This window comes from Micromys minutus (genome assembly GCF_963924665.1).
Source record: "Micromys minutus genome assembly, chromosome: 18".
In the NCBI taxonomy this organism is placed as follows: Eukaryota; Metazoa; Chordata; class Mammalia; order Rodentia; family Muridae; genus Micromys; species Micromys minutus.
In genome coordinates this window covers 13,522,759-13,591,037 of record NC_137953.1, presented here as the reverse complement: position 1 = coordinate 13,591,037, position 68,279 = coordinate 13,522,759, and the positions used below count along the sequence as shown (strand labels likewise).

Genomic DNA, 68,279 nt, shown 5'->3' with positions numbered 1-68,279 from the left:
AGAGACAATGTGTAGGCAGATGGAGCCAGCATCAGAAGAACTGAGAGGGGACAGGCAGCCAAGTGGGGGACCATGCTGTGTTGCCAGGGAAGCCAAGAGAGAAGGGTGTGCAACTGATTGGAGAGCAGCTGAGCCATCAGGCAGGATGAGGATTAGGCAGGGGATGTGGAAGTGTTCTAAAAAGGGGAGCGGGCACGGGGAGGCTTCCTAAGGTCAGAAGCCATTCTAGAATGTTCTCCAGTCATCAGGGACCAGAGAGAGGATAAGGCCAGGGGAAGAGGCCTGGGTGGAGGTAATCCAGGGTGAAGACCATTTCACCGATGAGCAGCATGGTCATCAAGTACAATGGCTGCTGCCTTTTGTCACCATGTGTGGGTTGGTGATAATGGGGGGTGTGTTAAGTGAAATAGAGAGCTATCACTCTCTAGGGGTATCTATAACTCTGAGCCCTCCCCCTGCCTCAACCTCCTGGCACTGGGGCCAGCTTGTCACGTGGGCTGAATATGGAGTAAGGGAAAAGCCACACCCTGGTGACCTCTGTTGCTCTTCGGCTTAGAACTTGCTTGGAATTAAGGTGAGGTAAGAGAATGTGGCTTCCCCAGGGGTACATAAAGCCAAAGTGGTGTCAGTTTTGTGGGCCAACGGAAGAAACTGTCTTCCTGATGGATGGGCATGGGAAATTGGGGAAGCAGGGCTCAGAAATGGGTTTGAGTTCTAGCTTCAGGCCAGGTTGTTAGAAGCCATGGCCTTGCAGCCCTCTTTCAAGTGATTCAAGCCTTTAGAGTCAGATCTGAGCCTGGCGTCAACTGCTGATTCTCAGTGACTCAGTAGTGCACCTGAGTCCCCTGCTCTCCTGGATGTCACTAACCTGTAGGCAGAACCGTTCTCCTTCCTAGAAGGGAGAAAGGGGGTGCGTCTGGGGTTGCCCACTCAGATGGGCACGGTGACAGCCTGCCAGAAGAAGGTCCCATGGTGTCCTTTCTCCACCTTCACCCCAGGGTGTGCTGGCCGTGGCTGTGTCCCAGGTGTGCCACGTGGTACCCCTGGTGGTGGGTGGCATCTGCCAGTGCCTTGCTGAACGTTACACAGTTCTCCTGCTAGACGCACTGCTGGGCCGTGTGGTGCCCCAGCTAGTCTGTGGCCTTGTCCTCCGATGCTCCACTGAGAACACCATTGGCCCAGGTAAGCCTGCCGTCCCCTCCCCCACTACCTCTCCTCAATCATATCCCCACAGGGTGCATATGGGAGGGGACATGGACAAGGTGGGGTCCAGAAACCAACACTATTTTTTTTAAACTATTTATTTCTATGAATATGGATGTTTTTATATATATAGCTGAGGCTGGCTTTGAACTCCCAATTCCTCTTCCTCAGCCTTTCAGATGTTAAGATTAAGGGCCAGCATGACTGTCCTCAGTTTCTAGCTCTCTCTCTTACAAGCGGACAGGGCAGGATCCTGGGAGAAGGCTCAGTTCTTTTTCTGACCCAGCATGTGCATCTGTATACCTCAAGTGTACCTGGCCCCCACAGAGGTCATAAAGGATGCTGAATCCCCTAGAATTGGAATAACTGAGTTATGATCCACCATGTGGGGCTCTGGGAATCGAACCCCAGTCCTCTGGAAGAGCAGCCAGTGCTCTTAACCATGGAACCATCTCTCCAGCTGGGGGAAGGATTAAAACAGTCTTACTACATACATAGCACAGGTTGGCCTTAAGCTTGGTGCAATCCTCCTGCCTCAGCCTCTCAAATGCTGGCATGACAAGGTATGCGCCTCCATCTCCAGCTTGCTGGACAACTTTAACTCTTTTCCCTTTAGCACTCCCTGCTCTGGAGCCTCTGGTAGAAGAATGGCCTCTACAAGACACTGAGTGCCTTTTCTGCAAGTCTGTGATCAACCAGGCCCGGAACACCAGTGACCAGGCCATGCCTCGGGCAATGCACCAGGCCTGCATTCGCTTCTGGTTAGATAGGCAGAAGGTAGGTGGGCACACGGGTCGGACGTATGGCATGTGTGTGATGGGGGCTGAGCCAGAAGAGTCTTTGCAGCCAGAGACACACAAGATGCCAGAGCCAGGTAGACAGGATGTGGGTCAGACAGTGATGGGATTGTCACAACTGTAACCGGCTGAGAGACATCACTGGACCCAAGGCTTTGGACTGTGGAACATCAGCAGGCCTTCTTCATGGGCAAAGCACAAGAAAAGTCCTGTCAGTCCCAGCAGAAACGGGTCATACTGCCCTTTCTTGGTGTCACTCAGTGGTGTGTTTGACACACTGTTCCCCTGGTGTGTCTCCCACGATGGGTCGCATTTGACAGTACCAGAAAATGAGAAAAGCAAGGGCCAGCTGGAGCAGAAAAAGAACTGAGCCTTTTCCCAGGATCCTGTTCAGTCCCACCCTGCACGCTCTGTAACTCACCTTATAGAAGTCTTCCTGCAGGAGAGCTAGAAGCTGGTACAACGGTGCTAGCCTGTGATTCTGGCATGTGAAAGGCTGAGGAAGGAGAATTGGAGTTCAAAGCCAGTCTCAGCTATATAAATAATGAATTCAGGGGCAGCCTGGACTACATGAGACCCTGACTAGTGAAAGGAGACAGAGATGGGAAAAAGCAAGAGGAAAGAGGAGGAGGATTGGGTATGGTGGCTTGCTGGTGCTGCCACAAGGCTGAACAATATAAGTTTTATCCCTAGGATCCATATGGTAAACAGAATCAACTCCTGTACACTGTCCTTCTGATCACACATGTGACCTTACACACACACACACACATGAATACACTCAGACACACACACACACACACACACACACACACACACACACACACACACACTAAAACAACATAATTTTAAAGCCAGGCCATGGTGGTGCACACCTTTAGTCCCAGCCTTTGAGAGGCAGATGTAGATGAATCTCTTTTGAGGCCAGCCTGGTCTACAGTGTGAGCTCCAGGACAGCCAGGGCTACACAGAGAAACCTTGTCTCAGGAAACCAGAAAGAAGTCAACAACAACAAAGAATTGAATCGACAGTTCTGTAAGCCTATGATAAATTCCCTCACTACGATGATAGAACTTTGTGTAGAGAGGGTCCTGTGTGACTTGAACTGATTTTGAGCTTCGGATCCACTTCCTTTGTGCTGAGACTATGGGCATGTAGCTCTGGAAGTGTAAACTGAAGGATTCATGGATGTTAGGCAAACATGATAAGATGCTACGAGGTCTCTCTGGCAGCCAGCTCCAGTACCTGACCCCCCCCCCCAAAGAAACTTGTTTCAGCCAGTCAAACTTTAGAGTCCTTTCTTAAAAGACTAACTTTATTTGTATGTGTTTTTTGTGCATTTGTGTATGGACATTGTGTGTGCACAGGGCCAGGGGTGTCAGAAGAGGCTATCAGATCCCCTTGAACTGAAGGGTGTTTATGAGCCAGCATTGCCGTCCTCCAAAAGAGCAGCAAGTGCTTAACCACTGAGCCATCTCTCCAGCCTTTAGGTTGAGTCTTTAATGGTCAGCCAGGCACTGATGGATAGACAAAAAACCCACATCCAGAAGGAATAATGGAGTTGCTCAGCAGGTAGAATGCCAGGTCTGCAAGACAGGTAAGTCCTCTAGTAGACGGGGCCTACATATGGTGTCTGTCTCTCCTCAGTGTGAGCAGTTTGTGGAACAGCACATGCCCCAGCTGCTGGTCCTGGTGCCTAAGAGCCAGGATGCCCACACTACCTGCCAGGTATGCCCACTCTTCGCTGGTCCCAGGAATCCCTCCTGCTCCCCCAGCCTCACCCTCCTTGGTCCATGATCCTCAGGAGCCCCATCTCTTGGATTCAGGTAGCCTAGGGCACAGAAGCCTAGGACTAGATGTAACCATAGAACAGGTTTTGGTCTCAGAGCAGCACAGAACACATCCAATAGAGTGGGAGGGGAGCAAGTCCATGATGGGATGGGGGTTGTGGCATGGTGCTCCTTATTGGATGCGGTGTGTTCAGTGACCAGTGGGTGTTCAATAGCAGGGCTATAGTATAAGATGGGGGTCCCACTAACTCCCAGAGGCCCATGGCTTGGGGAGTGGCACAAGGGGTCCTGAAGGTCACATCAACAGTGCCCACTAGGCAGCATGTAAGAGGTGTCTCCATACCTGGAGAATCAGAAGCAGAAAGCTGAGGCCCCAATGCTATCTCCAACAGGCCCTTGGAGTATGTGAGGCCCGGAGCAGCCCTCTGCAATGCTTCCAACCCCCACACCTCTGAGAACTCAATCTCCAGGTGAGTCCAGCCCCTGGGGAGAAGGACAGGTCTTTGCTTGCTAAGGTTTGGGAACAGAAGGTCAGCCCACCTCTGCCAGGCACAGCCTTAGGCTCCTCAGGGTCTCCAGTGGTTCCGTTAGGAAAAGGCACTGTTTTGAACCTATTGTCACATTGTCACTCCTGCTCTCTCACCCCATCCAGCCCTCCACAGTTTCTCTCTAAGGCCTCCTCACATCTAAACTGCCTGGCCTTAAAGATATTCCATGTTCGGGCAAAGGCCGACATTTCTTAGACCTCAGGGGAGTTGACACCTCACTGTCTTAGCTGTCTCTCCCTCAGAGGCCAGTAGTACCACAGTCACCTGACCTCATCTTCCCTGGGCTCCCTGTTTCCTAAGCCTGAAGCAGCTCCAACCCCAGAGTCAGGAAATGACATGAAAGGCGGAGGGCAAATGTAGTCTCTCAAGTGACCTTGACGGTAAATGGGTCCAGGTCTCGACTTGAAGCCAGCACTCACTGGCTAGTCATTTATCCATTTATTCATGTCATCTGTGAGACTCAGTGAGCACCTGTGACCGGGCCCTGCTGGCCCACCGCTTCTAACGTGAGGAAGACCTGGGCTCTGTTGCAGCCACTGTGGGCAGAGGGGCACTTCAACTCAGTAAGTCCCTCGGGGACCAATTTAATGTGTCCCTCCCCATCAAGTCCATCTGGGTACCTGAAGTGAGGGAGGTAACCAAGGAGCTGCCTCTTCCCAGCCCCCAGGGCTCCAGGCCTTCCCTGCTGGAAGAGAGGTGGCCTGAGCTCTGGTCCCAGCTCTGCCATCAACAGGCAATGGGTCCCCCAGACAAAATGCACAGCACACCTCCCCCTACCCCCGAGACATCACTAGTCTAGCTGCAAATAGCCCAATAAGGGACTCTGGCACTTCTGAACTGTCATCACAGGGACCCCCCACCCTACCAGCTCCTCTCCTTGAAAAAGGCTTACCTCTCACCCTAACCCTCACGTTTCCTTCCCCAGCCGGCCTGTTCCAGAGGACCACGAGTCAGCCTGCACCCTCAGCTCTGTGTCAGCCTGTATGTTCCAGCTCTAATCACAGCCCAACACCAACACCAGAGTGGTTTCTGGCTCCTCTGGTGATCAGGTGTGGCAGGCCCATGTCCTCTGGAAGCTTCAGAAGGGGCTTCAGGCCTTCACCTCCACCAGAGCCAAGCCCAGCTCCAACGGCTCCTACAGTCCCCAGGGACTGAGAAGGAGCTCTCGTGGCTAACACTTCTGTGAAATGTAAACTTCAGAAGAATAAAAACTGGGACCACGGAGTATTATTCTAAGAGCTGTGGGTGAGGCCCAGTAGCAGGGGACTTTCCTAGCATGCAGGAAACCTGAGTTGCATCCCCAGTCCTAAGAAGAAAAACAGTTTAAAGGTAGTGTGGTGGCTCTTGCCTACAGACTCAGATCTTGGGAGACCATGGTAAGAGAACTCTGAGTGTTTGAGGCTGGTCAGGGACACAGAGAAAGAAAAGAAGGAAGGGAGGGAAGGATGGATGGATGGAGGGAGGGAAGGAGGGAGGGAAGAATGAAAAGACAAGACAGGAAAGGAAGGAAAAGACAGAAAAGAAGAAGAAAAGAAAGGGAGGGATGAAGAGAGGGAGGAAAAGAAGGAGATATGAAATCTTCAGCTTGTGCTTTTTTCAAAAGAGAATTTAAAAATCAGGAAGGGCAGGTGAGACGCTTCAGTGAGTACAAGTGTTTGCTACCAAGGGTGACAACCTGAGTTTGGTCCCCAGGACCGACATGGTAGGAGACCCAACTTCTAGTTGTCCTTTGACTCTACATCTGCCCCCACCCTCCCTCACACATGTACACTTAATGGTTTCCTACAGAAGCCTGATAATCTGAATTTAACTCCCAAATGATCCTTTGACCTTTACACTTATGCCATGGTGCATGTGACCCCCTCCCATTATATACTTACAAATATTGACAATAATCAATTTCCCTTAAGTCAGGAAATCACTGACCTGGGTGAGGCTGAGCGCCACATGCTCTGGCCATTATGGTTCCACATTGGAGGTGTTCTGCTGCTGAGATAAAAAGCGGTTCCTAGAGCTGAAGGGATAGGTAGTTCCATGGTACAGTACTAGTCCAGCATACTTCAGACCCTCGGTTTTATCCAAGCACTGAAAACAAGTGGGGACAGAAAGAGGGGACAGATTCTCTTGTCTTTACATAAGTTTACAATCTTGAGAGAATCCACGTCTGCCACAGTTATCTAAGAGCATCTCAGTCTGCATTCCAAGGACCAGTCCCCATGTAACACAATGCCTGAGTCACAGCTAATAAAGCCCTGGTCCCTTGTGCAGAATAAGAAAAAACTGTCTTTTAAGGGGTGGCAGGAGTCACAGTCTCGGCCTGATGTCAGCAGGGCCGGGCCATCTCTCTCTCTCTCTGCCTTAGAAAGCAGAAGCCCACATCTCCCTCATCTCGGCTTCCAGCTTGCTCTCTCTCCTGCAGCCTACCCTCTCCCACAAGCTTCCTTCTTAAGCTGAAGGTACCAAAACATCAAAATAAGCAAACTCAGGGCTGGAGAGATGGCTCAGCAGCTTAGAGCACTTTTATCTCACAGAGGAGCTGAGTTGACTCCAAACACCCGCATGATGGCTCACCACCATGGTTCCAGGGGATCTGATGCCCTTCTCTGACCTCCATGGGCACCAGACAAGCACCTGGTGCTTGCAGGCAATATATTCATATACATAAAACAAATCTTTTAAAATGGCAAATAAATCCATCTTTAGTATTAAAGATCTAAATGTCAGGAGCTGGAGAGATGATCGCTCAGTGGTTAAGAGCACCAACTGCTCTTCCAGAGGTCCTGAGTTCAAATCCCAGCAACCACATGGTAGCTCACAACCATCTCTGTAATGAGATTTGATGCCCTCTTCTGGTATGTCTACATAAAATAAATAAATAAATATATTTTAAAAAAAGATCTAAATGCCAGATCTAAATTAAAGACCTAAATGACATGTCCCTTTACATGTATAGCTAAAAAACTTTTGTCATATTTCTAATTATAAAAATACATTTGTTATAGAAAATCTAAAAGCTCCAAACAGAAATAGACCCACCACATACAATCTCATCAGTCCGATGAGGGTGCTGTAACACCTCGGGTGTTCTGACGGTGAGTGCAATGCTTCCCCGCCCTTCTAGACCCTTTGTGTGGCTCCACTCCACCACCTAAGCGCCAGTGTAAGCTTTCTGCTCACCCTGTTCTGAGACAGCAGCAGATGAGTTGCAAACCCGTGGCCTGTAGACTTGAACTTACAATAGATATTTTGTATGTGTACAGATTACTGTCTTGAAAGTCACTGTTTTGATTATGACACTCAGGTTAACAGAGGGCAAGAGGGTTAATGAACCCAAGTCTGAAGGCAGGGAGAGAGTAAGTGTGTCCCAGACAGACATGAGGATGAAAGTCTGAGAACTGAATGATTTTTGCTGGGGCTTTTATTCCTGCTGGTAAATGCACCGACTCCGTCTCCACTGCTACTACTACTACTATCCTTCACAGGCAAAGAAACTTTCCAGGCTTCCAATGTGAACTGAAGACCAGGCCCTTCAGGAATCCTCCAGGCTTCAGTGCCAGACTGGAACTACCGAGGCACCTACCCTTGTGGACTAACCAGTCACAGGGTTCAGGGTTCAGCCTCTTCAGGATGCAGAAAGTGTTGTTAGACTGCCTCAACCATATGTACTGTAAGATAATCTAATGAACATATACATATATGTGCGTATGTATATGTATGGGTTCATAGGTAGGTTCTGTTTCTCTAGAGAACCCCATAATTCCCCAGGAAAAGAAGTTCTAGGAGGGATCAGTGCTCAATAGGAAAGGACTCAGTCTTCAAAGCCAGAGAATCCTGCCTCCCTCACAGCACTGAGAAAGGAAAGGGGAAACTAAGTACACCCAGGCAGGAGGATTACAGGTCAAGGCCTTGTCTGAGCTGTTTAACAAGTCCAAAGCAAGCCTGGGCAACTTTTTAAGACCTTATCTCAAAAATAAAAATTCCAGAGGCAGAGCCCTTGCGTTGCATGTATGATGGCCTAGGCTCAATCTCCAATATTGCTAAAATCATAAAAATAAACATAAAAAGGAGCTGTGGGGCCTGCAGAATGGCTCAGTAAGCATGCTGGTCAACCTGACACAGCTAGAGTCATCTGGGAAGAGGGAGTCTCAACTGAAGAACTGCCCCCACCAGATTGGCCTATAACTGAATTGTGCAGGGCATTTTCTTGATTAATATCTGTGAAGGACCCCGCCCACTGTGGGCACTGTGACCCTTTGGTTGTATGAAAGAGCATGACAAGCCATGGGAGCAAGCCAGTAAAGCAGCATTCCTCCACAGCCTCTTGCTTTAGCTTCTGCCTCATTCCCTCAATGAACTGTGACCAGGATGTATAAGCCAAGTAACATCACCCCTTCCTTTCCAAGCTGTTTTTTGGTCGCCATCTTTATTACAGCATTAGAAAGCAAACTAGGTAAATAGGGAAAGGCACCTGCTACCATGGCTGATGACCTCAAGTCTGATCCCTGGGAACCACGGGGTGGAAGGAAAGAACTAATTCTCACAAATAGCCCTCTGACCTCCACATGCATTTGCCATACCTTCAATCCCTTGGAATCACACAGGAAGAGAAAGAGCAAGGCTGGGTGTACCACAGAAAGAGCCCGTGGTGTGTTGCAAACCCAGGCCCATGAAGAATTTATTGTGGCCAACATGGTGAGCTAGTAACAGTGACAGATCTCACAGATGTTGAGATGAAGAGAAATTATGAAGACTTGAAGCCAACAGTCCAGACAAGTAGTGCCTCTTTGAAGGGAACACATACACACAACTCTGCTTAGGATAAGACAAAGTTTGTAAGCTACTCCCAGGGAAAAGGCGAAGAGGACTCAATGGTCACCACAAAAGGTTAAATAGTAAGGAACCGAGCCAAGCATGGTCGTGCACACCGTTAGTCCCAGTACTCCAGAGACAGGCAGATCTGCATGAGTTCAAGGCCAGCCTAGTCTACAGAGTGAGTTTTAGGCCAGCCAGGGCTATGTAGAAAGACCATGAGTTACTTCCAGATGAAAACAGCATTACTTAGAGCCAAAACTCATTCAGTGAGAAATACAATTTCATCCATGGACTCATGATAAATGACTGAGTTCTAAATTGTCAACACAAGCCATTTTAAAGATTGTTTTAATTATTTTGTATGGGCTTTTATTTTCTGTATGGATGTGCACCATGTGTACCTGTTGCCCACAAAGGCCAGAAGAGGTCATCGGGGCCTTTGGTCTGGGGTTACAGATGGTTGTGAGCCACCAAGTGGGCAATGGGATTTGAACCTAGGTTCTCTGGAAGAACAGCCATTAACTGCTTAGCCATTAGGCACCTTTTAACCACTGAGCCATCTCTCCAGCCCCAACACAGGCATTTTATTATATACTATTCAAAACCATTTATGTGCACATATATAAAAATGCACAGCAGATTTTCTGGGTAGGAGAATGAATCTTATCCAGTTACTCTAATCTGTACTGCTCCTTTCTACTTTGCCAGGCCTGGGTACATACCTCAGTGGCAGGCAGAACATTTGCCTAACACAAGGCCCTAGGTTCAAGTCCCCATCACCAAAAGCCCCAAACAACCCAGTAACCTATCATTTTGTTTGTGTTTTGGAACAATCTTATAGTGTACACAGAATACCCTTAACTCGTGGTCCTCTTGCCTCTGCCTCCCAAGTGCTAGGACTGCAGTGTGTGCCATCACATCAAGCTTTCGTGTTCACTCTAGTGTGTTTATTATGTGTACGTACGTGTCTGTGTACACGTGTGGGTAGTGTGCATGTTTATGAGTGCTTGTGCACATGGAAGCCAGAGAAGAACCTCAGCTGTCATTTCCCCTGCATCGTTTACACTGCCTTTTGAGACAGAGTGCCTCACCAGCCCAGCAAGCCCCAGGGATGCCCGTTTTCCTGCTGCTTTATTACAAGCAGGCATGCCATGCTGGCTCTTCTCCTTTTGTTCATGAGTTTGGGGACCTGAATGCTGTAAGGTGGGCACTTTACCAGCTGAGCTCTCACCAGTGCCCAGCTTTTATTATGAATCTCTTTTCCCAGCGCTCAGGGCAGAGCACATGGTCTGGAGCTGAGAGGTAAGTGTTCTCCGCTGAGCTCCGTCCTCGGCACCAACCTTCCCCAGTCAATACCTGCAGGTGTTTGCCGACATTGCTCATCACATGATGCTTTAAAATGTTCTGTTACTTTTATTTAGTGTGGAGGGGACAGGTGACACAGTGCACATGTGGAGGTCAGAGTCTGCAGAAGCCGGTCCTCTCTTTCTACCACGTGAAGCCAGAGACTGAATCTGGTCATCAGGCCTGGTGGCCTGTGCCTTCTTTACCTGCTGAGCCACTGAACCTGCTGCAGGGGGAATGGTGGCCTGTAATCCCAGCACTCTTACAGTTAAGAAACAGGAGGGTGGTAAACTAGAGACCAGATGGAGCAACATAGCAATACTGTCTCTAAAATTAAGAGAGAAAAGAAAAATAGAAGAAACAAACAAACCAGTTCAAAGACAGCTGCTGTAGCCAGCTGCCGGCCGAAGTGCCAGCTTCCCCACACCTCAGGTCCCAAGTCCTCCAGACTACTACTCAGTGACTGAGCTTGACGGAAGCTGCTTCTGCCCAATTCCTCTGCCAATCAGCCCTGCTCTGGGCCCCCATCGGCCTGGCAGAGACCTGCTCAAGCTGCAGTGCTGCGAGCAGCCCTTTCTAGTTCCACTTCTCTGCCTTCTGGGGGGCAGGGGGCAGCAGTTCCAAATCACCAGCCTTCAGCCTTCTGATTAGGCACAATAACCTATCACTTTTAGCCAGATATTTTGTCACTTAGAGACAAATACTCCCTAAATGACACTGGACCCACAAACTGACAGGAAGAGACAAGAATGGTGCCCACAAGCTGACTGACTACATATGGGAGTGCATAAGGTTAAGAAGGAAAGTGAAACTCTTAACAAGCCTAAATGAGAGATATAAAACAAGAGCCTGCTTTAAAAACAAGGGAATATTTAATACATCCCAAAAGCCCCACGAGGATATGAAGGGAACTATAGGAAAACCATCTACCTATAACATCAGGGCGCTGCTTTCATGTTTATTCCTAGAATCTCAAGACTTGATGTTTCCAATTCAAATAAGGCATCCATCTGTAAGAGTTCTGCCTGCTGATGCTGAAAGGGAAGGAGCGTCGACCACAATGTTCTGCAGAAAACAGCCAGAGATAGCATAGCACACCAGGGCAGACAGGCTCCTTCATGGTGATGCAGCCAGAATCCATAAAAACTGGGCTGGGGCAGGAATTGTACAGTCAGCCCATGTTCAGCTACAGCATCAATATCTTCATTTCCATCTTCAGCCACAGTCCTTGGGAGCAAAACCCCAGACCAGGCATTCAAGCCCCCTGCTGGTTGGTTTCATCATTATCCCGCCTCTTCCAAATCTGTCAGAAATGGAAAGTGAGGATCTCGTCAGTCAGGTAACTATTCTGTGCAGACAACAGACAACTGACACACATGCCAGTCTCAAAAACAATCTGCTCCTTCCACAACAGTTCCTTTAACCCACCCTCAACTTTTCCTCCATTCTTTTTCAGATTTATTATTCAATGTGTATGCGTGGTTCACCTGCACAGATGTATGTGCCTACCATGTGCATTCATGGTGTGCACAAAGTCAGAAGACAGCTTCGGATTTCCTAGAACTAGAGTTACAGATCTCTGCTTACTTGTTGACTGACAGGCTTCCATACTTTCCCTTCTCTTTCCCTTTCTGACTGACTACTGGAGTCACATAATCTGATCCCCTCACACTCAGAGCACCAGGGCCTGCAAACAAAATGGCAGTTTCATTTCCTGTGTCGGCCCACACCCACCTGAATGTACGCCTCAGACAGCGTGATCATCTGGGGCAGAATGTCCGTCACCTGGAGGTCTTGTAGTTCATACCACTTGCCTGTCCCCTGCACAAAGCATAAAGAGATGGGTTAACAGCTCTCCAAAATCAGGAGTAGAAATGATCACAGCCAAGAGTCAGAAACATTGGAATAGCCACTAAATATCAACGGGTGTCATGAGAATGGTTCATAATCTTGGCGAGACCTGATTCAATGAACAGGTCAGACAACCTCAGTCCTGGAGAGGAGACTTGGAAGTATAACGAAGTCCCAAACATATTGCTTTCCTTTCTGTCCTTTCTCTGTGTTTGTATGCAAGGGTGTCTTCACATAAGCCAGTCTAGCATCAGATTTTCTCCTTAGCCAAGGAGGGCCTTGACCTTCTGATTCTCGTGCTTCTACCTCAGGAGTGCTGGCATTGTAGTGTATGTCACTATATCCAGTTATGTGTTGTCTGGAATCAAGCCTAGGTTTTATGCATACTGGATACCCTATCACTTGAGCTAAATCCCCAGACCCATTTCTGCCCTTCTGAAAAGAGGGAAAAGAGAAAGCCCTCTTAAAAAAAACAAAACAACAACAACAACAACAAAAGGTAAATCAGACAAACTCCTAAAACAGTGCATGATGCTAGCTGCTAAGAACCCAAAAGTAGACATTCTCCTCTCCCATACCCTCCCCCAGAGAAAGCAGCACAAAGAATAAAGTAAGGCACCTTGATGAACACTGCCTATCACTTACACTGTAAATCAGTGATGCCAACATAGCCGAACTTCTCCCAGCATGCTGCATGAGCAGGCTTGGGAAAGGTTTCTAGATTAATGCAGACACCTGCCAAACATCTAACAAATGATAAGGCAGTGGTAATAGGTTACACATGTTGCCTTTTTTTTTTTTTTTTTTTTTTTTTACAGATACTATTAAGTTCAAAATATGAGGACAACAGAGAAAGTGTAGGACCACACAAGCAAGTGCCTTTCTGGTTCTAAGACTAGTTAAGAATACGGGCTTTGAGGCCAAATATCTCACCACAAATCTCACTGTTACTGACTTCAGCTAAGTCTTCAAACACCAGGCCTGGGTTCCTCATGTGTGAGAACTATACTTTGAGGACAGTAAACCATTAGTCCCAGAGACACTAACCAAGTTACAACAACCTACACTAAATCCTATGTTTGTAGATATGTCCTGTGTATGCTTTTGTTCTCAGCTTAGATACACTCTTAAAGTGTTTTAACTCGGGGCTGGAGAGATGGCTCAGCAGTTAAAAGCACTTCCTGCTCTTCTAGAGGTACTGAGTTCAATTTCCAGCAACGACATGGTGGCTCACAACCATCTGTAATGAGATCTGATGCCCTCTTCTGGTGTGTCTGAAGACAGCGACAGTGTGCTCACATACATGAAATACACAATTCTTAAAAAAAAAAAAAAAAAGACTACTATGCTGTGCTCACTAGGCATAGTAGTAATGCTATGGGCACTACTAGTACCTAAGGGCTTTACTAAATATCTAGTATCTAGTATCTGAGAGTAGAACTGCCTCAAGTTCTCAGCCAGCCTGTGCTACAATGTGAGACCTTGTCTCAAAAATAATGACAGACAAAAGAGTCTCTAAACCAAAGTTTCTCAAATGTTGACTTCAAACAGGACAAAGGGTCTTGTTAGATAATCAAGTGTCCCAAGGAGGTGGGACTTTGCCATCTAAGGAGCCTTTCGATAGTACCACTGCTCCTGGGCTGAGAACCCCACTCCGGCTGAGGGAGCTCTGACTGAATAGAGGCTCTCACCCCAGCTGGGTATCAGAATCTCTTGGAGAACTTCAGAACACCTAACACTTCACTATACACCCATATAACTAAGTCAGAGTTTCCTAATTAACTAGGATGTCAATCACTGTTTGGGTTTAAGTGAGGAGGAACAGCACTGTAGGATCTGTGGCTGCCTCCCTGGCCTCTACTCCAGTTGAAAACCAATGTCTACTGTAACTGTGCTGGGGCGGGGCCAGCAATCAGAACTTGAGAAAACTTCAAGGAACATCTAACAGTAAGACAAAACTAAAGCCACTGCCTCTAGTATGTACAGAGCTCTGAAGCAAGGCCCAAAAGAAGGCACAAACTCAAAGTCACCACAGCAACACCTATTTTGCAGCTCTGTGCCACACCAGGGGCCACTCACATGATGGAGCACGTGTATCCTGTAGGAGCCCTCGGACGGCTTGCCATCATGCACAATGTTGGCAATGAGGTCATAGGTGGTGTTCTTGTGGACTGCTTGGACTTCTTCAGATAAGTATTCTCTCAGATCCACATTTCTAGAGATAAAAAATAAATAAGTAAATCAGACCATAGCTGTGAGGTGAGAGAAATGTCCCATACAAATGAACAAATGAACCACAGAGCTACTGACAGTTACTTTAGGGTCATAGCTCTGGGAGGTTTGAGGTGAGTTGAACTGACATTTTTCAATAGCGACCTCTCATCTTAGGAACCCTTTAGAAGCATGTCTAAGAGCCAAAAGTGCAGGATCCCTGCTGACCCAGATGTGAATGGGAGTCTTGGCTGTCACATGAGAGCTATGAACTGAAGCAGACTACACAAGAAATGTGACTTCACTGCCTGCCCTTCGAGTAATGAGCTGAGGCAGCAGGGGCCTGACCTCGGGGCTCACAAGTGTCTACAACTCCAGTTATAGGAAATTTAATGCCCTCTTCTGGCCTCTGTAGATACCAGACATGCATATAATATATGCATGCAAAATATCTATACACATAAGTTTTAAAATTTAACTTAAAAATTAAAAACATTGGCTTTTCAGAACTGAAAAAACAATGGTCTATCCAAGTGAGATCTGAATTAGAAGGCAGCGAACTAAAACCATCTGGTATCCTTCCAGCTCCTTTAAAATAGTCATGAGAACCCAATTACAGGGTAAATTAAAAAGCCCCATATTAGAATTTGTAATTATGACAGTGTGCTTTCACATGCTTGTAATCGCATGGAAGGCAGGAGAATCAAAGGGTCAAGGTCACTGTAGATTACAGTGACTTCAAAATGTGGGCTACATGAGACTGAATCTCTGAGCAAACAAACAAGTAAATAAATGGCTGGATCTAGAGAAGCGTCCACCTTTAGGGACCCTGAAATATGTACATCCTTCTAGCAAGCCCCCCATGTCTATGATATAGGAAGCTGTTTCTTGCAATACCAACCAGGTCAGTCCAAAAGAGACAACATGGAAGGACATCTAAACTCCCAGTCACATATGGCAGCTACAGATTTTGGAGGCTGAGGCAGGAGTTTCAGTTCACGATGATTTGTCAAGTTCAAGGACAGCCTGAGCTACCTAAAACCCAGTGTCAAAAAAGAAAGAGGTGGGAGAGTCCCGCCACAATGCAGCAAGGTGATACACACGTAATAGGGAAGTTGACAATTGTTGGATTCTTCTCCACAAAGAAGTTGTTCTTAGTAAATCTCTTGATGCAAAAGATTAGATACGGAGGCAGCTTGGTGAGCTGGAATCGCTTCAGGAAGTTCTCCTTATAAGTCTTGTATTCCTACAAAGACAATTTGATGTCATCAGTGCCAGCACTCACAAGTACTTGCTAAAACAGGCACCAGCACTCAGGACTCAGGAGATACTAGAATGGGGCTTGTTCTGGTTTTTAAACATAACTCTGCATCACACCCAGACTTCAAAAGACACCCAGGCTCAGAAATCACAAAAGAGGCTAAGATTAGCAGTGTGGCAAACACTGCGTAAGATACCTGACAGTGGGCTGTGTCAGCCAGCGTGTGATCACATTGCTGAAGCTAGTATCACAGCTGTGTGGGCTCAGGCAAACACAACTGTCTAAGGAAAAAAGTCAGTCAAAATCCAAATTCCCACCATACAGATCTTACTTTACTCAAAATGGAGAAAAATGTCTTGACTTATCAGCAGTGAAGCACCCTCAGTATTTCAAAGGAGGTGGTCGTCAACTTCTCATTCCCCCCTGCATTGAAGACCTGTGCTGGGGTGTAGCTCTATGAAAAACCCTGTGCTCAGCACACAGGAAGCACTGATGTATCTCAAACCAAAGCACACATCTGAGAAAAAATCTTCAGGCTTGTGTACGCAGTCTAGTGGGTCACATGTCCTGTAAGCCCACTCTGCAGGGCCCAAGGAGAAAGGGAAGGGCCAGGGCACCTGCCTAGGCCAAGGGGTGCAAAGCTGGTGAACACTGCAGTGCTTTGCTTTTGCTTTTATGTGTATGCGTATTTTGTCTTTCTGTGAACCATGTGTGTCCACAGATGCAAGAAAAGGGAGCTAGCTCCCCTGAACTGAAGTTACAGATGGTGTAAGGCACCAAGTGGGAACTGAACCTAGGTTCTCACAAGAACAATACTCAATCCCAGAACCATCTTTCCAGCACTGTGAATAGTGTTTCTTAATACAAATTTGTATCCTTGTCTAGGGATATAGCCCAGTAGAACACTTACGTAGGGTATATAGGACACAAACCTTAGTACAACAAAAAATGACCTAGAAGAGAAAGACTAGTCATAACCAGACAGAAGCAACCAGTCAAGGCTTCCCTCTGAACTGAGTTCTGAAGGGATGAAAACAGACCTCTCCAGAGATTTCCAATTGCCCAAGAAAATAGAAAATACTTTCAATTTATTATGTGTGTGTGTGTGTGTTTGAGACAGACAGACAGAAACATTTGTTGAGTGTGAGAGTACATATGCTACAATCCATGTCTGGAAGGCAGAGGACCATTTTCAGGAGTCTGTTCTCTCCTTCCACTGTGGGCGGCAGGCACTGAACTAGGTTTCCAGGCTTACATGATAAGTGCTTTTACCTGCTGAGCCATCTCACTAACACTCAATAAAGCACTGATTAAAAAGTAGAATATGCCTACTTCAAAACATCTGGACAATGACCTTACAAAACAGCAAATGAGACTCCTTTCTTCTTTTTTAAAAAGAATTACTTATTTTATGTATGAGAACACTGTCATTGTCTTCAGACACACCTGAAGAGGGCATCAGATTTCATTACACATGGTTGTGAGCCACCATGTGGTTGCTGGGAATTGAACTCAGGACCTGTGGAAGAGCAGTCAGTGCTCTTAACCACTGAGCCATCTCTCCAGCCCCCGAGACTCCTTTCTGACTCTGCTAGTGAGAGACTACAGAGATGCTTCCCTTCCAAACAGCAGAGTCATTAGATGGTCATCTAGAACATGGAGAAACATTTACAAAGGGAAGGGGTTTGGTGCTTCTTCTAAAATGTTAGTAAAATGAAACAGAGTAACTTGGCAAGAAAAACAAAGATTCAGTACCTACACTGCCCTTCCAGCTCAGAAGGAAACACTACTCCAAAAGGGTGGCCAAGAGAACAGGGTCCCAACCACTCCAGGAGATACCTTCCCAACAGACTAGGTCATCATTTCCAATATTGCCAACCTTTGCTCTTTATGGGTAAGTCCCCATATTATTAACGAAAAGCAAGAGCAAAATAGACAAATTAAAAATAATTGTCGGAGCTGGAAATGGTGGCCTACACTTGTAAGCCAGCACTTGGGTGTTGGAAGGCAAATCAGGAGTTCAAGGCTCCTTCTAAACAGCAAGTTCTAGGCTAACCTGGCTAGATAAGGCCTTAACTCAAAAAACAAAACAGAATAAAAATAATTTTTAAAAGATGATTCTGCACTTACTGTTTCAAATGTCTAAATCCCCACCTTTGGCTACAGTACTGAGAGGCAGGTTGAGCCATGTAAGAAGCAGCTCTAAAGTCAAGAGTTAAACACCAGCAGCTGGGAGGCTTGACAAAGACAACACTTAGATTAAGTATATGACACGTATGCACTGACTGTGAAATATGAAGACAAGGCGGCTGGGGAGGATCTTGTCTGTGGAACACTTGCCTTCTACTTCTGAGGCCCTGCTGTTAACACTGAAAAGGATGATAAAGTTAAAAACAAAGCAAGAGAGCAGGGCAAAGGCAGCAACTCAGTTACCTTCTCCGTGATGCCGTTGAACTTGGCCAGGATGTTGAAGAGTGGCACCTGGGGGATAATGAGCTGCTCCTTCTCATCCTTATAGAGCGGGGCGGTGGGAAGGTCGAGCGTCAGGTACATGAACGTGGACTCCACCATTGTCTCTTGGTACTCATCATTGTGGAGCAGCTGCTCTTTCTCTTCCGCTGGCTGGAAATGAATGAGAAGATGAAAGGAGGAGAGTGAGCGTGGAGCCAACCCAGAGGACGTGGCGCTCCTTGAGAAAGTGTACTCACATCTTCTCTAGGATTCAGAACTGATGGCATGTGTGTGGTCATGAAACTAGAAAGGAAATTGTTAAACGGGGGAGGGTAATCAAGTATGTGTGACATGAAGCAAAAAGAGGAGCTATTCTTGGGAGAAACCTACCAGGAAGAGGGCATTGGGATCAGGGGATGGATGGCAATAGAAGAAGGGATTAATTAGGACCAAGTATAGTGACATATATGTTTAGAAACAACACAGTCAAACCCTTTACTTTATAGACCAACTTTTAAAGAAAAAATTGCTATCCACTTTCTGAGAGGTTTTATTTATTTAGCAGACTGTTTTAAAAGTTCTCATATTACACAAGAAGCTGGGCTGAGCCTTATGAAAATCATACCAGTAGCACTCAGTGGTCGGACACTTTAGCCACAGACTACCAACCACAGACTGTGAGTTACAGCACATTACCACAATAAGGCCAGGACTCTAAGTGTTTTGTGGAACTTCCTTGTGGGATACATTCTGTCCACTCTCCAAGCTGCTGTTCTTTCCCAGGCCCCCGAGGAGCTAAGACTGTTCTGGATACTCACCAGATCAGGATGAGGAAGCTTTTTGGTGAAAATTCTCATTGATCCCTGGAAAACATCATTCACAATAGCTGTACAAGTAAAAAGAAAAACACAAAGTCTGTGAGGCCAGAAAGCATGTCAGGAACACATCCCCAACTTCTAAATTTCTGGTATAAACAAGAATCTCCTAGTGTAGACTCAGGTTCTCTCTAAGCACAGAAGGTTCACCTTATAACAGCTATCATCATGGTAATGGTATAATTATCTAAGTAATTACATTATAGCTTTTCCACAGGACACTCTTTGAACATTGGGCTGGGTCATGAAAAAGGGAAAATGTGCATTTGAAATGAATGAGTGGCTTACACAGCTTAAACACACACACACACACTTGCGGAGGGAGAGGAGAGACAGACAGACAGACAGACAGACAGACAGGAGAGTGAGAATGAGCATGAGAGCTGGCACAGCAGCTTAGAACACTTGCTCTTACAGAGGACCCAGGTTTGATTCCCAGCACCCACATGGTGGCTCACAATCTCCCACAACTCTAGTTCCAGGGCCTCCAATGCCATCTTTCGACCTCTGAAGGCACCAGGCACACACATGAAACATAGCAAAAAGCAAGCAAAATATTCATGCACATAAAATACTGAATAATTGAATGGAGATTTCTAGGGCATAATTCTATCCATTTCTGAATTGTTGGAAAATGTTTTGGCCAATGGGTGGTGGTACTTGTCTTCAATCCGAGCACTTGGGAGGCAGAGGTAGGTGATCTGTGTGAGTTCAAGGCTAGCCTGGTGTTCAGAGCCAGTTCCAGGACTACGCAGAAACACTGTTTCAAAAAAAAAAAAACCAAAAAACCCTATAAACAAGGGAGCTGGAAAGATGGCTCAGAAAGAGCTCTGGCTACTCTTCCAGGAGTCATGAGTTCAATTCCCAGCCACCACAGGGTGACTCATAGCCATAGATTCTGGCACGCAGGTGTACATGCAGATAGAGCCCTCATCCCACCTCCACAGCACAACAAAGAGCTTTCTTGGGGCTTGTGACATCCTGACCTCTGAGGGCTCTTGTACTACACACTCCTGCAGGCACACTGAGTAAATAAAGCTTTAATCTGAGCAGGTGAGGGACTTTCAATGGGACAGAGTGCTATTTCAGTGAACGCTGAGCTAACTGGCATATCCATCTCTGAACAGTTATCAGTTCCTTGTGCTCAAAACATTCAAAATCCTCTCTAACAGCTACACTGAAGTATACAGTCAGTGGCTGGCAACCACTGTCACTCTACTGTATCAAAAACATTGAGAACTCCTCTTCCTGCTAACTCCTCCGTCTGAGTCCATCTAGCCTCAGGCCTCTGGTAACTAGGATTCTACTCTCAGCTGCTGGGAGATCTCTTCTGGAGTGATAACACAGTCATGACTTCTGTCTGGCTTACTTCACTTAACACAGTAGCTTCCGGGCATCTCTGCCTAAAATACCACCAGTGCCAGGCATGGGGGTGTATATTTATAATCTCAGTATTGGGAAGCTGTGTCAGGAGGATCATAAAGTCCAAGCTAGTCTGCAATATGCAGCAAGACTGTATTTCAAAGATTAAAAAAAAAAAAAAAGGAAAATATAAAACAACAAAACAAAGTGAGAAAAAATAAGCTGAGGATGTAACCATATTCTAACAGCCTAATGGCACACACCTGTCACCTGACATTTGGGAGGTGGAAGCAAAGGATCAGTCATTTGAGCATGGAGAAAACTAAGACAGCAAGAACCGGAGTTCCAGGATAGCCTGGGCTCAGGAAGACATTGTCTCCAAATGAGGAAGGTAGTACAATGCATGTGAACCCTCAACTGATCCACCCAAAGCTAAGAATGAAAAGAACACGGGCAGTGGTGCTGCACGCCTTTGATCCCAGCACTCAGGAGGCAGAGGCAGCACTCTCGAGGCCTGGTCTACAGAGTAGTTCTAGGACTGCCAAGGCCACATAAAGAAACCCTGTCTCAGAAACAAACACGAATGAAAAGGATAGAAGTTGTAAAAAAGTTTTTGAGAAAAAAGAAAACAGGACTCTTTTGACAAGCATCATGACTTACTCTTTTTCTTCTTCTTAGTGCCTCCCAGGGCTGAGTGCAGAGCATTCAGAAACCATGACAGGAAGTCAACTCCATCCCCTGGGGAAAGGAGGAGGACACGCTGAAGCTCAGAGGCAGGAAGGGAACCACCATGGCCTCCTCGTCCTCTCCAGCCACTGGTCACATACCACACACTCATGCATCCTCCTCTACCGGACCACAAACCCCACACTCCTCAGGGCCAAGCTTACTCTTCAGTCCTCTTTCTCTCAAGGGACTTTGGTGACCCTGCCATTGTCCCAGAATGTATCTCATCACCCTATGATAGCAATGAATGAAGACCTTGTAACATCCGCTTCTCCAAAGTAGCTCTGACTTCCTCCCTTCCCTATCTTACAAAGACTCTTGTGTTTCAGGAAGGTGACTTCTGGTGCTAGTATTAAAAAGGCATCTACATACACTGTAGAACAAGGGATTCTGGGAACAGCAACATTCCTAGCCCATGATAAGAGTGCCTAAGAAGAGACTAACTGCCTACCTCTCAGGTATTTCTCAGCAAATGTCTGTCTCCATTTACTTCCTCTCTGTTCATCTAGTTGAAATCTGTAAGACTATATAGTCTTTTTAACTCCATTCCAAAGGCCTGACAACTCTACAAAATTACTTTCCTCCACTCCCCCCAACACACTCTTTAATTACAATGACCAGAGTAAAAACTTCTCCATAAACACCACATACATCTAAGTAGTTGACAATACCCATGTCTCAGACACTGGAGAAGACTGTGCTCAGACAGAAGAAGCTAGGTAAGCATAAGCTTATTCTTAGGGTTACGATTTCTTTGCAAAGCTATCAAAAGCTAAAGGGAAGGCTGAAAGATACAACCATCCATGGCACACAAAATAAATTTCTCTACAAAAATATCGTATCTTATTGCAACCCTGTCATAAAAAACAAAAGAGAGCCCAATGCTTTGTACAGAGGACCTGAGTTCAGTTCCCAGCAGCCACAGTGCACTGTCTGTGACCCCAGCTACAGGGGATGCAACACCCTCTTCTAGAATCCACGGACACTTGCACAAATATGCACAAACCCACAGCCCATACACATTTAAAAATAAAACAAATCTTAAAAATCAAAACAACCTCAGAGTTGGTCCAGAAACAAAATGGCTTATGAATCTAGATGTTGGGATCAGATGGTTCTAGCCCACGAGGTAGTGGTCCCTTATTCAGAAGTGTAAGGTGTTATTGGTCTTGCTGCAAACTGTGAAACACTATGCTTAAATAGCAATGTCTGCTCATCTGGGAATAAATGAAGGGTTCTGATCAACATGCACTGTCCACTCCCAAGTGAATCATTCTGTTATCCTAAAATCCTAAACGAAGCATATCAGCTCCTTACCGACTGGCCTTATCAGGCTCTAGTGCTCCTTTCCTTAAATACCTGGGATTCTGAGCGCCTTTACTAGACAAGCATGGTGGCACATGCTTTTATTTCCAGCACATAGGATGCAGAGGCTGGTGGCTCTGTGAGTTCCGAGCCTGTCTGCTCTACACAGTAAGATGCAGGTCTGGAGAGATGGCTCATTGGCTAAGAGCACTGACTAAGAGGTCCTGAGTTCAATTCCCAGCAACCACATGGTGGCTCACAACCATCTGTAATGGGATCTGATGCCTTCTTCTGGTATGTCAGAAGACAGTTACAGTGTACTTACATACATTAAATAAATAAATGTTAAAAAAAAAAAAAAGAAGCTTCTTCTTCTTCGGGAAAACACCAAATGGCGGATGACGCCGGTGCAGCGGGAGGGCCCGGAGGACCCAGGGGCCCAGGCTTAGGAGGCCGCGGTGGCTTCCGCCGTGGCTTCCGCGGAGGATACGGCAGCAGTCTTAGGGGTCGAGGCCGAGGCCACAAGGCTCGTGGAGGTAAAGCTGAAGACAAGGAGTGGATCCCCGTCACCAAGCTGGGCACCCTGGTTAAGGACATGAAGATCAAGTCTTTGGAGGAGATCTACCTGTTCTCCCTGCCCATTAAGGAGTCTGAGATGATCAACTTTTTCCTGGGTGCATCTCTAAAGGATGAGGTTCTGAAAATCATGCCAGTGCAGAAGCAGACCCAGGCTGGCCAGTAGACCAGGTTCAAGGCTTTCGTCACTATTGGGGACTACAATGGTCACGTTGGTCTTGGTGTTAAGTGCTCCAAGGAGGTTGCCACTGCATTTCGAGGGGCCATTATCCTGGCCAAGCTTTCCATCGTCCCTGTGAGGAGAGGCTACTGGGGGAACAAGACTGGCAAGCCCCACACTGTCCCATGCAAGGTGACAGGCCGCTGTGGCTCTGTGCTGGTGCGTCTCATTCCTGCCCCCAGAGGCACTGGCATTGTCTCTGCTCCTGTGCCCAAGAAGCTTCTGATGATGGCCGGTATAGATGACTGCTACACTTCAGCCAGAGGCTGCACTGCCACCCTGGGCAACTTTGCCAAGGCCACCTTTGATGCCATCTCAAAAATGTACAGCTACTTGACCCCTGACCTCTGGAAAGAAACTGTGTTCACCAAGTCTCCTTATCAGGAATTCACTGATCATCTTGTGAAAACCCACACCAGAGTCTCTGTTCAGAGGACCCAGGCTCCAGCTGTGGCTACCACATAAGGGTTTTTATAAAAGACAAAATAAATGAACTAAATCTGTTTAAAAAAAAAAAAGAACAAGGAGGAGGAAAAGAAAGAAAGAAAGAAAGAAAGAAAGAAAGAAAGAAAGAAAGAAAAAAGAAAGGAAGAAGAAAAAGGTGTGTGAAGTAGAGAAGGCTGGAGAGATGGCTCAGCACTTTAGAGCACTTGTTGCTTTCAGGGGGACCCAGGTTTGTTTCCTAGTACCCACATGGCAGTTAATAATTGTCTATAATTCCAGTTTGTGGGGATCTGACACCCTCATCTGGCCTCCTCAGTTACCAGGCACCCATATGGTACACGAATTTATACATACAGGCTAGACACTTACACACATAAAATAATAAAAATTTTAAAAATGCAAGCCACTGAATTTCCCTCTATCTAAGTAATTTATCAGAATAATGGAGCTTTAACTTTGTTTTTGGATTTTAGGAAAAAAACCTCATATAGTTAAAGGTGACCTTGAACTCCTGTCTCCACCTCCAAGGTGCTGGGAATTATAAACATGTTTACAAAGACACATAAACTGAAAAATCCTCCTACGTGGAATCTGAGACATGACTACTTACTCTCTGTGCTGGACACTTCAGTGCACGCCGAACTATACGCTGACACCTCTATGCCTGCTTGACTTGCACACCCATCACCAACCCACCACCTCCTGTCTACCTAACACTCAGGACTCTTCAGATGTTCAGCTAGGTCTCTGTTCCACAAGGTGGAACCTCTGCTTTTCCTTATCATAGCACTTAACACACTCCGACTACCTTCCTATACAATAACCTTCCCCATTTAGCCAGGGAGCTCATAAAGAAAATGATCATATTCCTTACCGCCACAGCTCTAAAACTTCAGCAAGAAAAGAAAAGTATAGAATGACCCAATAATGGGGAGATGAGACAGGTGGAGTTTAAATTTGAGGCAAACCTGGTTCACACAGTGGGCTCCAGAGTGAGTCCTTGTCTCTGAACAAAGGGATGTGACGTGGGAGTGCCTAGGACACAGGGACTTCACTCGTAGCAGTCAGGACTGGGCTCTGAGAGACAGAGTCCACAGTTCCCTGAGTAGCCGTGGGAAACACAAGGTGAGCGGCACAGGCTCGTGCCCAGGTTGCCCATTAACAATGCCATTATTTTGTCAAATGAAACAGTTCGTATTCATTCAGCTGCAATCTTCTTTGGCTTCTCTACACAGGAGCCACTGATCAGGAAAGAATGAGGAGGCTAACCCACTCTCCATGAAACAGAGCCTTCCTTCCCAGCAGTGGGAATGAAAGTGCTCATCAGTCTTGATATGCTGTCCTCAAGTCAGAGAGGAGGGTGACTTGTTTCTTACCTTGTTTGGTAATTTGGAAAGTCTTCTTGCTACAAAGTACGACAGCCTGAAGCATCTCATGAGGAGAAACATGTGCCTTGAAGTTTCGGGGGTTCCAGAGCTTTCTCATCAGCTCTCCAAAACGCTGGACCAACAAGAACATGATATCCCCCGGAGGACGCTTGATGTTCTTATAATTATCTTCCTCCAGGAAGTAGTTCCGAAGAGGAGGAACGTTAGATAGAGCCTGGAAATTGGGCACACTAGTTAACACAAAGCCCCTTGAAGGACCCCTTATGATCAAGCTGTTCCAGCTAACAGTCAGACAAAGCCTGGGACAGACCTAGGAAGGCCTTCAAAAGACCCTCTGAAAATGCTTCCAGAGCTCAGTAAGATGTCCTTCACTGAGTCACACAAAATAAAGGCTGGCAAACACTTACTGAACATGTACACTAGGAAGGACTTTTTTAAAAAAGCACAACTCTGGAATCCCAGCACTTGGGAGCACTTAGCAGCTCACAACTGCCTGTAACTCCAACACCTTTCTCTGCATTCCACCAGCACCTGCACTCACACATGCACAGGCAAATATAGTAAAAATACGAACACAGAAAGGAGGAAGGAAAAAAGGAGATAGGGAAGGAGGGAAAGAAACGCAAATTCAACTATCATGTTTAATTTTGGCATTGCCTAGTAACAGTTTCTACCTGTTATTACCTGGAAACTTCAGGAGCCATAACCTAGAGGCTGAAGAAAATCTCCGCATGTGGTAGCCATCCCCTTGACCAGAGAGAGGGAGTGTTCTGCTGGGTGCAGAACAAATGGTCAAGTGGCATCCTCACGCAGACCTTCTGACTGCACTCTCTAAGAAAGCAGTAATTTCCTGACGACCACCATCTCGATGCTAGTCTTTCCTCCCCAGTGTTCCCTCTTGAGCCTACCTGCAGCACAGCATTTGCATAGTCGTTGGCTTTTATGTTGTTCAGTCCCACAATCCCTGGCAGGTAAGTGGTACCATCATATGCCCGGGACAATTTGGCTTGCTTGTCCAAGTTTACAATTTGCTGCTTTGTGAAAGTAGGCTTCAACACATACTGCCAAGCAAAAGAAAATTCTAAGTTGTACAAAAACTCTTAAGACCTATCCAGAACAGCAATTTCTACCCAAATTAAAACACCCTGGTCATGAATGCCCCACACATCCCTAGGGCCCCACAGGGATGAAGACAAGGTAACACAGGAAGTCCTCCCTGGTGCTCATCCAGAGATTCATGTCTAACCCTGAATTACTGAATCTCAGGTCTCTCTTCAGCCCTACAACTTGGTCAGCTCCATGACTGTCAGAAACCACAGGAGCCTAAGGACTATGACCCTGAGTCTCCAGTGAGGTGTCATATGTATCTAGCTCAAAAATAGAGGAGCACCTCCTTCTCTGTTGGCACCAAGATTCCAAGCCTCCCCAGGACTGTGTGGGCAGGAATGGATCTCCCTAGTCACAGAATAATTATCATGAACTTACTTTGAAATCTTGAATTTCACCTTTTGCTCTCCCTCCAAAGACTTCCCTGACCTCTTATAGGGCACTTTCTAGGGATCCTTGGGACAACTCACAAAACAGCATGCCCTCACCAGCAGCCTGGGACACATACCGTAATATCCTCCAGCGAGGAATCGATGATCTCATAGTTGTCGGGAAGGCAGTAAAACTTGAGAGTGTGGAGGTTGAGGAAAACATGGTGGCTGAACTGGACGCTATGGATATAGGCATGAGACTTTAAACCCCGGCCTGTGGGGAAAGGAAAAAAGCTATCAAAGAAAGGCCTAGAATGGCACAAATCAGGTTTACTCCATTTCATTATTTTGTGCAAAACATGTTTGTTAAAAGCAGAAACAAAGTCCTACACCTTCCATGAAATTACATAAACTTCTCTCTCAAAGAGAACCAGAAAAATGTTAAGTTAGAGAAATCACTTTCAATATAAAGTAGACACATAAACCAACTTCACATGTATCAAAAACTAGGAAAAGCCAAGACTACATTTTTGGTAAGTATACAAATATATATAAAAGCAAAGCTATGCCTGAGGCCTCCCATCTATGTTTATCCTGTCTCAAAATATCAAAGGGGGACAAAAACTGACCTTCGAGTATGTCTCCCCTTTCTGTCCTCATTTGTAAGCTCTGCTATAAAGTTTAGCAGAAATCCTGATGCTCTTGTGGGATTTATTTGATTGTTTCATGTGCAGTCTTGACTTCATACAAGCTCCCTACAGAAGCAAAGAATGTGGCTTCTCTTTTTCACATCACCAGTATACTATGAAATGTACTCACTACTTCCTTGGTCTAAATGAGTTAAAATATTACATCTTCAGAAAAGAACTGGATAAGGATTCTAAACATGAGGAAACCTGGGGAGGAGACCCAAGTTTAAGGAAGCCTGGCCTATGAACTCAGACCCCATCTCAAAACAATAAAACTATAAATGCAGAAAGCACTGGACTTGGAAACCCAGGGGCTAGGGAGGCAGCTCAGTGGTAGAGTACTTGCCACCATGTTTGAAAACTTAGGTTCAATGCCCAATACCAAAAGGAAGAGGGGGAGCAAGAGAGGGAGGGGAAAAGAAAAAAGAAAGAAGCTTTAAAACTTGTTGTTTGGAGAGCTAGTCTTTCTTCATAGAGCTTTCTCCCTTCCAGATGTGCTCAACTCTGATGAAGAAAAGAACCTTCTCCAGTTTCCTGGAAATAAAGATGGGGAAAAAGGCAGCTTCACAAACTTAACATGCTTACCCGTCTCGCCATTTCCTTACCTTGAAAGTACTTGCCACACACCAGGCAGGCGTATGCGTTGATGTGTGAGAGAGAAATGGAACAGAGCTTCTCAAAGTCGAAGTCCAGCACACTCCTGAGAGGCAGAGCACAAAGACAGGGTGAGGTGGCACTGGCTCTGTGTTCTACAACGCACCCCCCACAAACACACGCACACACGCACACACACGCACACACACACACACACACACACACACACACACACACACACACACACACGAGAATGCTGTAGCAACTACACATAAACCATGTACCTCTACCCAGCACACCACCACAGGAGGCTCAAACTGTCAGCATCAAACACAAATACCCAGGACACACCTTTTCATTAGATTCAAAAACCCATGGATCAACACTGGACAAAGATAAAGCCGTATCTGCACTAACCATCAACAGGCTTTTACCCCTAAATGACACATGACAACTATTTTACATAGCACTGATACTACATTTGAGATTAGTAATCTACATAGATTATATGTGAAAACGGCAGTTTACAAAAACTTGAACAGCCAGATTTTGGCATATATTAGGGATTTCTGGTTCCACTCACCCGACAGATATAAAAGAACCTTTTCATAGTGGCTCACTCCTCTAACTCTAGCACAATTTTCTAGGCAGACAGGCATAAAAGGAGGAAAGTTTGAATATTCTTCAATGTTCAGCTTAGAGAATTTTCTACTGTATTCTGCACCTCAAAATCTACAGATGGGGCTGGAGAGATGGCTCAGCAGTTCAGAGCACTGGCTGCTCTTCCAGTTATTCAGTCCCTAGCACCCACATGGCAGCTCACACCTGTCTGTAACTGCTGTTCTGGGGGTCTGGCACCCTCATATAGACAGACATGCTGGCAAAACACCAATACACATAAAATAAAATTTAAAACCCACGGATGTTTGTTTGCATAGCATTGGTGATTAAGCCTTAGACTTCTGGCATGTCAGGCAAGTGCTCCACTACTGAGATACCTCACCAAGACTTGTCCTCACCCTCTCTGCATCACTGACCTATTAATGGTGTCCAAGTATGGACAGTGACGACTCCTCCGGTCTTCAGAATCCACTCGGCCATTCTTTGCTGAGAAGAAATCCATCACAGGCTTTACAATGGTGGAAAGAGACACAGTGGCAGAACACTAACTAGCACAGGCAAGATGTGCTCCAACATTATAAATGAAGGACAGGAGGCTGTCCTCAAATCACAGGTATAAAACAAACAAAATCACGGGAAAGAGAAAGCTTGATCACTAAGATTAAGATGAGCTTTTACTTTTCATTTTTTCATTCAAAAAAGGCCACTAGTGAAAAAAAGTTGCAAACGAAGAGTAGAGCTATGACATATATAATCAACAAAGAATTAATTTATATATTACATAAAGGAATCCAGGCAAGTGAGATGGCTTAGTAAAGGTGCTTGGTACAAACCAACTTCTGAGTTCAGTCCCTGGGACATACAGGGTAGGAAGAGAGAACTGACTCCCACAAGTTGCCCACTGACCTCCATATGTATATCTTGGTACATGCTTACACATATATAAATAAATGTATTAAACATTTTTTCCACCAGGTATAGTGGTGCACACCATTAATCCTAGCCCTTGAGAAGGTAAGCTAGGTGAAATCTAGAGTTCCAGGTCTACAGAAAAAGTCCCAGGACAGCCAGATACTTATTAAGAGTCCGCCTAAATAAGTAAGTAAATATCAACTAGGCATGAAAGGTATCATGAAATATATCACAAGTACTAAGATAAGATGAACAACCTTAAATCTACTATTAGTCCAAGACCTGTGATGATTCTGAGAGTTAATCCTAATGTGTTAACTCTACTTAAAGTTAACCCTAATGTGTTAGCTTGCTACAGCTTCATGGATGCTGACAGAAGCCACAGGATCACAGACTAAAAACAATGAGTCTATTAAAGCAATAACAGTATCAAATTCTTTGCCAGATCCTAGAGTTAAGTCCCACAACTAAACAGAAAAAGACCCAGTGCTCACAGTGGGTTGCATTACAGAAGATCCCTGCCCTTAAGGGGACTATATCTTCATGTAACTTTACTTTCTTTTGCTATATGGAATAATACAATCTGTCTCCCAAGGCTGTTCATTACATCAACATCCTTTACAAAACAACATGGAACAACCCCCCATGCAAAACCCAGAAGAAGCAGAAGTGTCTCCAAACTATTCAACTAGTACAAGGTCAATACTTCAGTCTGGTTCACTGGGACTCGACTAACGGCCTTGTTCCAGAAATTACAACTTGACTCTGAATCTTAGAAATTTGCGGGGAGAAAAAAAACTGGAGAAGGGAAACATCTGTACAGTTATATGCAGAGCACCTGACCCACGTGAGCTATTCGATAACGGGGAGACGCTGTGGTTTATCGTGACAACGTTTAAGTTGTCTTCATCTGAAGGCAGGCAGTCTAGATTCAAGCCTCGGCAGGGAGGCGGTAGGAAGGAAAAGCAGACGAAAATTGAGCATCTCAGATCTCAAGACCAGAAGGCAAAAGTGTCAGGAGCCTAAGACCATCTCTGGACAAGTTCCTGAGACCTGTCTCAAAAAGTAGGAGGAGAGAAGAAAGCTGACGAAGGTGTGGGACGCGCCCGGCCCGGCCCCGCGCACCTCGCACCTCCCGCTCGGGCTCCGAGTCCTCGTCGGCCTCGCGCTCACGCTTCACCCGCGCGACCGGGAGCGCGGGCGCCGGGACCTCTCGCGGAGCCGGCTCGGCCTCCCGCTTCACGCGGACCGGGCTATCCCGAGAGCTCGCCGCCTCGGGCTCCTTCTCGCGGTCTCGCTCCTTCTTGATGCGGCCCGAGCTGCCTCGAGACTCGGACTCGCGCTTCCCACGGGTGGAACCATGAGACTGCCGTTTGGACCGGCTAGACATCGCCACCGCCGGTTAGGAGCTTCCGCGCCGGCGCCGAGTACGGACGGCAAGCAGCCAATCAGCGCTACGAGCTCGCTACGAGTCGCTGTGAGGGACAATACAGGCTTATAAACTGGTATAGGTGCTGCTAGCCCAACTGAGACAGTGTGAACACACTTTGTCCATCTTCTCTTTGCAGCTTAACTAGGAACCTTTCACAGGCTACGGTAACTGTAGGAAAAGAGAAGCTAGAATTTGACCCGAGATATCTTCAGGACAGTTTGTGTCTCGAAATCACAATCCAGAGACGTTCCCGATCAGGGGCTGATGACCTAAACAGGAAAAGGAGCCAGTATTCCCAAATTAACTCCTCCATTCAGGCTTGCACCTGGGAACTTCAATTGGTAGCATATGTAAAGGGCTCTTGAAAAAGGGAGTTTGCAAATACTCTGTTAAGGTGCATTTATTGTTTAGCTAATAAAACTTCAAATTCAGCTTTACCACTGAGTCATGCCTTCCTTAGTCCTTGCCTATTTGAACAGATCCACCGAGGTATAATTGATATACAGGATAGTACACGTTTGACATGTATAATGTACTAAAGAGACACGTGTGAACTGTCATAACCAAGAGAAGAAGCTTATCTGACCCCAGAAATGTCCTTGTGCCCATGTAGAATTCCACCCAAACCACAACGGTGCCTACATTTCCTAGAGTTTTGTGCTCAAATGTGAGTCGCTATTTCCTCTTTCTGGCCAGCTCTCTCATTCACTATAGTCTGTTCCTTTACTCTCATTGTAACGTCCCATCAAATGTACTAGACTTTGTCACTCCTCTAGATGATGAGTTTCTGATTTTTACATTTTAAACTGAAAACTTGAAAAACTATATACACAGGCTGAGGCAAAAAGAAACCCAAAGTTTAAGGCCAACTGAGCTACCTAGTTAGTTCAAGACTATCCTAGGCTACACACCAGAAGGTAAGAAAGAAGGCTATACATTGTTAGACCCTTAAAAGCCTTGGTTCCTTCCATGGACAGTCAGGCAAGTGATCTGGACCCCAGCAGTGCAGCTCCAATGTGGCTGAAATAGGGACTGGGTACGGGTAGGAAAAACTTGTCTACCTGAGCACTTGTCTGCCTCGGTGCCTATTAGAGATATATGTTTTTAGTATGTTCACTACAGAGATTGATTCAGTCGGTGAGAATACTTACTGTCCAAGCATGAGTTCAAATCCCCAGAACCCATATAAAAAGCCTAGAGTGGGCGTGGCCTACACAAGCCTATAATCCTAGTCCTTTGGGAAGTGAAGACAGGTGGACCACTAGGTCTTTGTGGCTGTCAGCTTAACTACAGGTTGAGTGAGAGACCCTATCTCAAAGGAACAGGTAGAGAATACAGACCAGAGCACCTGGTGTCCTCTAGCCTACACACACAACAACCACAAAAATAAGGACACTTAGGCACAGTTGGATTAAAGAGTCAACCAAGTGGCATGTATAACTTTTTTAATTCCGCCATAAAGAAAGAAATGCCACTGGCAGGTAAATGGTGAACTGGGAGATGTTAAGCGAATTCAGTACAATTTGGAAAGATGAATCACAAATATTACATGCTTTTTCCATAAGAAGGACCTACATTTAAGTGTGTGTGGTGGGGGAAGAACTAGAGGAGGCAAGGAAGGGGTCTAAAAGAAGAGAAAATGGAGCAAAGGTGATGGGGATGACAAAATATAACTTCCTCATGAGCAGAATCTAGCTTTAAAGATAGGAGCAAAGCAGATACACACAATACATATATACACATATTTGATCTCATAATGAAGCTTATTGTACTAAAGAACGTAGTTTTTAAAGGGCTAGAAAAGGAAGCCAACATCTCTAGACTAATAGAGAGCACTTTCGGTATTCGTGGATGACTCGAATTTTAAAAATCATGTCCTGGTACTCGTTATACAATTCTTCTTTTGTACAGGTAATAATATTACAAAAAAAGCGAACCTCCAGTTCTAATAGGGATCCACAAATCAAGGTTCTCAGGTTTCACCCTCAAATTTCACGCTCCGCCGCACCCGCCCCTACGCAACCGGAAGAAAGGGCATCGGAGCCGGAAGTCGTGTGGTCCACTTCCGGCGGCCTGAGTTCCGCGGCCGTTGTGGCTGTTGCGGCGGTTCTGTACCCAGGATCCGAATGGAGGCGGCACGGGATCCCGGCTCGGGGTTGTGCTGCAAGCCCGGCGGGCGTCTGGACATGAGCCACGGCTTCGTACACCATATCCGTCGGAACCAGATCGCTCGGTACCGCCCCGCCCCAAGGCCCGGCCCGGCCGATTCGGCCGGGTGACAGCGCCTGACTCCCGCTCGGCTCCCCGCAGGGACGACTACGACAAGAAGGTGAAGCAGGCGGCCAAGGAGAAGGCGAGGAGGCGCCACACGCCCGCACCCACGCGGCCCCGCAAGCCAGACCTACAGGTGTACCTGCCGCGCCACCGAGGTGAGCAGCCGCCCGCTCTTGGCCCCGCCCCCTGGGCAAGCCCCTCTTCTTTGCGTCAGGGCTCCTGCTCACCCGGCCCTTACAGAAGCCACTGCATCCACGTCAGCGCCCCCACTTCTCCGCTCCAGGGCCAGTGACCCCAGTTAAACAACACTGTTACATAAGGTACCTGGGACCCGGCCAGGAATCGCTGTCCACTAGTGGTCTGTCATGCTGTGTTTTAATATTTCTGCCACCTGGAAGAGAGAAAGTCTGGCTGAGATTTTAAAAAGATACAAAAACCAAAACCAAAAAGCAAAACAAACTAACAAAAAGGATCAGTACATAAAATGAAATGAACCCAGTAAATGGCCTTTTCTTGGCTTTCCTGTGACCATGAACTCATGTTTACTAACATATCACACTAAGTTTGTGGGCTGTTATTTACAGAGGGTTTAGATATTTAGTACATTAACTCACTGAGAACATAGGACACCATTAATCTAAAAACTATTATGTCTGTTTTACTTACTATTCAAAGAGGTGAATAAGTTGTCCAACATCTCAAAGCTAGTAAATAGCACCTGGATTTGAACTGAAGCAGAGCTCCGTCCACCCTTTCAGTATCTTCCGGTGATATCAGGAGACATATGCATCTTGTACTTACTTTCTAACAGAATGATGCTAGAGTGGAGAGAGAGAGAGAGAGAGAGAGAAGTTAAAATCCTGATTGACAGTTCCCCTAAGAACACACACACACCACACACGCTGTGTGCACACATATAAATACAATACCCAGGGTCTGCCGAAAGCTTGGAGGATTTCTTGGTGTTCTTTTTCTGATAGTTTGTGTGGGCAGGGATTTTAGCAGCATCCCCCTATTCCCTCTCATTCTGGTTTGCCCTTACAGATGGCTCTACCCAGTCAGTCAACCCAGACTGTGAGGAGTCCAGTGAAAGCAGCAGTAGTGGAAGCTCTGAGCTGGAGCCTCCTGGCCGCCAGCTCTTCTGTTTAGAATATGAGGCGGACAGTGGAGAGGTCACGTCAGTTATTGTATATCAGGTATGCCTTCTGGAAACAGCTTGACGGTCCTGGGTCATGATGGAAACTACCACCTGTTCCTGAGCCATTGTTAATCTCAGGGCCAGTGGAAAAACATGTCTTCCCATCAGGTATTCTCAGCACACAGAAATTCCTAGCTGGGGGAGCAGGGAAAACTTGTGACCCTCAGTTGAGAATCACTGTTACAGGAGACTCCTGAGGAACGAGAAGCCTTAAGCCAAACGGTTCTGTGAGAATGCTGTCTAGGACTAGGGCAGCACTTTTCTGAGAGAGGCCAGGCTCTCAGCTTCCTGACTCTTCCTCCACGTAGGACGATGATCCCGGAAGGGTGAGTGAGGAAGTTTCGGCACACACACCTCTGGATCCAGCCATGCGAGAAGCCCTCAGATTGCGCATCCAGGAGGAACTTGCAAAGCGCCAGAGCCAACACTGACTGGTTGAAGGCAGAATTCACTGCACCTGGCTCACCTCTAGTTTGGGGGTACCAGGATGAATCTGTGTGGTCTTCAGGGATCCTGTCCTCCTTCTCTAAGCTGCTGTATCCACGAGGGTCTTGTAGGACCACATCTGACCTACCTCCCAGCAGCCATTCTTTCTTGTCTCATTGATCTAACCTAACATTCTGGAATTTTATGACAGCTTTAGCTAACTTGGTGTTTGGGGAGCAGAGACTTCAGGGAGAGCCAGACTTTCTGAAGCCTTTGCCTATGTGCTGCTGTCTTAATGAGGTCATTTGTCAGGCCCCTTCGTGTTTCTGCTTTCTTCCACTCATTTTTCCCTAGATCTGTTTCCAGTTGTCCTTTCTCCTATCTTTTTGCCTTGGGTAGAATCCATTTCCCCCACCCCCACCCACAACACAACTGTTTCTCTGCCACTCAGGAATTTAGAAGTGGGGCTTCTGGGAGCCTGTCTTCCTAACAAGTTCGCCAAGCCATTCTGATGCCAATACAACAGGAGAGCTTTGGTTTTGAGGCCTATGTGGAAACACATCTCCTTGCCCTTCCGTGGCCTTCCCAAGCTACATGGGCCTCACTGCTTTGCACTGTCTATGTAGACTATATTGGAGACCCAGGAAGAAGATGCTAAGCTAAGTTGCAGTCCTTAGTTGAAAACCTGCCCTGCTAATCGTGGTGGTACTTGCCTTTAATCTCAGTATGGAGGTAGAGACTGGTGGATCTCTGTGAGTTCAAGGCCCAGCCTGGTTGGTCTACATCCAGACACATCTAGTTCCAGGACAGATAAGCAGTAGGGAGAGCCTATCTCAAACACAACAACAAAAAAGTTTGAAAAAGCAAAGCCTATCTTGGCTGGGCTTGCTAAATTTACCCCCCAGCTGTAAACAGACCACCCTCTGCTCAAACTAAAGGGGAATTAGCAAAGCAGACTTAAAAGCAGCTCTCCTGTTGTGGTTTAGCAATGGCGAGTTACTGAAGCTGGAAGAGTTGGCAACAGCTGTAATTGTCCCGGGGTGGGAAGGAACATAGAGGAAGGGAAATGACCCTTTCTCTGCCCCACACTTTCTTCTCTCATGCCTCCTAAGAATGTGTCTGAGTCTGATGATACACTCTTGAACCCCAGCATGAAAGAGGCCAAAGTATGAGGAGGGCTGCAAGTTAAAGACCAACCTAAGCTGTCCCAAGAAAAAACTAAGTAAATGTAACTTAACTTAGGTCCTTTGGGTAAAGATCTCCAGACATAGCGTCTTTCCAACAGGGGACATTTCCCAACACAAGCTTAGGCTAAGGTCTGAAGTCCACCAGACATCCTGTGCACAGGAATTCAGGGGCACCTAAGATTTGACACAAGAGCCTAACTTCAGCAATTTGAAATGTGAGTCTTAAAACAGCGCACAACCAAACCTCCCCCAGGAGTTTGTCTTCTAGGGTCTCAAGAGCATTGTAACTATACGAGGTCAGTAGCTTAGCTCTTCAAGAACATGTGGGGTCCCCACTGTGTTCTCCACTCTGCTGAGAACGTGTAATGTAGCTGGGATCTGCTTTATTAAAACAGTGAGTCACAGCTTGCCATGCCAGACTTCTGGGGGTGGCTGGGGACCTAAATGCTCTAGAGCAGGAGAGCTGGTCCCAGGGTTCAGTGCCTTAAGCTTGTTAGTCCTAATCCCGTCTGCTGTGGGGGAAAGCCTTCACCCTGTACTTGTGCACTAGTGCTGTAAGTGCCTGTGGGCTTACATGGTTAGATACCATCCAGAGCCTCCAGGGTCTTCATCCTGCAGGTCATTCTAGTCTCCAGTTCATCAGTCCATATTCTGACTTGAAACACAGGATTCACTGGAACTCTGGCTGGACAAGGAACATTGGCATTTCTTTGGAGTCTGTGTTCTTAGAGCTGTGCTTCCTATATCCTGAGCACTGTTACTGAACCTGAAAACACCCGAAAAAGAATCTGAGAAGCAGCACCTACAAATTTGCTGTTATTCCCACTTCTTGCTGAAGGAAGATATAGATGAACACAGTGTTCTGTAGAGGCCTTTTATGTGTCTATGTGGTCCTCACAAAGACCTCAGATGGGAGACTGATGGAAACTTCTTTAAGCTCTTTTTCCAGAAGCACTTTGCTTATCAGTGTGTATAAAAGATTTTCTAGCTAAGAATGCACTCTTGATTCTTAGTTAATTTGTCCTGTATGACTACCGAAAGCCCCAGACCTATGCCTAAATGAAGAGTGGTCATTCTGAGCCAGCCCGTTTGAGCTGATATTTTCTAGGCATCCCTAAAATGCTTCTTGGGACTGCCCTCAGCCTTATGGCTGAACTTCATTGCTCCGTTGGCTTATTCTGGGGTACACAGTAATACTGTCCAGTTTATTTGGCAGACCTGCTTCCAGATGTCTCTTATCTATTTCAAAACTCACAGGCCATAGTGAATTTTCAGAACTGCCCAGTGTTATAGCACAGTAGAAGCCATAGGCAGGACTTAACAGCAAACTGCTTCAGAATCAACATTCATTTGAGTAGATAGTTCTGGCTGTCTTTTTGGGGGAGGGAGAGGAGAGCATGGGAAGCTGGGCCAGGTATGATGGTACATGCTGGTAATGCCAGCATGTGAAAGGCTGAGATAAAAGGATTGCCTTATATCCAGGCATGGTGGCACATACCATTAATCCCAGCACTTGGGAGGGAGAGGTAGGAAGGTCTCTAGAGTTCTGAGGCCAGCCTTATCTACAAATTCCAGGACAGCCAGGACTACATAGACCTTGTATCAAACAAAAAGTTCCATTCCCATTCTGTATGGAATGGTATTTTTCTCTCAGTTCTTGACTAGAATTAAGCCTGTATTTCACAGTTTTGTGATTCCTGGACCGAGTGTATATCATTCATGAGAGAGAATTGGTTTTGTGAGGGGTTTTGTGCTGTGCAAAAATAAATGATAAAGCTGGGGTTGTAGCCCACTGGCAAGCATGAAAGACTGACGAGTGTGGGGCAAGAAGGGAAACAGTATAAAAGTGTATATGATGAGAGTACTGGCTGCAGTCTAACCAGCAGGTGTGGATCTAGAATAAATGTGAAAGAACATTCCATCTCTCTGGATATCTGAGGTGCACTGCTAATTAGAGCAGCCCAGAGAAGTGGAAGCTCTTTGGGGTGGTGAGTGTCCAACCTGTTGTGTGTTTGGCAAGACCTGTGTGTGTTAGGGTGGTGCTTCCCAGATAAATCAAATTTGAATGAGACCTTTGTATAAAGGACAGATGACTTTCCTACCTCTGAGTCTTTTGGGAAAATCGCATATGGAATTTTGACAGTTATTTGAAACCTTAACTCTTTTGAATCCCTGTCCTATCCCTGAGGAGCTGTTGGCATCCAGCCCTCATTTCCTTGGCATTAGAGTGTTGGTAGAAGTGAAAACCTTCCTAGTTAGGGGTTCCTCCCTTCCCAGAGCAAACAGAACAAGAGGTTGGGAATGGTGGTGAACAGCTCAAGAGCTGGAGACAGAAGAGTCACTGTCCATTTGAGAGCAGCTAAGCCAAACAGCAAGCATGAGTGTACTGGCCATGCCATGGTGCTAAATGTGGAAAAGCCATATGTTATTCTCGTTCCCAGTGTTTCTGTATAAATAAAATGAATTATGCAAAGTGTTTGAAAATCATGGAAGGTACTTTTTAAATCAATAAACTATTTTTACAGCACTGTTTTTACCAAAAGTTGTGAAACCTCTTGTGTACTTGGGGGGAGGGAGGTAAAGAGCCTGTCCTAGAGTCACTCGGCTGCCCATTCAGCCCTGAAACTCTCGCCTCTCACTGTGCTGACTATTTTAAGAGCTGTTCTGGTTGGAGTGTTTCAGCTAGACTCATGTAACATAAGGGTTGAAACTTTTAAAGCCCTCTGTCTGGTCCTGCTATGTCCTCTTAGGCATCTTCCTTCTTCAGGTGTTCATAAACAGCCTGGGCTTCTTCAGGACCTGTATCTCAAGAGAATTTGTTTTAGGGGTTATTCAAGCTGACATATTAAACTTAAAAGTGCCTGCAGCAACACAGCCCTGGAGTTCTAGTCACCTAACAACATGTCAGAAGAGTCAGTAGGGTTCTTGAGCAATCTTCCAAAACCTTCCCCTGGGATGAGAGATACACAAACCCAGCTCAGGAGAGTACAGTGAGTGTGAGGGACCACAAAGCTATGGCGTACCCATACAGGCTGCACTGGCAGTACTGAGGTAGAGGCAGGATGACAGTCAAAGGTTAAAGGCTAAGCTGGGTTTGGGGCACGTCTTTAATCCCAGCACTGGGGAGCCAGGCAAATCTGTCCAAAGCCAGCCTGTACATAGTTAGACCTTGTCTCAAATTTTACATACACACACACACACACACACACGTAGAGAAATGGCTCAGCTGTTAAAAACACTTGATGCTCTTCACAGGACTCAGGTTCAGTTCCCAGCAGCACACACTGTAGCACACAAGTTTAAAAAAAAAAATTGAGCCAAATTGAGGGAGTTCCAACTGCAGGACTAAGAAAACAAGCTAACCAGGTGTTTAATTAACCCTTACACTCTGGAGCTAAAGCCAGGAGGATCCTTCGTCTGAGGTTAGTCGGAATTACATAATAGGGCACTACCCCCTCCCCCAAAATAGCTTTCAATGGTGGTTCACAGCCTCACTTAAAGATAAAAGAAAAAAGGTACCTGGCTAGTTGGAATGTAGTGGGACAGGAAGATATTCTGTGTTACTGATTCACCTTTGTCCCTAGGGTCAGAAGCTGGGCTGGACTTTATACCCACCTCCACCCCTGTCGATTCAGCCAGCTACTCTTGTACAGTGACCAGTAAATAGATTTCTTGGCCCCGTTTTCACTAAGTTCTGTGGTAAGCAGGGAAAGGACCATTCAGTGGTTTCCCTGGGGCCATTCCTGTCCTCTGTTTGGATCCCCGAAAAGTTTCTCCTCTTGAAGCCCAGCTCACAAATTGTTCTGCTCTTGGTTTTTTCAGCATGAGATTTTGTGCAGCTAGCCTTTGGCTTCATCAGGGCGGCTATCTCCCACTCCTACGAGTCTAGGATCATGCCCCCCTTGGGATAACGATTCACTGTCTTATGAGGACCCCACTGTTTATAGGGAGAGCCAGGAACACTTGTCCTGTGTGAGCGGAAGAAACCATACCCTTTCAAGAAAGGAATATTCAGGGAGCACACTCGCTCCATCAATTGAAAGATTGATAAGTTATTCCCTCATAGTCCTATTTTCTCTTCCTAGATTCCACTTGAGTACCTCACCTTCCCCTCTAATGAGCACTGGCTGCTTTCATCTTTACCGGCCCTACACAGGCGCCTCCATGTATTTATTTAGAATGGGTAACCTTTAGAACCCTATACCTTATTTTAAGTACATGTTGTTGAGACGGGAAACATAATGGACACTGTGACTTATGGCCAGTTCTCGTATGTCCCCAAAATAAAAATGAAAGCAACCCTTTTCCAGAATTTGCTAAAAGGGGCGGGCCGGGCCTGAGGATACAAAGTGGTGTGGGCAGAACAAATCCAGCCTGCTTTGGGTTTCCTAAGCCAAGCCCAGGCTTGGTGCTTGGCTTCTCACCCACCTGCCTCATGCCTGTTGAGACAGTGGCAGGCTTGGGGCACATTAGGGAGTTGAAGATGCTTCCCCAAAGTCATACAGTCCGCTGAGGCAGTGGAGGAAGGCTTCTTCTAGCCACGTGCACGATGACAGCCACAGGCGACATTCTCGGGCGTAGCTGCGGGGCTTGCTGGCCCGCACTCCCACCGTAGGAATGACAACTGCCCTCTTGATCTCGGTGTCAGAGGTGTCCGGGTCATAGCCCCGGGCGCCCAGGTCCCCTGGACTTGCGGCACCGCCCACGTTTCCCCCGTGACATTGCCGCGGGGGGCTCGGGAATTGTAGTCTCGGGCGGGGCTCTGGCACCGGGGCCGGGGCTGCGCGGACTCCACGTCCCGGCGGGCGGCGCGGCGGGCCTGGGGCCGCCAGGGGCGGGGCCGCTCGGCCCTTTAAACCTTTCAGGGCTGCTCCGAGGGCCGCAGCTGGAGACGCGGCCACGAGGGGGCCGAGTAGGGAGCGGCGGCAGCGGCGGCGGCGGCGGCGAAGAGCTCCGGGGAGGTGCGTACCGGACTCCTTTTCTCCCGCGGCCTCCAAGGGATCGCCTTGAGGAGTTGGGCTCTGGAGGGAGGGGGTGTTGTCGATGGCTGCAGACACCTACCTAAGCTGGGGTCCCTGTGCCCACGCGAACGGGACCGGGTCAAGCTTCCCTTGAGAACCCGCCCCTTTGCCGGGGCGCGGTGGTCAGGTGGTTTGCCCGCACGGCAACGACTAGCAGCCGCTCTCTCTGCCCGGCTCACCCTCCCAGGCTTTCCTTGGCATGGTCCCCTTGATTGTCCTAGCTCCAGCCTTCACCAAGCCGGCGTCCCTCAGGCCGGGGAGCGTGGCTGTCTTTCCAGATGTTACAGCCTTGCCCGAGTCTCTCAGCGCGTCCGTGGCATTTGGGTAGACCGTGGAGGCCCCACATGGATAACCAGAGGGTGCCACAATCCTGCTGGGGCTCATCCCAAAGTCTGGACAATCAGATGCCCAAGGAGAGCACTGGATGAAGTGTTGCCCACCTTTCCCTCCCCCCAAGCTCTCCCCCCTCCCCTTCCCGCGATGGCCAGTCACCAGACCCTGGACCTTGATCTCTCTCCCCAACCAGGCCAGGGCAGCTGATGATTGTGGCCGAAATATCTCAAGGTAGCTGGGCCTGCCCCCTCTTCCCCACCTACCTGTTGTCCTTACCCCCAAACTACCACCACCCTGGCTCCACTCCCTCATGACCGCCTGGATCCTCCTTCCTGTCAGCCTGTCAGCCTTCTCCATCACGGGCATATGGACTGTGTGAGTAAGAGGGGTGTGGATTGAGGGGGGCCTAATAGGAGCTTGACGGCACACACAAAGTCCCTTGTCCTGTTTGTAGGCTCCAGAATGGTACCCAGGGTCACTCTTTCTGTCTCCAAAGCTTGGCCCGATTCCTGGGCACACAGCCTCTTGGGACAAGCTGGCACCACTGCAGTCCAGCAGGGTAGCTCTGACATACACTTGGAGACAGGGCAACTTCCAGAGGATCTGTAGTTGGAGGCAATTGTGCAGGGTCTGCTCCAGCACCCATAACTACGCCCCCCCCCCCAAAAAAAATACCTCCCTCTTCACCCCACCAAACGAATTCCCAGGCTGAATGAGGTCAAAATCAAAGAGCCAGGAGGAGGTGGTGGCTGGGTCTGAAGAGACATGACAGGTGACAGTTCTACTCTCACAGGTATGCCATGGCTGTGATGAACCGCCACGTGTGCCCGGTGGAGAACTGGTATGGAGCACTCTGCAGGTGGCCTCGCTCTAAAGCTCCCTTCATCTCTGTCCCTCCTTGAGCTCACAGCTACATGGAGATCATAGGCTGTTTGTTCTCTGACACTGGTCTCCAGGCATGATGTCCTGTTCATCCACCTACTTCCCATCATCCCTCCATCTTCTTTGCTTCTGCTTCAGAAGGTCCTGGGGAGGTCTGAAAGATTTCTGAGGCCACAGTCCTAAGACGCTTCTTCCCCCGGTCTACCCCCATGTCGTCCCTGCCAGGTCCTACAATGAGTCCTGCTCTCCTGACCCTGCTGAACAAGGGGGCCCTAAGACCTGCTGCACCCTCGACGATGTTCCTCTCATCAGGTAGGTCCCTCCAGACTTCCAGAAATCACCGCAGGCAAAGTAAAGAAGAAACATTATACTGAGCCAGTCAACACTACCAAGGCAGGCTTCGTGGCAAAGAGCTATAATCTAGCACTTGGAAGTCAGAAGCAGGAAGAGATGAGTTCAAGGCTTGCCTGTGCTATGTGAAACCCTGTCTCAGAAAAAAGAGGGAGCCTGGGCATCGGGCACGTAGTTCACTTGGCAGAATGCATGCCTAGTGTGCACAAAGCCCAGCACCACATAAAACTAGATGTGGTAGCACATGCCTGTAATCCCAGCAAGAGAATCAGACATTCAAGATCACCCCCAGCTAGTTTCTGGCCAGCCTGAGCAACATAACTTTCAAAGAAATAAATGCACTACTTGCTATTTCTAGGAGCTAGGCATCCTGCTGAGCTTTATATGCCGGTGATGCCTTTTAATCCTGTAGGTTAGGCTCTGTTCTTTTCACCACTTTTAGCTGTGGAAACAGGCTTGGAGACACTTTTTCAGGTCACACAGCCAGTGAAAGTATGTGGGTTTAAGCTCAGCAGCTCTGAGTGTCCAGCACAAATTCAAGGAAGTCAGACCAGCTGCAGCCTCAGCAAATGAGTCTTAGATCTGCCAGCCACTCCAGGGCATGTCTTTATCTCTCATACATATGAACTCTTTAAATCAGGGGCATGCCTGGTGGATCAAGCACAGATAAAGCCCATGGGGAGGGGCAGGAGGGGTGTAGAGGGCCATGGGTACTCCTGTCTCATTGTCCCTACCCCTCCCTCAGCAAGTGTGGCACATACCCCCCAGAGAGCTGCCTCTTCAGCCTCATTGGCAACGTGGGTGCTTTTATGGGTAAGTAATACCATCAGACCCCTACCCCTTATCTCCAGAAAAGCCCAGAAACCTTTACTCTGCAGCCTGCCCCATCGCCAAGGGCTAAGGTAAGAGGAACAACTTCTTACCTGTTCGTTAAAGGTGGTAGTTTGTGGGTAAGGACAACCGGTAGGTGGGAAGAGGGGCCCCCATCATCTAGGTGCCAGCTAGTTTTCAAACAGCTGTCCTGGGTAAAAGCCTAGGGAGAAGGCCAAGAACTGCCCCGATCAGTACTGTCTTTTCCTAGTGGCCCTCATCTGCCTCCTCCGGTACGGGCAGCTCCTGGAACAGAGCCGGCACTCCTGGATCAACACCACTGCACTCATCACTGGTTGTACCAACGCTGCAGGCCTTGTGGTGGTCGGCAATTTCCAGGTGCCCTCTTCCCACCTCCCCTTAATAGGGTCTGGATGCCTGAAGGTTGACCAAGGAAGGGAGTGAGAAGTGTTGGGTGGGACAGGAGAGGTGGGGCTGCTTCATGGATTAGCCTCTATCTGGGGCCAGGTGGACCACGCCAAGTCTCTACACTACATCGGAGCAGGTGTGGCCTTCCCTGCTGGGCTGCTGTTTGTGTGCCTGCACTGTGTTCTCTTCTACCATGGGGCCACCACCCCCCTGGACATGGCTATGGCCTACCTTCGAAGTGTGCTGGCGATCATCGCCTTCATCACCCTGGTCCTTAGTATCCTTTTGGGACTGGGAAGCCAGGAACTCATCCCTTCTACCCCGGGTTGGGGTACAGGTGGGACGTTGAGTCCGGTGACCGCTGCCCTAGTCTCATGTGGCCCAGTCCTTCACCTCATGTACTTGGGGTGGCACATATCCTCCTGAACCTTTCCTTAGCTCTACTCCAGGTGGAGTCTTCTTCCTCCACGAAAGTTCTCAGCTACAGCATGGCGCTGCCCTGTGTGAATGGGTGTTTGTCCTCGATATCCTCATTTTCTACGGCACCTTCAGCTATGAGTTTGGGGCAGTCTCCTCAGACACACTGGTGGCTGCACTACAGCCTGCCCCTGGCAGGACCTGTAAGTCCTCTGGGAGCAGCAGCACCTCTACCCACCTCAACTGTGCCCCTGAGAGCATTGCCATGATCTGAGGTCTGGAGGGTGGCTGGCCCAGCCTCCGAAACACCTGCGCCCTCTACCTTCTTTGCATTTATTTTGTACCAAAAAACAAGTTTTAGGGAGTACTGTTGGGATCTAGGCTTCCTCACTCCCGGAGAAGTGGCCATCCAACATCCACCCCTACCGTAGAGGAGCAGAGCCTCGACAGCTGCCTCGGCTACACGTCCTGTTCCCTCATACCAGAGTAGTATTTTGTGTTAAAGGTCACCTGTCCTCACTTGCCCAGCCAGCCCTTCAGGTGCCTTCTACTCCCAGTGCCAGAGCCAGACCACTGGGACTTTCTGCTGCAGGAATTGGGGGCTCGGGCAGCAGGGGCTCAGTCTGGATGACGGGAGGAGCATGCCTTAGCCTAAGGGAAGGCCCACCCAGCTGCACTTGGGTTCTTTACTCTGCCCCTCACTTCCTTTAGGGCAAATAACACAGCAGAACCACACGAGTATTTTAGTACTTTTTTATATCTATTAAAAGAATTCTAATTTGCATGTTTGCAGTCTGTTCTGGAGAATCAGAGAGGAACCGATCCAGTAAGCAGAGATGGAAAGAAAGTCCTTTCCTCCAGGAAAGATTCTTGAGGGTTGCCAGGAACTAAGTGACAGATGCCATTCAAATACATAAGGGTATGAACACAGTGGTACACACCAGCAATCCCAGTACTGGGAAGGTGGGGGCAAAAGAATCTCCTAAATTCAAGGTCAGCCTGGTCTATAAAGTGGGTTCCAAGCCAGGCAAGGTCACGCAGTGAGACCCACTTTCAAAACCTCCTCAAGGGCTTGTCCCCCCTCCCCCCCTTTTAAGAGTCTCCAAACAGCTAAAGAACCTCTTTCCCCTACTCAGTCTGGCTTGAACTTTGATTCCTTGATAAGGGGGCTACAGGGGCAGATACAGAGAGCAACTTTTACAAAGTTAAAAAGTTTTCTCTGTGAAAATAACACCCCCCAGGATCCCAGTGTTAACTAAAGGTTCCAAGGTTAACTAGAGATTTCCGGAAGGGGTGGTGCAAGTTAATTTATCAGTTTTTAAATAGCTACAAAGTGCCAGGCTCTGACACAGTTTGACTTCTAAAAGAACATTCACTCAGACCCAAGCCCTGGTTGCTCCCAGGGCCCCACCACCAAAAGCTGAGGCTGGCAGAGAGGGAGATGCAGCCTGGCACCCTCTGCCATTTGACACCTTGGACATCTTTCTGGCTAGCAGCAGAATGGAGGATTTGGACGGAGGCCCCTTCAGTTGGTGAGCAGCGCAGCTGCAGGGTGGGTAAAGAAACCTTTAATGAAGATTCAAAGTGCAAAGGGAAGATCCCACAGAGACTGAGCTCTCGGCCCTAGCTGCTGCCTCACGTGTACATGGCTCCGTGGAGATTTTCCAGGCGGTGCTGCTGTTGCTGCCTCCGAGCCTGGAAGAAAGACAACATGCTAGGCCAGGCCAGGCCAGGCTGCTCATGGATAGTACCACAAGCAGCTCTCACGGGGCCTTGTTTCAGGCTTCTAGCATCAAGACCTTTGCCCCTTACCAGACTGACTTGGAAGGGAGCCAAAGTGAGGGGTTCAGAGTTCTATCTAAGCCTGCCGAGGAGTGGGGACTGTGCAGCTGGGACAGAGCAGGCTGCGCCCCTTCCACGAAACCACCAGCCCCTACCTTGTCTTTCTTGTGCTCTTCATAACTGTCATCATCGGTGGGCAGCTCATGACGGCACAGAGGGCAGGAATTTGTCTAGAAAAATCAAGCAGTATTCCAACCCTTTCCTGCTCCTGACTCCCACCCCGCTCTCACCCTTGATTCCACCCCAGTCCATAAGCCCCCGCTTAGGAACTGGTGTTGGGGCAGGGAAGGGGTGAACTAAGCACCTTACTTAACCAGGGCAGGATGCAGTTGGAATGGAAGAGATGATGGCAGGGCATCTCAATGACAGTCTCCTCCTCCTCAAATTCCAAGAGACACACGGGGCACTTGAGCTCTAGAAGAGGAAGTGCTGATCAGGAGAGCTGTTAAGGCCCAACCCAACCTCCCACTCAGACACAGGCTGGCCTAGAAAACTGAACAGGCCAGATTGTTAGCAGCTTGGGGGAGATGGCAAATTTGGCTCTGCCCTAAACAGAAAAGGGGGGGAAAAAAAAAAAACAAACTTTCGTCCTCACCAGCCTTGGAGCTACTGATGACTGTTCTGGGGAGGCTCTCCACCACAGCCTTGGCAGCTGGTGGGGGAAGGTGGTGTTCCCAATCTACCAATCCCAGGTCCTCAAAGTCCAACCTATTAAAGAGTGATCTGAGGAAAAGGGTATACAATGAGATATGGAAACCATCTATTTTGGGGCCCCCTAATCCACTGGACACTAACTGACAGAAATACCTGTCCTGACTAATCGCAATAATGACGAATAGTGCACAATAGGTGCTCAGTAAGGACGGAGTGGGATGTGGTGGCCCATAGTCACAGCACTTGGGAGGCTGTGAGTTCAAGGCAAGCCTTGAATTAAGTTCCAGGCCAATTAGGGATACAAAGTGAGATTGTCTCAAAACAAAACACCAGCACAGCTATTAGACAACCCCAGCTCGCTTTTCCTTCCCTTTTTCTTTCTACCTCTCATTTAGGCGAGCACCATCACTCCAGGCAACTTTCCCATTTTACTAGAAGTAGCAGTCTCAAAGAGTCGTTCAGGAATGATCCGGTAAAGCCAAAGATGATTCCAGTACGGTAGTGGGTTTCTGTTCTTGCTTATTACTAGCAAACACTACCCAGTTTACACACTTGGGCACAGCAGGTGTCCGCCCCCATGGCAATCTTCTCCCGTGCCTCCCTCTGCTATTCCCACCCTTTCCACCTCAGGCTCTCCCACGATCCCCTGGCGGGCACTACTCATTAATGGCCCAAATTAACGACTCCGACTCGACTAATCGCGTCGCCCAGACTAACATTCCACATTATTCATCCTACCTCCCAAGGTTACCCGCCCTCTCCGCCAAGCCCCAGCCCAGAAACCTGCTGCCCGGGACCCAGCTCCAGGCCCCGCGCACTCTTCTCGCGAGTTCTAGCAACATGTTGTTGCGGGCCTCACGCTCAGGGTTCAACGGCTCGCAGTCGTGCTCATCAAAATAAGACGCCATGGCTGCTGGGCTGCAGGGCTTGTCTGACACAGCTTTAGGTTGCCGCTGGAGAGCGGAATCCCGCTCTGGCCAATAAGCGAGCGCGTCTTGGGAGGACAGCCAATCAGAATGTTCCTGAGGTGGGCATAGTGACTTGCACACAGAGGCGGAAGCACTGATCCAGCCGCCTCTCGTTGGTCGGATGAAGTCAGGTGACCAAAGGCTAAAGCCTATGTAGTTGGAGAAAGAGGAAATACCGAGGACGTTCCGTAGCCACGCTCGAAGGGATCTTGCAAAGCTCCAGAAGTGCCAGTCGGAGCCGGAAGCGCCTCTACCGTGTCTTGTTGGCTGAGTTTACCCTCATGCTACACCTACTCCCTGAGAGGAAAATTCCCACACATTGATTATGGTTTTGGCATGGTGGAAGAGCTGGAGAGATGGCTCAGCGGACCCAAGTTTTAGTCCCAGCACCCACTGGACGGCGAACACTATTTCCAGAGGGTCCGATGCTCTTTGCGTGCACCAGACAAGTGAAGTACAGACAGACATGCAGCAAACACCCACTCACATTATAAATAAGTACTCGATGGTGCATGTCTTTAAATCTAGCAGAGCCAGGTGTTTTTCTGTGAGTGGGAGGCCAGCCAAGGCTACAAAGTGAGACCCTGTCTCAATAAAAAAAAAAAAAAAAAAAAAAAAAAAAAAAAAAAAAACTAAATAAATATAAACAAGGAAAGAAAATAGACAAAACCATGCATAACGAGGAGTTCAAGTTGGGCGGTTTACTCTAATTGAAGCTCCAGGTAATGCCTCTTTGCCCCTCCTCCCCAGTACCTACATTCAACTAACAAAACACACATAGTTATAAAATAAAATAAATACTTTTTGTTAAAGGGGGAGTGACCACCAGAGGATTGCAAGTTCAAGACCAGCATGGGCTACATAGTAAGATTCTGTCTTTAAAAGAATAAAAGGAGACATACAGAGAAAGAAGATTTCATATCTGATTGTTCTAATTGTCTCATACTGTAGAGAAGCACCTTAGAGGATCTTAACTGTAGAGTTCCAGAGTTCATCCTAAGCACCTGCTGAGCTGAACCCCCATTACCTCTACCCCGTTATATACCTGAGACCTGAGTCTCAGAAGTAGCTTGCCCAAAGTGTGGAGTGCTGCTGACCCATTTAGCAGGGCCAAGTGTTATACCCCATCTTTCTCAGAAGAGGAAGATGATGATAAACCCAGAGAAAGTAACAAATTCTTAGCATCCGTAGTCTCAGAATTTAAGAGGCCACTGGGCTTTTAGGGAAACACTGCCTCTAACAACAACGACAAAAAGTAATAAACTTTGTATGTTGGTTATCTTTTTGTCAACTTGACATAAGCTAAGGTCATCTGGGAAGAAGGACCCTTAACTGAGAAAAGGTCTCCATCCCATTGGCCTGCAGACTAGTCAATTTCTTGATTAATGACTGATAAGGAAGGGCCCAGCAGACACACCACGGGGCAGGTCCTGGGGGTGTATAAGCAAGCAGGTTGGGAGAGCCAGTGAACAGTGCTCTCCCATGGCCTCTGCTGCAGCTCCTGCCTCATGTTCCTGCCATGATTTTCCTCCCTAACTTACCTTCATGATGGAGTATAATTGATTAAAAGATAAAATAAACCCTTTCCTCCATAAGTTGCTTTTGGTCATGATGTTTTATCACACCAAACAGAAAGAAAAACAAGACAGACGTTCGTTCCAGGACTGCTGGGACAGACGTGAACATTCTTAGGAAGATGTTGGAAACTAGCTGGGAAAGTTGTTCAAGTGCTTAGATCTTGCTGCCTTCAGACACACCAGAAGAGGGCATCGAATCCCATTATGGATGGGTGTGAGCCACTGTGGTTGCTGGGAATTGAACTCAGGACCTCTGGAAGAGCAGTCGGTGCTCCTAACCACTGAGCCATCTCTCTAACCCGAGTGCTTATATCTTAACAAACTGTTGTGGGAACTTGGAAGATAATGCTGAGGGCGCTGCAGAAGGAAAACTTGTGAGTCCCTTAAAGACTCTGTTGGGGCTGTTTTAATTACGAATCTGTGGCTCTGCCATGATTGCCAAAAGACCAGCACCATTAAGAAGTGAAACCTTAGGTCCACTGGGACAATCCATGCTGGTCAGCTAGAGCCAAGAAACCAGCAGTGATTAAGAAGAGACAAGCATTATTGAAGCGACATCTGGAAGCATTTCCTTGGAGTTAAGCACACAAAAGCTATGTCCCCAAGAGAGGGCCTAGGCTGCATCTCATGGTGGCAGCCAAACTTGGAAATATGGAAGGGTCACCTAAGGGGTACTGGTTCTGAAGACTGAAGGGGTAGTGGAGAGTGGCTGAGGCTTGGTTCTGTGTGGCAAAGTCAGAGTCCCTGAAGGGAGGCTGGAAAGTCATTGGTAAGGATCATAAGTGGAGATCCCATAGTATTGGAGGTGGCAGGGCTGTGGGATGAGTGCCCAGGGCAGCAACTGCAGCTGTGCACGGAGTCAGCCCGAGCCTGGGAGATGAGATGTGTAGGCTCTGAACTGCAGAGCCCAGGCTTCACTGGCCCTTTGGAACCCAGGTGATGGTGGGTGGATCCCAGACATCAAGCGTTGGACTTTAGACAGTGCTGAATACCAGTTCTGATCTGATTGTCACTATGTCCTTGGCTCTCCCCTCTAAGTATGAACTTATAAAACTGTGAGTAAAAAAAGTACGACAAGAGCCCACAGTGAAAAGACTTGGATGTTTTTAAAAAGACTCAACATTTTATAATATTTTCCTAAAGACCTAGAGACATATAATCCTTGTAAGGGGTTAAACTCTATACAATTCTCAGATTTTCTTTTCTTGCTTTTTTTGGTAACCCTTCATCACCTAGCAAGACCTAATTGTTTTATTCACTTGACATTGAATTTCCCTTGCCCTTTACACTTGTTCGAGCTGCAATGAAGTTAGCCAAACAACCCTAGTGTAGGGGCACACCCCTTTAATTCCAGCCCTCAGGAAGGCAGAGGCAGGCATATCTCTGGCCAGCCTGGTCTACAGTGTGAGTTCCAGGACAGCCAGAGCTTCATAATGAGATGCTGTCTCTAAAAGGGGGGGAGGATGGGGTGGGCAGGTGGGCTGGAAAGATGGCTCAGCAATTAAAAGCATTGACTGCTCTTCCAGAGGTCCTGAGTTCAATTCCCAGCGACCGCATGGTGGCTCACAACCACCTATAGCGAGATCTGATATCTTCTTCTGGTGTGTTTGAAGACAGAGAAAGTGTACTCATATACATAAAATAAATAAATTATGGCTGGAGATGGTTCGGTGGTTAAGAGCATTGATTGCTCTTACAGAGATGCTGAGTTCAAATCCCAGGAACCACATGGTGGCTCACAACCATCTGTAATGAGATCTGATGTCCTCTTCTGGTGTGTCTGAAGACAGTGACAGTGTACTTATATATAATAATCTTAAATAAATTATTAAAAAAGAAAGAAAGAAGTAACTCAAACAGGTCTTGGTGGGCCTTCTTATCTTCTTAAATGCCTCTCTTAGCCCAATAAACAATTATTTTGTTTTTTTAAGCAGTGTTTTTTCCCTTTTTTTATTTGTGTGTTCATGTGTGTGTGTGTGTGTGTGTGTGTGTGTGTGTGTGTATGCCACAACATTCATGAACTCATATGGAGGTCAGGGGACAATTTTGAAAATCAGTTCCTTCCTCCCACCATGTCAGTCCCAGGAATCAAACTCAGCTCATCAGGTTTGGTGTCCTATTTAAGTTTCTCTTGATGTGATAAAACACCCTGGCCAAGGCAACTTAAGGGAGGAAAGGTCTCATTCCATCTTACAATTTCTGGGTCACAGTTCGTCACTGAGAGATGTCAGGACAGGAGCCTAAAGCAGAGAGCAGAGAAGAAAGCTTGCTTGCTTTCCATGGCTTACTCAGCTTGTTTGTTTTTTATAACCTGGGACCACCTGTCCAGGGTGGCATCATCAACGGTGGGCTGGGCTCTTCTACAGCAGTCATTAATTAAGACAAAGCTACACGGTTTGCCTACAGGATGATTTGATCGAGAAATCTTCTTAGTGGAAGTTCCCTCTTCCCATATGACTCTAACTCATATCAAATTGACAAAACACACATACAGAGCCCTAAGCGGTAATAGTTAGAAACAAGCACCTTTACCTGCCAAACCATCGTGCCAGCCCTACATGAGTGATCCTTCCTATGACTTTGAAGGCATTGCCTTTGTGGTTCCGTGTACCTTGGAACACTGGGGTCCTTTAGTTCTTTCCTGAGGGAAAACCTTTATGACTCCGTTTCTAGCACCATGGAAGCATTAAAGGTGTAATATGGTGGTATGTAACGTTCAGCTAAGAATAAGACAAAGATTAAGAAATTAGGATGGGCTGGAGAGATGGCTCAGCGGTTAGAGCACTGACTGCTCTTCCAGAGGTCCTGAGTTCAAATCCCAGCAACCACATGGTGGCTCACAACCATTTGTAACAGAGATCTGATGCCCTCTTCTGGTGTGTCTGAAGACAGCTACAGTGTACTCACGTACATAAAATAAATAAACAGATATTTTTAAAAGATTTGGGAAGAAAGAAATGTCAGGTGAAAAGCCTTCCCTTGACATGTTTGTCTCATGTGTATTCATGTCAGTGTATGTGTGCATCTACGTGTGGAAGCCAGAGACCCACCTCGGTTGTTATTCACGTAGGAATCATCTGTCATTTCTCTTCTGGTCTCCACCCCACCCCTCTTTTGCTTTTCTTGAGACAGTTTCTTACTATACAGCTGAGGCTAGCCTCAAACTCAAAGAAATCCACCTGCCTCTGCCTCCAAAGTGCTGGGATTCATGGCATACACCAGCATACCAGCCTACCCCCAACTCCACAGTCTTTATTTCCAGTTCACTTTTTTTTTTTTTTTTTTTTTTTTTTTTTTGGAGACATCGCTTATTGGACTAGAGATTGCCTATGCTGGAGACTAGTGACCCCCAGGAATCTGCCTCTCTCTACCTTCCCAATTCTGGAAGTACAAGAAGGCAACCACATTAGGGTTTTTTGTTTGTTTGTTTGTTTGTTTGTATTTTTTAGAAAGGGTGTATTTTTGGTCACTGTATAGACCAGGCTAGCCTCAGTCTAACAGATATCTGCCTGTCCCCACTTGGCCAGTGCTTGACTCAAACGTTAATGCTACCACATTGGACCACACGCCTGACTTTTAAAGATGGGTTCTGGGGAGTGACTCCAGTCCTTGTGCTTACAAAGCAGACAAACACTTTATGGGGTTATCTCTCTGGCATGCTTCTTGCTTTTCTTTAATGTTTTATCTTACAGATTGTGTGTGTGTGTGTGCGCGCGCGCTCGCGTGCATGCTTGTGCCCACGAGTAAAAGTGCAAGTTCCCACAGAGAGTGATCTCCCTGAAGCTGGACTTAGAGGTGCTTATGACGTACCTGATGAGAGATGGAAACTGAACCAAACTTGGAACCTCGTGAGAGCAGTATGCCTTTTTTTTTAACTTCATGTTTGTTTGGTTTTTGCAGAACTTATTATTTTATGTTTGTTGGTGTTTTTGCTTGTTTGCTTGTTTGTTTATTTTTACCTGTGTGTGTGTGTGACTGTGTGAGGGCATCGTATTCTTTGGAACTAGAGTTAAAGACAGTTGTGAGCTGCCATGTGGGTGTGGGGACCTGAGCCTGGGTCCTCTAGAAGAACAGCCAGTGCTCTGGGGCAGCTCTCCAACCTTTTTTTTTTTTTTTTTCTTTTTTCTTTTGGGACAGGGTCTTTCATGTAGTCCAGACTAGCTTCAATCTAACTGCTCTCCTGAGCAGTCCTTTGGGTGATGTCACAGCTTTTCTCTTCTTTAAAAAAAATTACATTAATTTAGTGTGTGTGGGTCACGTAGTATGTTTGTGCTATATGGTGTGTGTCTATGGTGTATATGTGTATCTGTGTCTGTGGTGTGTGTGTGTGAGAGAGAGACAGAGAGAGAGAGAGAGTACAGAGAGAGAGTACAGAGTACATTTTTAACAAACAGCAGCTTTTACTGAGCTGTGACGTGGCCTAATAGGGCCAGTGCAGCAGGCTGCTCCCAAAGGCCAGTCCATGGCATGATGGGAGACACAGAGGTGCACATATCCAGGATGTCCTTCAGCAGTCACTGGGGTCCTAGATGGAAGCAAACACCAGGATTCTCTTCTCGGGAGACCATCTGGAGACCATCTGGAGACATTCAAGGAGACCTTTCCTTCAGGCCATGCTGGGTCAGTTCCCAGTCCCTAAGGCGGTGCCTGAATCCCAGACCTATGGTTTATTTTTTAAGAAAGATGACCAGCAGCACAGTCAGGATGATGAGAAGGCCACCAGCCACTGCTAGCCCCAGGTAGACCCGGCACCGGACATTCTCCCAGCGCTTCTTCTGGGCTAGAGTTTTGGTTGTTTTGCTGAAGGCTGAACTCTGTGGATACCCAGAGATATCGGTGGAGAGGGGGCAGGGGGAGAGAGAGAGTTAGTTAGTTAGTTAATGGTTCCCACGAGGCCTAGAAGCCAGATCTTCATTCCTATGCATTCCCATGCTAGCATGAACTACTTCCTGCACCTTTTCCTACACCCTGCACAGCATCCCATATGTGCCCTTCGACCCTTCCAGCCTGGCTCTTTTTTTTCCCCCTTAAAGCTTTATTTATATTATGTATAAATGTTGCAGTCTTCAGACACACCAGAAGAGGGCATTGGGTTCCATTACAGATGGTTGTGAGCCACCATGTGGTTGCTGGGACTTGAACTCAGGACCTCTGGAAGAGCAGTCAGCGCTCTTAACTGCTGAGCCATCTCTCCAGCCCCAGCCTGGCTCTTGATTTCAGTCACGGCTATCACGCTTGACTCTCCATCCTTCTAGCTCACACCCACTTAGCAACACCAGGCCGCGACCCACTAGGGATGCATACATCTCCAAAGACTTCTTATGATTTATTTGTTTATTTGATTTCTGTTTGCCTGTTTTTGTTGGTGAGATAAGCTTTTGTGTATCTCAGGCTTGGACTTACTGTGCACCCGAAAATGAGCTCCTGCTCCTCTGGCCTGTCTCCTGTGTGCCGAGACCCTAGACACACCACCATTCATGATTCATGCCGTGGTGGGATGTGAGCCCAGGGTTGTCCGTGCTAGCTAGGTACTCTACCAGCTGAGCTACAGCCCCAACCCAAAGGTATCTCTGTGAAACCTACTTGTAGGAAGCCACAAGTCCCACCCTGGTAAGCAAGCAAGCCTAGGTCCCCCACCTAGGGCCTCACCTCCCCAGCAAAGCCTAAGAGCTCCCTCTAAGGGCCAGACTTCTTCTGTCGCTCCCCCTATTCCCATCGGACACATACCATGTCCAGGAGCTGGTCTGAGCGCTTCTCCAACTCAGACAGCTTGCCGTCACGCTCCAGGACCTTGTCGAAATTGTTGAGCATGATTTCCGTCACTTGGTCTGCCTGCTGCTGGCATCTCTCCAATTCTCTCCCTGCCTGAGCACCAAACCCAAGGTCAAGGCTGCAAGAGTTCCCCGCCCAGCCTTCCTCTGGCACAAAAGACCTATAAAAAAAACCCCTTCCCCTACAATGTCTGGGTATGGTGGATGAGTAATAGCATCCTTTGTGTGTGAAGGCATTCGACATTCAGGTGAAAGGGCTGCCTTCTGAGCAGTTTACCTCCGGGCTCACAGGTTCCTACCCTGGATTTCAGCGTCTCAGCTGCTTCTGTTACCCCAAACTGGGAGCTTCTCAGGTCCCCACCTTCCCACATAGCAGACACTTTGCTCACCTGCTCCAAGATAGCATCTACCAAATGCCTACCTTTCCTATGGCTTCTTCTTGACCCCAAGAAGTATCGAAGACCAGGGAGCTAGGCAGGAAAACAGTCTGCTCACAGAACTAGGAAGGCCATCGGAGACCGGATCACATCCGAGTCTCTGCCTAGAAGTCCTCGGAAACTGAGCAGCTCAGCTCTCCCTCTTTGGACCTCTGACCAATCAGGCCTCTGAGCTAACCTGATCTCCACCTCAGAAACCACCTTCTAGTTCCTCTCCTCCTGGGAACCTCAGATCCTCTGGCCTTTGGCCCCCCACCTTCTAGTCAACCAGGGCTTCATTGGGATTTTCAATAGGATCCACTCAACAGTCTGGCTTCTGAACCTGGGCAGCACAGCTTCACCTAACCAAGAAACCCAGTTTGTTCTGAAGAATTAGGGGGAGATGGGGTGGAAGTTTCCATCTGGGAGAGGTGAAAGGGAAAGAAAGGGAGAGAGGCAAAGGGAAAGAAGGTGGGGCAAAAAGCCCCACTGCCTCATCTGCTGCTGTGTGCTAAGACCATGAACAGGTCTATTCAGGAAGATGAATACCAGAGGATTAGCAAACCACAATTCCCTTCCCTCCGCCTTGTCCTTCCCAGCCCATCCCTATTCTGACTCCTTTGCACAGTGACAGTCAGCCACTAACCCTGCTCCCCTTTCCCGCCGGCTTATATCTCCAACTGCCCACAGCAGTTTGGCACTTGTCAGAATCCCACTCAGAACCGGAGGATTTCTGTTGGGAGGAACCTGGTGGTCACAGAGGATTCCCTCCCACTCAGGCAAGAATCCTCACCCAGGGTCTTTGCAGCTGCCTTGCACACAGCATCAGCATTCCCAGTGCATGAGTCCTGTCTAGATCACAAGCTCCCAGTGCGAGGGCAGGGGGCAGCTCCATCCTCCAGAAGCCTGGGAGGCCAACCCAATGCTGACCACTACAAGGACCCCGTGAAGGAGCCAGTTGCTTCATCCAAAAGGAACTCTTTGTCTCAAGAGAGGTTCTCCTGGTTTCCCTTATCTAACCCAGCAAGAGGGACAGGCATCTGAAACCCAAACAGGTCAATATTTACCCAAGAGCTAGAAAAACAGCCTGTTTTAAGTGTGGTGCAGGCAAACCAAATGGCAGAGGTTGTTCAGATGCTGGGACACGGGGCAGCAGAGAAGAGAACAGAGAACTCATGCTTCTTCCCATTCCTGAGTCACTTGTCATCCCCACTGTGGTGACTGTATTGTTGGACAAGGCGCCATTGTTTGAACTTGCCCACAGCCCAGGGCTCCAAAGCACAGATTAAAATGGATTTAAATCTTTAAGAAGACTTTTAAGTATGAGAACCACTAGAGGCTGGTGGGATGCCGAGGGTATTTGTGTTTTTATTATTGTAGGGGGGGACACAGATGTGGAGGTCAGAGGACAACTGTGTGGAGTCGGTTCTTGCCTTCCACTTTTACAATGGATGCTGGGGGTTGACCTCAGGTCAGCAGGCTCGTATATACAGTGCTTTACCTGTTGAGCCATCTTGCTGGCCCCTGTTGTCTGTCTCTCTGTGTGTACAGTGTATAAGCATGTGTGTGCTAGGACACACAAGGCCAACGAATGATGCCGGGTGCCCTACTCTGTCACAATCTACCTTAACCCCCCTCCTTTTTAAAGATTTATCTATCTATCTATCTATCTATCTATCTAGATATTTATTATGTGAGTACACTGTAGCTGTCTTCAGACACACCAGAAGAGGGCACAGATCCCATTACAGGTGTTTCTGAGCCACCATGTGGTTGCTGGGATTTGAACTCAGGACCTCTGGAAGAGCAGTCAGTGCTCTTAACCGCTGAGCCATCTCTCCGGCCCCAAGCTTAGCCCCCTTGAGAGTTGTTCTCTCACTGGACCTGGAAGAGTCTGGCAGCCAGAAAGCCCCACCCCATTTCTGTCTCTTCCCATTCCCCAGGCACTAAGGTTACAGGCATGTGCAGCTATGCTCAGCTTTTCACGTGGATTCTGGACACGTGACCTCAGGCTCTCCTGTGTTAGTGACAAGTGCAGAAACATACTGAGCCACCAACCCAGCAACTTCCTCCTTTATCTTTGACTTTCTCTTCCTTCCTTTCTTCCTTCCTTTCCTTCCTTCTTTCTTTTTTGACAAGGTCTTGTATAGTCCTCTAAGACCTTGAACTTCCGATCTTAGTCTCATTTCCTGGTACTAGTATTACAGGTGTACTCTACCATGCCCTGTTTATGTGTGTGCTAGCGATCAAAGCCCAGGGCTCCGTTTATGCTTAGGTAAGCTCTCTACCTACCGAACTACATCTCTAGCTCTGTCCTGTTCTAGATGCTACAACTGTTGTTATCTGATTCCAATATAAGAGTCACAAATCTATGGACGGTGGCTCTGCCTCTAGCTGCAATCTGGAGCCTTTTCCCTCTGCAGAGAAGCCACGCCGATTGCCTATCGGGAACAAAGATGGGCTCCAGGGAACACAGCTACCAGATCCCAGCCCACGTTGGTCCCCCTCAACTAGAGGGAAAAAGACCCTGACTATGTGCACAGGTTTCCGATGGCAGCATAAAAGGTAAATTGCTAGGGAACATTTTAGGGAAGAGCTGAGCGAACAGAGGGCAAGGGTCATGCCACCACCTGAGTTCAGCCGGGGCCTGACCTGTGGGAGACACATGTCATTGTCTGAATGAATCTTACCCGTTTTCAGCGAGATCTCTCTCCAGCTGAGGAAAGGAAGCACATGATGCCACCACAGAAGAATGACTCAGAGACATAATAAAGTGCTCAAGCCACCCATGAAGTGAGTAGATTACAAGGGCCAAAGAATTGAAATCAAAGAGGCAGGTGTTGGGATGGAGCTGAGCCGTTCTGCAGAGCCCATTGGTGGGGAGACTGGGCGGGGCTAGGGAAATCAGTGGAAGTCAAGGGGCAGAAACTAGCACAGAGGAAGTGATAAAAGCCAAGCAAGCCAGGTGAGGCAGCATACATCTCGGAGTTCCAGGCCAGTTTGGGAAAGCACTAGGTGTGAGGACACACACCTGTAATCCCAACATTCCACAGGCAGAGGCAAGAAAATGAGAGAAATTCAAGTCTATCTTTGGCCTGGCCTACAGGAGACTATCTCTGGGGATGAATGGGCTGGGAAGATGGCTCTGTGGATAATAAGAGTGCTTGCTGTATTTTTCATAAGTTTCTGAGTTTGGCTCCCAAGCACCCATGTAAAAAGCCAGTCGTGGTTGCACACCCCACTAACCCCAGCTCTGGGAGACCAGAGTCAGGGGATCACTGGGTCTTACTGGGTGCCATTCTGGCTCCAGGTTTGGTGAGAAACCTAGTCTAAGTGGAACCTGGTAGAGAGTGATAGAGCAAGGTAACACACACACACATGCACACACACACACACACACACACGATATACATGAGTGGATAGAAGTGAGAAGTCCAGACAGAGGCCAGCCAACAGGGAGAAGCCGTGCATTAGCAATGGTATGAGGCAATGCCTACAGGAAAGCACAGAGGGGGAAGAGAAAGGGGGCAGCTGGGAGAAGTATTTCTGAGACCCGCCAGAATCCAGGGGGACTTGGGGTTTTGAGCCGAAGGGAGGTAAAGGGGAGTGGTTGCCAGACATCAGGTGGTAATTACACAGAGACTGTTCTTGTCAGACTGGTACCTTCTGTACAGATTACCCCCCTGCAACACACGTCCGCCCCACACACGGCCCATGCTAAGGGAGTAAACCCAGGGCCACAAAACATGACATACGGGCCAGTTGTTCTGATGTGCAGCGACACACTCAACCCTCTAGAGCCCCTTTCCAGATTTTCTGGGCTCATCTGAAAACACACTCTCAATCCTCTGTGTTGAACTAGACTTGCTCAGTGACAGCACTCGCCTGGAGTGTGTGGTTAAAGGTCCAATTGCCAACATCACAAAAAAAGAAAGAAAAGAAAAAAAGAGAGAAAAAAAAAGATACTCTTCCTGTTGCTGAAGCAGGAGGAGTAATTAAGTCCTTAAATTCCAGTAACTCAGCACTCTCAACTCCCCCGTTTTTTGTCTTCCATACCCCTGGTTTTAGGAAATTCCATAGAGTAGCTAGGCTGCTTGAACTCACAGATATCTTCTGGCCTCTGCCTGAGGCCATGCCTCTTAAAAATCAAGAAGTAGGGTGTGGCCGTACTTGCACATAACCCTAGCACGCGGGAAGGGGCGGAGCACATGACTCGACTGAGGAAGGTTCCCAGAGCCCACAGGCTCACGCCCGAGTGAAAACTCTGTGGACTGGTGAACACTTGTAACCTCAGTGCTCGAAGCCAAGGGAGACAGGAGGACCCAGAACAGAAGGATGAGTTCTGGCTTCAGCAAGCAAGACCTTATCTCAACAAAACAAAACAAAACAGAAAAAAAAAAAAAAAAACCCAAAATAACAGCAACAACAACAAAACAATGTGCTCCTCCCCCCCCCCTTGCCTCAGATTCTGCCTCAGCCACTTTCCAGCGTGTAAGGGACACTGAAAATGTCACCTCACTGAGCAGTCACTTCCTCTTTTGTAAAGTTGTGGTGCAAACCGTGCTTACCTCAGAAACCTCCTCAAACCAGCTCAAGCCAGCTCAGATTAGGTGACAGGTAAGAACAAAAGACTTAACAATGCCTCACCCGACTGAAAGCTAAATAACTGACAGCAATTAGTGTTAACACAGAGTAGATTTAAATCTATTTTCCTTGGGGTTTCTTCATGTAGCCCTGCTTGTCCAGGACATCTCTCTGTAGACCAGGCTAGCCTCAGAGCTCTGTCTGCCTCTGCCTCCATCTCTCTGTAGACCAGGCTAGCCTCAGGGCTCTGCCTGCCTCTGCCTCCCGAGTGCTGGGATTAAAGGCGTGCACCACCACTGCCCAGCTGACTTCGTTTAAATATGTGAAATATTTTTGAATTCATTTACTTCACGTGGATGAGAGTTATCCCTGCACGTGTGTTTGTACAGCATGTGTGCATGTGTGCACGTGTGCATGTGTGTGCCTGGCGCCCAAGAAAATCAGAAGAGGCCGTCAAACTTCCACAGAACTGGAATTGTGAATTGTTGTGGGCCACCCTGTGGGTTCTGGGAGTCGAATCTAGGTCTGTTGCAGGAACAGTCATCTCTTCAGCCCTAATATTTCTCTTAAACACACACACACACACATATGGGGGCTGGAGAAATGGCTCAGAGGTTAGGAGCACTGGCTGCTCTTCCAGAGGTCCTTGGTTTCTTTTCCAGCATCCACATGATGATTTTCAACCATCTGTAGCTGCAGTTCCAGGAGATCTGACAACCTATTGTCGCTCTTCAGGCATCTGCCATGTGACAACCCAAAATGGCTGCTGAAGACCGGATGCAGGTCCTCTGTAGGAGCAGCAATTGCTTTTAACTAATAAACCATCTCTGCAGTTCATCTTTGGCCTTTGTTTTCTTTTTGAGACAGGTCTAAAATAGTCCTGTTCGAGGCTGGCCTTGAACTCACGACGTAGTTGAATATAATGTTGAACTCCCAAACTTCCTGCTCTTCCTTGAAAGTGTTAGGAGAACAGATATACACTTGGTTTCCTTTACTCCTCTTTTTTCCCCCCCAAGATTTATTTTTATTTTATGAGTATGGCTGTTTTGTCTGTATATATGTCTTGTGCTCCAGGTGCACACAGGGTCTGAGGAAGCCAGAAAAGGGTGTTCAACCCTCTGGATTTTCAGACAGCCATTTGCTCTCCACGTGTGTTCTGGGAATCAAGCCTGGGGCCCCTGTAAGAGCAACCGGTGTGTTTAAAGATTTATTTTATCTATGAGTAATTTGCTTCCATGTTAGAATGCACCCCATATGTATGCCTGAGGAAGTCAGAGCACCCAAGGTTCCTTGGAACTGGGCATCTGGAGTTAAGGGTAGTTGTGAGCCACCATCCCGGTGATGGGAATGTGACCTAGGTTCTCTGTGGTAGCAACAAATGATCTTAACCACTAAGCCACTGCTTCAGCCAACCCGGCCAACCCCTGCTTATGAAGAAGTGTTGGGGGGCTGGAGAGATGGCTCAGTGGGTTAAGAACACTCTTCCAAAGGTCCTGAGTTCAAATCCAAGCAACCACATGGTGGCTCACAACCATCTGTAATGGGATCCGATGCCCTTTTCTGGTGTGTATCTGAAGACAGCTACAGTGTGCTCATATATAATAAATAAATAAACATTTGATAAAAAAAGAAGAAGACGTGTTGGGGACCTTAGTAAGGACATCTCAGGTGTGGTCATAAGTTCCTCAAGAGAATCATTGGTTCCTTTTTTTTTTTTCTTATGAGAGTCACAACCAGCCAAGGTCTTCCTGTTGTACGCTTAGGCTTTTATTTGTGCTTTATTTTTGAGAGGAGCTGTCTGTAGATCTTGGAGAACCAGCCTTTCGCCCAGTGGTTCTCAACCTCCCTATTGCCAAGACCCTTTCATACAGCTTTTCACCTTGTGGTGACCCCCCAACCATAAAATGATTTTTGTTGCTACTTCATAGCTCTAATGTTGCGACTCTTATGTGTCATAATGTGAATATTTTTGGAGACAGAAGTTTGCCGAAGGGGGCGAGGCCCGTAGGTTGAGAACCGGGACTGTAGGCCCGATCTCTGCTGTCTTCATCAGGTGCTGCAGGCTACTGAGACCTGTGTTTATTTGTGTGGTACTGGGATTTGAACCTAGGATGTCACATACTGCAGCCCTTTCAGAAATTTTAATTCTTAATAAAAACAAAAAAAAAAAACAAACAAACATGAAACAGACTCTCAATAAATTATACATACACCCTGGCCTGGGGCTTGGGGGGTCCTCCTGCCTCTGCCTCCGAGTGTTGGGGTTATGGGCCTTACGTGTTGAACAATAGTAAGTTACCTTTCAGTGGGCACAGGACTTGACCCAGCACTGAGCTAGCAGTACATATGGGAATCTGGCTAAACCTTCACAATCACCCACCGAAGAGAAGAAAGTATTGTCCTTGTGTTACAGCCCAGGGGTGTTAAGTTGTCCAGAGTAAGTGGGTAACCAACCTGAGGGTGGAATGGACAGAGATTCCAAGGGTCACATGTCTAACCCCTGTGCTAAACCAGATGCACAGAAAGTGTGACGATTGGCTAAAGAGTGCTAGTCACTCAGCGCTGCCAACTCAGCTCGTGCTCAAAGGAGAGAGGCCTGTGGCTGAATGCACAAATTCTGCCAGATGAATGACTCTGGGGATTATTTTAGGCCGAGCGTAGACATGGACCTATTTAACCCCAGTACTCAGTAGGCAGAGTTTGAGGCCAGTCAAGTCTATATAGTATATAGTGAGACCTTGTCTAAAAAAAAAAAAAAAAAAAAAAAAATTCTATATCTGGGCATGGTAGCATACTTGTAATCCCAGCACTTGGGAGGCAGAGGCAGGAGCATTGCGGCAACTTTAAGGCCAGCTTTGTCTACATAGGTAGTTTAAGGGCAGGGCATATTTCAAGACTGCCTCTGAATAAACTTCATTCCATTCAGGCATGGTGGCTCGGCTACACAGTGAGTCCCACATCAATCTGATCTTCATAAGACCTTGTCCCCTCAAAAGAAAACAAAACAAGCAAACTAAATAATGTTTAGTTGTTTATGGTGGGGCTGGAGAGGTGGCTCAGCATTTAAGAGCACTTGCTGCTTTTCTAGAAGATCTGGGTTCCTAGCACCCGCTTGGCAGCTCACAGCCTCCTGAAATTCCAGTATGAGGAGATCCAACGCCCTCTTCTGGCCGTCACAGGCACTGCATGCACTCGGTGCGTTGCACCCATTCAGGCAGGGAAAACATTTATACACGTAAGAAAAATCTTCTAAGATTATTTACGGTGCTGGGAAGATGCTTCCATAAATAAAGCTCCTGTTTAACAAGTTTGGGGTCCAGAGTCTGAATCCCCAGCGCCCACATAAAAGCCAGGCAGTCTGCTTGTAATCCTGGGGCTCAGGGGCAGAAACAGGGGACTGATCCCAAGGACAAGGTGGCTAGCTAGACTAGACAAACTGGTGAGCTCCAGGCTGAAGCAGAGAGCCTGTCTCCAGAAATAAAGTGGAGAGCTTTTGAATAAGATACCGGACATTGACCTCGGACTTCCATGCATACCTAAACACATGTGAGCCCATACATGTGAACAAGCACACACACCACACATGCAAAAGAAGTATTGCTCATTTTCATCTCCCCCATCACTGCTTTGTCCTACCCTAGTGACACACACACACACACACACACACACACACACGAAACCCTGGATATTAATTTTAAAAAGTCCTTTTGACTGAATGAGTCCCAGTGAAGAGAAGGGGAGGGGAAGGGAAGTGGGGGGGGTGGGTATATATGGAGTCAGAGGGGTGGGGTGACGGAAAGAGCCAGACACAGAAAGGGGGTCAGGGAAAGAAGAAGTAGATGGCGAAGCTGTAGACGGGTTGAAGGAATAAAATGAATACATCCCGCAGGCTCCGAACCCCCTTTGCCTGGAGTGTACCTGTAAACATCCCAAGGTCCTCCTGAACAGCCAGATAACCTAACCTGGCTCAGCCTTCTTTTCAGAACTTCTCCCCAAGAGCGGAGACCCAGCTGAAAGACCATCCCTACCGCCTCCCATCTCCTGTCCGACACTCTCTCGGAAGTGGGCTCTCAGCTCCGAGCCTCCCTCTGTTTCCTGGTGAGGCCTCAAAGCTTAGGGCTACCTTCCTGCCACACTTCCCTTTCCTGCCACCAGTTCCCCAGAGATAAGGCCATCCCGGCATTGCCACCTCTAGCCAGGCCACAGCCATCCAGTCTCAGAGCACTAGACTTGCTTCCAACGTCTGCCCGTTTCCCAGGAGCACTGGAAGGTGGCATCCAGGCATCAGTGGTCCCTGACAGTTTTGTCTTGGAAATGACAAGTCTGAAGCAGGAGTAGGTGACTCAACTCATGATTATATTACTAGGTAGAGGTTAGGAAAGAGTCGGCCGGTGTCACACTGATAACTTCATGGAACTTTTTACAGTAAACAACTTATTTTTTTTCTTTCCCCGGGAAAGTGTTTATCCTTCAGCACGCGGCCTGTACCAAGCATCTGCTCAGATTTCCAACCCTTGGGCCAGCTCTGGCTCCTCTTAGCCTGGGGAAGAGCAGGAGAGGTCATCACATTACCTACCACTTCTCAGCAACGGGTTCTGAGTGCCTGGCAGCAGCGACCATAAACATCTTTTTTAACCTCTCAAGGACCTACCAAGGTTGGTATTGCCGCCCCTACTTCACTGCGCGGAAAAGGAGGCTCGTGGAGGTTAAGTGACTTGCCCCAGATTGCCGGGAGCTGACAACTGCTTCAGGAGCGTGGGAAGTTGCAGCTCCGCTCACTCCGCCCCGACGGGGCGCACTCTGGCGTCTCCCTCCCAGGCTGCCGGCAAAGTTGGGGACTGGCCTTTGCGACCAGTGTGACCCACACCCCTGGGGCTCGGCTCCTGCTTTATGCCCTTGCACAACTGCCCTCTACCCCTGCCCGTCTCACCATCGCCTCCGCAGCCGCCGCCGCTGCCTGCTCTCCGGCTCCGGCTCCTCTGCCCCTCGCGGCCTCAGTGCCCGCGGTCCCGGAGGAAGCCGTGGGGCGGGGCGGGCCCGCGGTCTAAGAGGGAGGGGGGCGCGCCTTCTCAGAGGTGCCCGGCCCCGGGCAAACCGAAAGCGGCGACAGGGTCCGTGGGGCGCCTCCTACCGGGCCACCGGCGTCCGACTTCCGATGACACCCCAGCCCCGTGAATTGGGGACCGATACCTCTTGGATCTGGGGCTGCACCAGGAGTCTCGAAAAGCATCTGTGAGTGCTAAGTGCTGGAGATGATGTGAACAAGCCAGGAGGGGTGTTTGGCACCTCGGTGAGTGCGTCTCATCCAAAAATAAAAGCACACCAACCACTCGAAAGTTCTGATTGTTTTCAGACGGAGCAGGCCGTATTCTGAATGCATTCTATATCACTGAGTTAAGCACTTAAAAATGGTTAGCTCGGGGCTGGCAAGATGATTTAACACACTTGATGTCAAACCTAATGATCAGAGTTCCATCCCTTAATCACATTATGGAAAGAACCAATTCCTGCAAGTTATCCTCTGATCTCCATACATTGGGGAAGGTAGATTGTTTTGTTTTGTTTGTTAAAAGATTTATTTATTTTATATTTATGAGTATACTGTTAATGTCTTCAGACACACCAGAAGAGGGCATTGGATCTCATTACAGACGGTTGTGAGTCACCACGTGGTTGCTGGGATTTGAACTCAGGACCTCTGGAAGAACAGTCAGTGCTCTTGACTGCTGAGCCATCTCTCCAGACCTGGAGATAGATTTTTTTTTAATGCTAAAATGCTGCAGACGTTTCTGTGAGTTACCAGTCTCAGTGGTGCGTGGATGAGCCTCTGAAGCTTCTGGGATGGATCCCAGCCCCAAATAAAAGATGACAAGAGTAGCCAGGCCAAGTTTTGAACCAACAAGATGCAGAAGAGGCAAAGGGGGAGATTTGAACCAGCTTCCAAACTGGTACTCAAGCAGAGGCCATCCCTTCTGTACAAAGAATAAAATACAGACGACATAGAAGGTCCTGAAGACTTTCTCAGTGTGAGTTTAGGAAAGAACTGGAGAGCAAGCTATTGCAAGATAAACAAACAGGGGTTGTCCAGCCTGAGCACACATCCTTTCTCGTAGATTTCTGGTACAGGTGAGGGAGATGGAGGTGTTGAAGAAGAGGGGTGCTGAGGATACTGCAGCTTTTCTAGCAGAACCAGGAACTGAGAAGTCCTTTCCTTAACCTCACTGGCCCACCCCAGCCTCCGGCCAACTTCACCTTAAATGAGGTTGTTTGTAAAGAACCGTGCAAAGCTGCAATCAGAAAGTCTAAAGATCTATAAAGGATACAGCATGCTCTGAATTTCACAAAAAGCTCATGGGGGAGTACATTGAGCGGTACTTTTTTTATGTGCTTAGTCAAAGACTAAACTGTGAGACTGCAGACAGCTCTGGATGCTGCTCTAGAGGACTGAGATTTAATTCTCAGCACCCACATGTCAGCGCACTACGGCTGTAACTCCAGCTCCAGGGCATCCGATGCCCTGTTCTGGCCACCAAGGACAGCTGTCACACATGTGGTGTACAGTCACACTTGCAGGGGAAGAAGCATCTTTACACATAAAATAAAGATAATTTAAAGAACAGGCCATTTTTTAAAGAGACTGACGTTTTAAGGGGAATTTTAGCTGTAAGCCGATGTCAGGGATGTACTTCCTATTTTGCACCAAGCTCTGGGTTTAGTCTCCAGCATCACATAAACCAGCTTTGGTGGTAGATGCCCGAAATCCCAGCACCGGAGAGCCATCTGCAGGATCAAAAGTTCAGTCGTGGCCTGCTGTAGAGTGAATGTAAGTTTACTACATGAGAGCCCGCCTAAAAACAAAATAAAACAAAACAGAAAACTGAGCTGGCACTGTGGCTTATGGTTGTGATCCTAACACTTAAGAAGATGAGGCAGGAGGATCGATTGAGTTTGAGACCAGCCTGGGCTACATAGTAAATTCCAGGACAGCCTAAGCTGGGCTCCATACAAAGCTACAAAGCAAGACTTTGTCTTAAAAAAAAAAAAAAAAAAAAAAGGCCCCATATGAATTTCACTCCAATGTAAAATGAAAGGAGTCTCTGACCGGAAGTGCTGGCTCTGGCTTTTCTCTGTTTTAAACTCTTCATGAGAAGCTTGTGGGCCTGTTCCCATGCCGGGGAGGCTGGGCTGCTTCTAGCATTGTGTAGCCTTCCTGAGCTGCTGTGGAGAAATAGCCAAAAGCCAAAGCCACCTTCCAGGCTGCCCTTGACATCCTAAATGTGGCCTCTCTTAACCAAAATGCCAGGGGTTTTCTTCCCTGGCTCGAGCCAGAGTGAGGATAGACCACTGGTTTCCATGCTTGGACACATTACCTCAGAACGGGCTGTGGGGGAAGAGGGTAGGCCCGCTCAGGTCAAAGCAAACTGAGGGTCTGTTTGGTACTTTCCCCGCCCTCTGTGGAATCAGGAACATGACTTCAAAATCTGGCCTCTAGATAGTCCCACAGTGTTTTCTCTCAACCCGTCCCTCTCCTCACATCCTCCCAATGACAGGTCGGTTCTAATGCTGGAAAGGCCATGTAGGAACCAAGGACAGAGGTAGCCAAGAGCCCTCCCCACCAACCAAGGCAGACTGGGCCCTGGAAAGAACAGTAGCTGAAGAACCTGGTGGGAAGGAGGAGCCCAGAAGACAGAAAGCTCATTGTGCTGGTCCTGTGACATTGACTATGACTAACCATGAGACTCTGGGGTCAGATGCTCGCCCCACTCCTTCAGAACAGCTGAGATCCAGGGCTCTATAGACTCAGAGGCCCAAGAGTGGGCAAAAGACAAGCGGAACTCACAGAACAACGGACAAAGGACAAGCTCACGAGTTCCTTCAGCCTCTGGATCTGAGTTACACGGAGGTCACAGATGCGACAGAAGTGACGAGAGGCTTAGAACCAGGTCTTACTATCGTCATCTTTGCAAACCCATCCAGGAGAATAAGGGACATGACAGGGTCCGAGGAGGACACTGAATCCTGCATCCTAAACTGCCATGGTGTTTCAATTCTCCCTATGGCAAGATCTCTAGGAAATCTTCTTTTCTTGTGAGTTGTGACAATGAATAGTGTGGTATGAAAACCAACCAACCAAAACAAAACAACAAACAAACAAACAAACAACAACAAAACAGGAGGGCTCCAGAGAGGGCTCAATAGGGAAAATGCTTGTTATGCAAACACAGGGCCTGAGTTCAAATCCCCAGTAC

General features: G+C 47.6%; 6 protein-coding genes and 1 pseudogene across 12 annotated transcripts in view; 4 read left to right on the top strand and 3 right to left on the bottom strand.

Annotated features, from left to right (window-relative positions):
• The window catches only part of SFTPB (surfactant protein B), a gene marked incomplete at both ends in the record, with an annotated part of 8,171 nt that extends 3,926 nt beyond the window's left edge, over positions 1-4,245 (top strand). Inside the window, 4 exons of one of the 2 annotated variants that reach the window (XM_080932589.1) lie at positions 1,068-1,182; positions 1,820-1,980; positions 3,648-3,728; positions 4,183-4,245. In XM_080932589.1, the coding sequence (XP_080788715.1) occupies positions 1,068-1,182; positions 1,820-1,980; positions 3,648-3,728; positions 4,183-4,245 (420 nt within the window). Of the gene's footprint in view, positions 1-998; positions 1,183-1,819; positions 1,981-3,647; positions 3,729-4,182 lie in introns of both variants that reach the window. The other variant, XM_080932588.1, reaches the window with a different exon arrangement.
• Positions 4,246-11,030: 6,785 nt separating this feature from the next.
• Positions 11,031-30,853, bottom strand: USP39 (ubiquitin specific peptidase 39). Of its 2 annotated transcripts, XM_080932618.1 has the most exons (13): positions 30,584-30,853; positions 28,963-29,032; positions 27,937-28,031; positions 26,780-26,916; positions 26,073-26,225; positions 25,153-25,378; positions 21,166-21,243; positions 19,087-19,154; positions 18,251-18,439; positions 15,660-15,802; positions 14,425-14,560; positions 12,229-12,315; positions 11,033-11,797 (listed from the first exon to the last, which is right to left on the bottom strand). In XM_080932618.1, the coding sequence occupies exons 1-13, from the start codon at positions 30,846-30,848 to the stop codon at positions 11,750-11,752; spliced, it is 1,695 nt and encodes a 564-aa protein (XP_080788744.1). In that variant the 5' UTR covers positions 30,849-30,853; the 3' UTR covers positions 11,033-11,749. The 2 variants fall into 2 exon arrangements, with proteins under 2 accessions (XP_080788745.1, XP_080788744.1); XM_080932619.1 differs by lacking the exon at positions 21,166-21,243 and having other exon boundaries at positions 11,031-11,797.
• LOC308432803 (small ribosomal subunit protein uS5-like) lies at positions 22,928-23,797 on the top strand (annotated as a pseudogene). The gene has a single exon. The product of its transcript is annotated as a small ribosomal subunit protein uS5-like (transcript).
• Positions 30,854-32,466: 1,613 nt separating the features above from the next.
• LOC308432743 (UPF0561 protein C2orf68 homolog) lies at positions 32,467-37,762 on the top strand. The gene is made up of 4 exons (XM_080932529.1): positions 32,467-33,123; positions 33,201-33,319; positions 34,209-34,360; positions 34,671-37,762. Exons 1-4 carry the CDS (start codon positions 33,017-33,019, stop codon positions 34,791-34,793), a joined length of 501 nt encoding a protein of 166 aa, XP_080788655.1. The 5' UTR covers positions 32,467-33,016; the 3' UTR covers positions 34,794-37,762.
• Positions 37,763-40,820: 3,058 nt separating this feature from the next.
• On the top strand, positions 40,821-45,002 carry TMEM150A (transmembrane protein 150A). 3 transcript variants are annotated; one of them, XM_080931906.1, is made up of 9 exons: positions 40,842-40,936; positions 41,523-41,560; positions 41,669-41,704; positions 42,123-42,170; positions 42,437-42,523; positions 43,308-43,375; positions 43,644-43,771; positions 43,901-44,078; positions 44,251-45,002. In XM_080931906.1, the coding sequence occupies exons 4-9, from the start codon at positions 42,130-42,132 to the stop codon at positions 44,490-44,492; spliced, it is 744 nt and encodes a 247-aa protein (XP_080788032.1). In that variant the 5' UTR covers positions 40,842-40,936; positions 41,523-41,560; positions 41,669-41,704; positions 42,123-42,129; the 3' UTR covers positions 44,493-45,002. The 3 variants fall into 3 exon arrangements, with proteins under 3 accessions (XP_080788031.1, XP_080788030.1, XP_080788032.1); XM_080931905.1 differs by having other exon boundaries at positions 40,821-40,936; positions 41,523-41,704; positions 43,938-44,078; XM_080931904.1 differs by having other exon boundaries at positions 40,821-40,936; positions 41,523-41,704.
• On the bottom strand, positions 44,982-47,642 carry RNF181 (ring finger protein 181). 2 transcript variants are annotated; one of them, XM_080931908.1, is made up of 5 exons: positions 47,498-47,642; positions 46,656-46,783; positions 46,365-46,474; positions 46,156-46,230; positions 44,982-45,905 (listed from the first exon to the last, which is right to left on the bottom strand). In XM_080931908.1, the coding sequence occupies exons 1-5, from the start codon at positions 47,620-47,622 to the stop codon at positions 45,798-45,800; spliced, it is 546 nt and encodes a 181-aa protein (XP_080788034.1). In that variant the 5' UTR covers positions 47,623-47,642; the 3' UTR covers positions 44,982-45,797. The 2 variants fall into 2 exon arrangements, with proteins under 2 accessions (XP_080788034.1, XP_080788033.1); XM_080931907.1 differs by having other exon boundaries at positions 44,988-45,913.
• A 5,993-nt stretch (positions 47,643-53,635) lies between these two features.
• Positions 53,636-65,143, bottom strand: VAMP5 (vesicle associated membrane protein 5). The gene is made up of 3 exons (XM_080932511.1): positions 64,961-65,143; positions 54,987-55,124; positions 53,636-54,073 (listed from the first exon to the last, which is right to left on the bottom strand). Exons 1-3 carry the CDS (start codon positions 64,961-64,963, stop codon positions 53,927-53,929), a joined length of 288 nt encoding a protein of 95 aa, XP_080788637.1. The 5' UTR covers positions 64,964-65,143; the 3' UTR covers positions 53,636-53,926.
• Between the last annotated feature and the right edge of the window lie 3,136 nt (positions 65,144-68,279).

Bases quoted from the DNA above. Each gene is read 5' to 3' on its own strand.
- LOC308432743 (XM_080932529.1), top strand. From the start codon at position 33,017: ATGGAGGCGGCACGGGATCCCGGCTCGGGGTTGTGCTGCAAGCCCGGC. The intron at 33,124-33,200 runs GTACCGCCCCGC...GGCTCCCCGCAG, and splicing joins CGTCGGAACCAGATCGCTCG to GGACGACTACGACAAGAAGG. The intron at 33,320-34,208 runs GTGAGCAGCCGC...TTGCCCTTACAG, and splicing joins GTACCTGCCGCGCCACCGAG to ATGGCTCTACCCAGTCAGTC.
- USP39 (XM_080932618.1), bottom strand. From the start codon at position 30,848: ATGTCTAGCCGGTCCAAACGGCAGTCTCATGGTTCCACCCGTGGGAAG. The intron at 15,803-18,250 runs GTAACTGAGTTG...TTGTCTTTGTAG, and splicing joins TCAACGGCATCACGGAGAAG to GAATACAAGACTTATAAGGA. The intron at 11,798-12,228 runs GTGGGTGTGGGC...CATTTCTGACAG, and splicing joins TGTCTGAGGCGTACATTCAG to ATTTGGAAGAGGCGGGATAA.
- TMEM150A (XM_080931904.1), top strand. From the start codon at position 41,640: ATGACCGCCTGGATCCTCCTTCCTGTCAGCCTGTCAGCCTTCTCCATC. The intron at 42,171-42,436 runs GTATGGAGCACT...CGTCCCTGCCAG, and splicing joins GTGTGCCCGGTGGAGAACTG to GTCCTACAATGAGTCCTGCT. The intron at 43,376-43,643 runs GTAAGTAATACC...GTCTTTTCCTAG, and splicing joins CAACGTGGGTGCTTTTATGG to TGGCCCTCATCTGCCTCCTC.
- VAMP5 (XM_080932511.1), bottom strand. The intron at 54,074-54,986 runs GTATGTGTCCGA...GGGTATCCACAG, and splicing joins CAGACCAGCTCCTGGACATG to AGTTCAGCCTTCAGCAAAAC.
- RNF181 (XM_080931908.1), bottom strand. From the start codon at position 47,622: ATGGCGTCTTATTTTGATGAGCACGACTGCGAGCCGTTGAACCCTGAG. The intron at 46,784-47,497 runs GTTTCTGGGCTG...CCTTTTCCTCAG, and splicing joins AGCTGGGTCCCGGGCAGCAG to ATCACTCTTTAATAGGTTGG. The intron at 46,475-46,655 runs GTGAGGACGAAA...TTCCTCTTCTAG, and splicing joins CATCAGTAGCTCCAAGGCTG to AGCTCAAGTGCCCCGTGTGT.